Genomic DNA, 72,089 nt, shown 5'->3' on the forward strand with positions numbered 1-72,089 from the left:
TTTAAAGATAAAAAACGCTCGTTTTTTGTGCAATTTTTATAAAAAAATAATATCGTATGAAAGAGTTATTAACGTTTAAAAAATGGCGGGAATTGGAGGATAGAGAAACTATTGCCTTGCATTGACTAGAATACCCCTAAACAAACTTACGCGCCTCTTTTCTTCCCTTCAATTTCCATCATTTAATCTTATCTCTTGATTAACTAAATGGATGGTCAAGATCACTTCCTAACCTTCTTAGCCAAATAAACTTCCTATTGTATCTCCACCCAATGTAAAACTAAAATACAACAGAATTATCAACCCAATCCGGTCAACGATTAGACTTTAATCCTTATGGATCTGTGTATTCCATCCGGTCAACTTAATATTTATATGTCAACTGGAACTAATGTATTTTGATTTTCAAATTTCAACAAATCAATAGACTTGTTCCGTCCATGGCTTTATAGCCTAGTGGCATCTTGGGGGTGGGATAAGACTTTGGGACCAAGAGGTCCTGGGCTCGATTCCCACAAGGGGGTTTTTCCCATATTTATTGGGTTTCCTCCTGAATTGGTGTTGTAGGTCCGGCTAGGAGGATCTAGTCGCCTAATCCTTGTGTACAAACCAACCCGGTTGTGCGGAATCCAACCGGAAAGGCAAACCGAGATAGAACACGCAAATACACGACACACAATATTCACCGATTAACACCTCTGTATTAATACGTATGAAAGGTTCAGTTACAAGCTCAATGTTTACAGATGTACTCTATAAACTCTCAAAGTTCTCTCATGTGTGTATGTGCTCTCTGTTCTTGTGTCTAGTGTGTCTAACATTTTCAGACTAGAGACTGTCTATTTATAGTCACAGCACCACGAAACAGACTTGGCTTGGCGAAACACAAAGCTAACTCGATGAAACACATTTGATATTGATGAAACAGAATTGAGGTTGACGAAACAGGCTTGTTTCGACAACTATACTTCTTGTTTCATCAATGTTGGGCTTGGGCCCAAGTGTTTCGCCAAACAGTTACAAGCCTAAGACTTTGATTTGCTGAAGTGTTATAAGCCCAAGGACAAAACCAAGTCCTTTGTTCTCTTGGCCTGGTTGCGATCTTCTTACAAACAACGGAGGAATGCCGTTGCTAAGCTGAGCTGCGTCACGTCGAGTCGCGTCCACAAATATGTATCAACAAACTCCCCCTTGGACGCTACTCGCGAGATTCGCCTTTCATGTCTTCTATGTCGGAGGATCTTCAAAGTCTTCACGTCTTTGAAAGCAGAAAGTGTATCAACAAACTCCCCGTACCAAGTTTCAATCAAACACCGTCCGACAGTTTGAAAGTTTAATAAATTTGTCAATTTCAGTTTTTAACTTTCAAAACTTTCAAATTTCGACCGTTTATGAAGATTTAGTCACTTTAGTTTTCGTTCAGGTTTCAGGTAACGAAGACTCGAGATCCAACATCGTATGATCGAAAATAAATTAGAAATAAAATCTTTTTGGCTTTTATAAAGTTTATATTAAAACACACCTAAAATCTTTTTGGAATTTTTGAATATTTCAAATGTAAGGACAGAAAGCAGTAAATAAATATTTACAGACATTCTTTTTGCGAGTTTCGAGGGTAAGAGAATCATATCAGTGTACGGTCATGCCAAAACTCTCTTGTTGTTCAATTAGTTAACATTAAGATAAGCATCCTTTAACAATTATCGGTATTGTTTTCCACTTAAGCTCAACTTATCAGATGTAATCATGGCGAGGGGATACGTTAAGGTATAATTTATACTTACCGACCGGTGTTCATCCACATCACGACACATTCCCGTATCAAGGTATGCACGAGGGTTCATCTTACCGGTGAGTATACCGATTATCATCTGTTTGACCGTATATGATGTGAGATTCTCACTTATTTTGATTTGAAAACAAGCCCTATGTGATAAAATCACTTAATGATGAGGAACTTGATTTTCATATGCATGAGGGCACAGGAGCAAGTCCGTGAACAGGTCAGTACTTTCGTACAGCAGAGAGACGAACTTGACTCCCGGATAAATGTGATATATTATCACTTATTTTGAGGGACATGTGATTGTTTATCACCTATTGAGGTCGTATGCAGTATGTACACGAATGTATAGTATCATGGAAGATCTAGACTTGCGTCCCCGTTATTTTTCGGTAAAAGATACAACCATGATACCCAGATGATAAGCAGCATAAAGACCGAATATCTCAGAACCTCGGCAATCTATCAAACGAAATTTCGGTACTAAGACCATATGCCAATGAATGGTTCCCACCTGGTCTTCAGTCGATTTAAGATTTATATCACCCTGCACACTTTAAAATGATTGTGAGCCTACCGATACATCTTATATAGAGCTGCTTATCGTTTTTCAGTTTAGGTTTAAAGAGGTTTGGATAGACCACTGATGTACTATCATTTTCTCTTTTGCTTGCCAGGAAACTCATTTTTGTTTTTCTATTGTTTTTGTGTTTTTGAAATTTTTCGATGTTTTTGGATTTTCAAATTTGGATTTACTCCCCCTAAAATCAATAAACTAAGACAAATTTAAAACACAAAGGTATTTACAAACATGATTTTCCGATGTTGGTTTTACTCTTGCTTGACCTTAATGCCGTTTACCAATAATAAAAAGTCAAAGTTATTATCCCTAGGGTACCATAGACCGGTGTCAGGGCAACCCTTCAAATAACGAAAAATCCTTTTTACAGCTGCAAGATGTGAGGCCTTCGGGTTGACTTGATATCTGGCAAGCAGGCACGTTGGGTACATTATGCCTGGCCTTGATGCTGTGAGGTACATTAAGAGATCCGATCATCGTGCGGTAGTATGAGGGGTTAACAGATTCACCCTTCAAGTCCGGAGTAATTCCGTGATTTTGCGGCAGCGGGGTACCGATGGGCGTTGCATCAGACATCTGGAACTGGCTCAAGATGTCACCAACATATTTAGTCTGATGGATGAATATCCCAGACTCAGTTTGTTGCACTTGTAGGCCCAAAAAGAAGGTCATTTCCCCCATAGCACTCATCTCGAATTTATCCTGCATAATGCGCTCGAAATTCCTACACAAGACATCATTAGTAGAACCAAAAATAATATCATCAACGTATACCTGTACCAGAAGAAGATCTCCATCTTGTTCTTTGATGAAAAGAGTACAGTCGATAAGACCTCTTCGAAAACCGTTCTCCAGCAGATAGTTAGATAAGGTTGCGTACCAAGCTCGCGGTGCTTGATGAAGACCATAAAGAGCTTTGTTGAGCAACCAAACCCGATCGGGATGGATAGGATCTTCAAAACCTGGAGGCTGTTCGACGTACACCTCTTCTTCAACCACACCATGTAAGAATGCACTTTTCACGTCCATCTGATAAACCTTGAATCCTGTGAGGGACGCATAGGCTAGAAAGATTCGAATTGCTTCAAGACGTGCAACAGGTGCATACACTTCGTTGTAGTCGATCCCTTCTATCTGACGAAAACCTTGAACGACTAAACGTGCTTTGTTCCGGATAACAACTCCGCGGTCATCCTTTTTGCATTTGAAAACCCAACGGGTACCAATCTTCTTGTAGCCAGCAGGTTTCTCTACGAGTTTACAGACACCAAGCTTCTTGAATTGTTGCAATTCTTCCTGCATTGCTTCCACCCAGGAGTTATCTTTCATGGCTTCTTTCCAAGTTCTTGGCTCTTCCTGTGAGACATAACACGCGAAAGACCAATCATTTTGCTGCCCGGATTCTCGAATAGCTGCATACAAGCCTGCATTGTTGTTGTTCCGCAACATGTTTCTCGTTTGAATGCCACTTTGCACATTTCCGATGATGTTTTGTTGAGGATGGGTATTATGAATCGTTGTTTCAGGATTATCTCGAACTGGAATGTTTATACCCAGGTTGTTGAGATTGAGATCAACAACTAAATCAATGCCCGGAATTGATGAAGAGGATGATGCAGTAGCTTCAGCTGTTCTAGGGGCATCCACTAGAGGAGTGCCCTCTGAAGTACCATGAACTGCTGTTGTTGGAGCTTCTTGATCTGCATCTAGAAATTCATCATCCTCTGAAGATTCGTTCATTTCGGCAGCATCGTGAAAATCCTCATTGTCGAGAGCATTATTTTCACTGAAGATGGTTCTTGATTGACAAGAATTGGGCGAACCACCGGTGAAACTATTGCATTGTCACTCTCGAAAAACATCCTTGTCGCAGCACTTTCTTCAATGGCTTCAACATTGATCGAATTGAAAAAGTCATCGTACTCAAACATCCAAGGCTGACCAGGATATTTGACTGGCAATGTGTGCCTTTGTACTCTGACCTCAGACCATTCCTCGACCCTTTTTGTCTCTAGATTCCAGACTCTTAAGTTCGGGGTGGCATACCCAAGAAAGTATCCCTCAATTGCTTTTGCCCCAAACTTTCCATTAGGATCGATGATTGTACATGGAGCTTCAAACGGTTCAAGATATGACAAATCTGGTTTCCGTTTGTGAAGAAGCTCATAACAGGTCTTGTTGTGCCTTTTGACTGTAAGGACTCGGTTCAATGTATAACATGCAGAGGCCACAACTTCACTCCAGAATGGAATGGGCAACTGCGACTCTACCAACATAGTCCTAGCAGTCTCGATCAATGTGCGGTTCTTACGTTCAGCGACGCCATTCTGTTGAGGAGTATAAGCTGCACTAAATTCATGAAGAATACCCTTTGAAGTGCAAAACTCTGCCATGGCATGATTTTTAAATTATGTACCGTTGTCGCTACGTATCCGCCTAACCTTCAACTTATACAAATTCTCAATCTGAATGATTAAGTTTTTGATAATACCAAAGGTTTCACTCTTGTGTGCCATGAACGCCACCCAAGAAAATCTTGAATAATCATCAGTAATCACGACGCAATATTGATCATTTCGAATACTTTTGTGCTTGACAGGACCGAACAAATCCATGTGCAAACGTTCAAGAGGAACTGCCACCGTGTTGATTTTCTTTGTAGGGTGTTTCTTCTTCGTTTGTTTTCCTTTTTGGCACGAAACACAGACGTCTTGAAGATGGAAATTTTTTAGAGGAACACCATTCACCAATTCATTTGATACCAAATGATTCATTTTGCGTAAGTGAATGTGACACATTCGTCTGTGCCAAGAGATAGAGTCTTTTTCTGTGGCTTTGGAAACGAAACATGTTGCTTGTGCAGACGTAGTAATAGCTTGGCTCATATCAAGGACATACAAATCATTTATCCTTGGAGCAGACAAGAGAATCCATTCTTTTGGAATTTTGAAGCCGGGCTTCAGCACATAACATCCATTAGAATCAAAGTGTACTGAGAACTGCTTGTCATAGATTTGAGAAACACTAAGAAGATTGTGATCAAGTTGTTGCACAAAGTTGATCTTGTCAAAACTGACAATCCCGTTGGATATCATTCCTTCACCCGTAATATATCCGCCCTTATCTCCAGCAAAAGCAACATAACCTCCTCTAATAGATTTAACGTCGTAGAGAAGCTTCATGTCGCCTGTCATGTGCCTGGATGCCCCACTATCAACAATCCAATGACTACTGATAGTTCCTCCTGGAACACCCTGCACATGAACTCAATTGATTAGTTGGAGATGGGGACCCAAGCCATTGTGGTCTTGGGTCTTCCATTTTCATCAACAACAATTACTTCTTTTCTTTGATGATTTGTGAATTGTGATGGTCCCCCTGATTCGGTAACCGTTTTTGGTTTCCAGGTCTGTTTTGTTTTACCAGTGTTATTCTTTAAAATCTTAACTTCATGGTTGTCTGAAGTTTTTGAATTGTCTGGTTTTACAGAAACAGATGTTTTGTTAACCACATCGGTTTTAATCGCCTTTTCAATTTTCTTGACCTGTTGACGTTTCTGTTTCTTTTCCCTTTCTTTTACAAGGCGGGGATCTTGTTTTACAGAAACAGATCGCTTACGGTCAGTTTGGTCACGGGGAACATCAACTTTGCCTTTTTGTTTATGAAGGTATGGACAATTTCGAATTACATGTCCAATTGTTCCACACTCAAAACATGATCTTCGTTCAACAAACCCCGAAGTATCATGTGATCGTCTTGCCGATGATGATGAACTTTGTGATCCCAAGGTACTAGGTTTTGAACTGCTTGGTTCATTTCTTTTCTGAACAGTTGCTTTCTTAACAAAATCTAAGTTAGATTTGTTTTCAAACGTTTCAATTCTGTCCGTTCCCTTTGATTTCACAAAGTTCACATCCTTGTTCTTTTTCTGATTCGGCTTCTTTTGACTTTGAGCCGGTAATTTTTCTTTTGGCTTTGTGTAATTTTGCTGTTTTTGCATTGTTGGTAATTTCTTATTGCCAAATTGTTTTCGAACTTCGGCCTTTGGAATAAGAGGACATTGTGTTACTGTAACACGTGATCCTGTCTTTCCCAAAAACTTACTTGTCGAATTTTCAAAGACTTTACTGATTAAAGATTGATTAACATTCTTAATAGGAAAATCTTTGTCTGAGTAGATTTTATCATCACCAACAAGAGTGTACAGCAAATTCACACTCTCCGACTCTTGTGCAGACGAGGACTCGATTGCAACAGTCTTAGCGGATTTTGCAGGAGGATCACATAGAATGTAATTCTCAAGAGGTATGTCCTCATCTTTGTTTACCGTATCAGACTTTGCTGGGATAACATCATCAGATTCATCATCAGAAGAATCAACGTCCTCAATAATGACTGGAGGATCCTGATTCTGTTCAGCAGAAGATACACATGTATCTGCTGATACATCTGAATCTGATGATACTTCTTTCTTGTATCCGAGTCCTGTAGCAAATTCCTTAACATCTAGAGGAACAAATGGTTCAAAGAAAGTTCTATCCTCCTCGTCAGGCATCGCATCATAATTGTGTCTCACAGGTGGTGGACATTTCTTGTAGCCTATGCATGTGACATCCCGTTTCTCTTTCTGAACGTCAATGATGTGATCCAACACATAGCTAGAGCTCAAATAACTGTCTAGCTTAAGTTGGATCGCCTCACTTTCTGTTTTGGCACAAGCCATCTCCTTTTGCATTATCTCAAGGCGAGATATATACAAACTAATGTCAGTTTGTTTTCTGGAAACCATTTTTGTCAACTCGGTTTTATCTTTCTTTAATTTCTCAATTACCGATTTAAACTCTTTTTCATGGTTTTCGTAAAACATGTTGGCTTCAGTGCATTTTGAAAGATCCACAGTTAATTTCTGATTATGGATGAATGTCACATCATATTTCTCTTGCAAAGCTTCGTGTTTGCTTTGCAATTCACACCACTTATCCTTCAATGAAACATGTTTGTCTTGCAAGTCAAACAAACTAGCTTGTAAAGCATCATGTTTGCCTTGCAACTCAGACATGTTTGCTTCTAACTCAGCACACTTAACAGTCAAACTATCACAATTATCACAATTAATAGCAGTGGGTTCATCGACACATACCTGACTTGATGAACTGTCGACATTAGCCATAAAGGCTGAATGGAGAGAAGACGAAGAATAAGCAGCTTGATCCACCAAAATAGATCTTCTATCAGTTCCTGCTGCAGCTTCCTCCAAAAGTTCATCAATATCTTCATGACGCATTTGATGTCTCACCCACATGATCATCGCCTGAACTTAAGGATTCTTCATCTGAACTTCTGCTATAACCAGAAGAGTCTTCATCCTCAGAAGATTCACCACCATTGGCGGAAGATTCTCCACCACTGGTGTGAACTAAATCCTTCACAACTTCAGCAAAACATGTTGTTCCATCTGGAGCATCACCACTTAACTGGATTGACCAGCACAACCTTCATCTACTTGAACCACAAGAGCCTGGTTGGCATTTGATGGTCCTGCTTGACTTGAGTTGTTAACAGGCACCAATGTGCGCTCGTTGTTCCTTACTTGATTCTGATTTGCCCTGTTGCCTTGACCTCTGAAAGGATTCTGGTTCCCATGTTGAGATGGCCTCGTACATTCACGTTTGAAATGACCACGTTCACCACAATTAAATCACTTAACAGCCTGCTTATCGAACCCATACTTGGTGTCTTTCTTGCTTTCCAAGCTGGTTCTGCCTGTTCTCTCCATGAAATCCTTTGCTCGCCTAACAGCACTGGCGAAGGCCCACTTGATGTCCATCATCTCCATCTCCTCCTTATCGATCTGCTGATAGTCTTCTTGTGTCAGATTAATGTTGCCAATCTGACCTTCCACTAACCCACAGTACGCGCTCACTAAAGTGTTAAGCAACTCCATGTGTTCCTTTGCTACTTCTACACTGACCTTTGAAAAGCTTGAAGTGTCGAGCCGTACTGTATTTGGCTTTGATTGCTGACCAGCAGATGATGTACTTCCATAACACGCTTGTTGTTGAGCAGGAGGAGGTGGTTGTAGTGGATTTCCATACAAGTCTGTGGTGGGAGCTGGCTTAACGAGAACTTGTATCTGATTGCCATACAAATCGGTGCTTGTGACAAACGCCGTTTGAAGTGGAGCATGTGAACCGGGTCTTGCAGACGAAGTACTAGAAGTTCCATAGTACATATCAGGATTGCATGGCACAATGGATCTTGCAGAAGAAGTACTGGAAGTTCCATAATACATTTCAGGATTTTGTGGTACAGGAACTCTTTTCGCCTTTAAGGTTTCTTCCTGATCTTTGTTTTCCAAGAGCTGAACAAAGTCATTGATGTGTGTCGTAGCTAAAACTCCATTATACTTCAGAATTTCCAATAAACTATTCCACTGAGGTGACAACGCATCTGCAAACTTTTTCACTACCTCTACTGGAGTTGTTACTACCCCAAAATTACCCAACTCTGTAAGCAAGTGATAGAACCGACTTGTCATGTCTCCCAACGATTCGTTATCCATACATCTGAAGCCATCGAATTCCTTCTTGAGTAGATCGTGTCGCAATTGACGTGTTGCTTCATTCCCTACCCCTCTGGTCTTTAACGCGTCCCACAATTTCTTCGTTGTCTTGAAACTGACAAACTGATGGTAAATATCTTTGCTTAACGCCTGAGTAAGAATGGTGTATGCTTTCTTTTCCAGATCATACGTCTTTTTCTGATCTTCAGGAAGATCTGCAAACGTAGCAGCAGATGAAGCGGCAACCTCTATCGCTTGATCGAAATCTGTGGTGAAACGTATCCACAATTCTGTATTTTGACCAAGAACGTAGGTATGGAATCTATCAACCCATCCCGGATATTCATTTAAATGCATCAACTTTGGAGGCCGATTCAAGCTTCCGTTTTCGCTCTCGCTCAATAAAATGCTTTGAATACTGGGCGTCTGATTTGATACAAAAGCCCATTGACCGGTTGTTATAGCATTCGCTTGCGAAGAAGGGGACACGGGAGATTCGGCCCATGAGGGAGATAAACTTGTATTTCTATATTTTCCCTCATCCGGAGCCGGAGTACCCCACCAACTTGGATTCATGTTTGATATGAAACACGGATACCTGAAAATCACACTCAAATCAAACTGTTAAATCACAATGGTAAACCTTCTGTAAAAAAAATAAACAAGTGTTTCGACGAAACAAGTTTCTACGAAACAGTCTTGAATAAACAGAACTCCTTCCACGAAACAAATTAAACAACTTTAATCCTTGACGAAACAGGTCCAAAGTTTGTGATAGTCCAATGATTGACGAAATAGAATTGAGGTTGACGAAACAGGCTTGTTTCGTCAACTATACTTCTTGTTTCATCAATGTTGGGCTTGGGCCCAAGTGTTTCGCCAAACAGTTACAAGCCCAAGACTTTGATTTGCTGAAGTGTTATAAGCCCAAGGACAAAACCAAGTCCTTTGTTCTCTTGGCCTGGTTGCGATCTTCTTACAAACGACGGAGGAATGCCGTTGCTAAGCTGAGCTGCGTCACGTCGAGTCGCGTCCACAAATATGTATCAACAGGTGTATAGGCATTATGCCTAGTGGAGATGGATATGATCGGGTGGTTCCGCTGGTGGCACGATGATACTACAGTGGTCCGTCAGTGATCCAAATTTATCGTTCAAAAAAAATAGACTTGTTCCCCTTTCAACATTTTTCTCATAAACCACCTTCCTTTGTATTTCATTGATTGTTCATCATCATAATCATTCATTAGTTCCTCCCAAACAGCCCTAACCACCATGAAACCGCGCCTAGTCCCGAGCCCCGCCTTATTTGCCATAACGGTGGTTCTAGCCACCATCATCCATTTCCTAGTCGTCCAGTGCCAGGACACTCAGCCAGACGATATGTGGCCAGTCGGTCTAGTGTGGAGACATGAAATGCCAGCCGCACACATCTCCCACCTCGTACACTCTCCCACTTGAATACATGGCCCAGGTCCACAACACACACACTCCTTTAATTCTTCCTAAATTGGGCCATTAAGATGAGGACCGCACACATATGAAAGTGGCCCAAGTTACAGCCCATAGATAACCCTAGATGAACCGCACACTTGTGGGTGGGGGGGTGCACACTTAAATGTGTGCGACATTCTCATATGTGGGTATAAAAGGGCCTTTTCAGCCAGCCGACATGAAGAATGTTGGCAGCAAATCATTAGGGTAACAATCCCTAAAAACATTCTCCCTCTCTCTCTCTCTCTAACTTTCTCTCTCTAAAAACCTTAAAACACACCATCATCCTCCCTATTTCTTGGAAATCAACGGCAGCAGCATCAACCGGAGAACCACCGCACACGTCATACCCGAAGCATTATTTCTTCTCTTCTTTTAACGTACACTCACGAATCACCGGACATGGTTGACCAAAACTCTAAAACGAGTAAATTACCTGCGAGCAAAACAAGGTGAGTTCACACACACTAAAAGCATGCGGCCCGGGGGGGGGGGGACACGGACGAACTACTATCCTTGGGAATGATACTTTTAAACTAATATTCTCGGGGGGAATACAATTGAATACTATTTATAAATCATGACTTAGTAAACTAAAACTCTATCATCAAGTCTCCACTTACAATATCGATTAATCGCCGGGGGCGAACGAGATATTAGTTGATAGCGCTATTAGGTTTGACAAACCTCACACCGTGACCGGGGGGATCGGGCGTGAACTATTATGCTTTGCTACTTGGTCAATGATGATAAACATTGACTTGGGGCGCAGCAACTTGACAGTCACTAGTATTCGGTATCATGTAGTTTAGTAAGCTTACAGACGGGGTTGCTCCCCATGACATGATTATAAATACACAATCGAGCAACTTACGTTTTTGGAACTAAAACTGGACAACACGTGAACTCGCCAACTTTATGTTGACACCCTACTACATGCTTTGCAGGTACTCAGTAATAGATAAGGAGCTTGCAACTAAGGAGTGTAGTGGTCGCTTTAACCCATGTAGGGTTTTCTTTAATAATTATGAACTTTGAAATTGATGTTTTAAACTGTTAAACTTATGCTTCCGCTGTTGACTTTGCTACTGCTTTTAAACTATGAACTTGTACGTTAGTCACTAATCATATTGGTTATGATGAAAACTGTTTCATTATTATATTTTTCAATATGATTTGTGGCTTGATCTTGGTCAGTCACACGCCTCGCGGTATTACTCCGCATGTAGAAATTGAGGGTGTGACAGTCTCTGTTTGGTATTGTTATATGACTAGTATATATATTTTAGCATGCAATAGACCTTAGACCTTATGCTCGTTATTGCAAGTTCCCCTTAGACTTATGTTAATGATTCGTTTATTTCTGATATGGGTTTGTACTCTATCGCCCGAGCAATTATATGTTTAGTCTTGTCGTTAGGCTTGAGGGTGTGGTTTAAAGCCCTTAGGGGCTTTATCACGCCACATCGGCTCCATCTTGGCACCACCTCATATGGGGGGCTTTAAAGCCCCTTCCTTTAAAAGCCTTGCAACGGTTTAAATCCCATTTTAAACAATATAAAAAAAAGAAAAAGGAAATCAAAAAAGAGGGAAATGTGATTGGTGGAAAAGAAATGGGTCCCACATGCATACTTAATAGCGCTCGTTACTGGGCTGGCGGAGGATCGATGCCCCCCCCCCCGGCGCGCAGGAGATGGGTAAGTGGCGCTAAGGGGCGCTAAAAGTGTTGATATGGCCGGGGGCGGTATACCACACCCCCTGGCCTTAGTATATGTTTCCAGCATTTGTTCTCGTTTCCGCCTCTATATTTATCTTTAGAACTGATTTGTTTCCGGTATCGGTTTACAAAATTTTATAAGTATTAAATGACTCTGTTTTCAAAACTCATGTTATCTAAATTATTTTATTTATTCATGTTATCTAAATTATTTTATTTATTGAATATATATTTACAAAGTTAAAAACATAGTTGTTTAGGCTAAGTAATGGTTTAATACCAATTTCGAGTTATCATTAGATTTTGACTTACATCCAAATGTTTATTCATAATATAGTAATTTTGATAATTTTCTTGTTTTAAAGGAGGTGAGATTTTTAAACAATATTATATTATAAGTAAAGTTATTTGAGAGAAGGAAAATTGGTTTAATTTCAAATGTGGTTTCGATGTCAGTCTTAGTTCAGCTTCCGTGTGTGATGTTTTGTTCTCATTTGCTTGTCTTTACATGTACAATTTATAAGCAACTTTTTGGCTCAGCCGTAGTTTCCTTTTTGTGTTTGTCTTATGTGTTTGTGGGTAATCCGTGATATTTGGGAAATCAGTGAGGAACGTTAAAAGAAGTTGGAGCTGTTTATTTATGTAATTTAACAAAATGTAATTAAGACCTTTTCCTTTCAACGTTATGAATTGGTTTTAGTTTTGATATATGTATGAGTGACACGTCAGCTCAAGCCGGGTTGGGGTGTTACAAATTTAATATGCATGTGGTATCTATATAATTTTGCAAATTGTATATCCATGAGTCTATAATATACAAGTTTTATATACATTGGATAATTAACCGAAACCGATCCATAACCAATAGTTAACTGAACAACGGTTAACTGACCATCGGCTATGGTTAATATTTTTCAATTAACGGAACCTTCGGTTAACCAACCATCAATTAAACACTAAATCCATGGTTAACCAACTTTGCACTAGTATTGGTACCACGTTTCGGTTAACCAACCCCATACCCACGAAGAGTCTATCCAACGAAGATTCAAAGAGAGGAAGATCGTACCCAGCGAAGAATCACCATGCAACGAACAAAGGGTTCGTCCCAGTGGCGGACTCACCTTATGGGGTGGGTGGGCGGCCGCACCCCTTGAAAAAAAAATTTTAGTGGTATTTTCCGCGAAAAATCCCGACCGCACCCCTTGGAAATTTTTGTCTGCACCCCTTGAAAAATTCCGACCGCACCCTTTGGATATTTTCGTCCGCACCCCTTAGGAAAAAATGTTAGGAATTTATATAAAAAAATTGTGAACTAAAAAAATTGTGAACACGGATTGTAACCCGATCAAATTATGTAAACAAGTTAGCCCACTAACCTCTTTAATAAAACCTAAATTAAATCCATCAACCCCAATAACTTAAAACTCATTCAAGCCCAACCCAACTACTAGTTTTGTTAAACAAAATCAGTCCACATAATTAAAAAGAAAAAAGAAAAACCTAAATTGCTGCCACTTGCCAGCGACTCCCGCCCTCCCTCTGCCTCACCAGCATAATTCCGGCCGGCGACTACAAAATTCCGGCTGCAAACTGGTTAATTCAGGCCGCCCCTGACAAGTACAAGTTTTGTTTTGTTTTTATTTTGATGTTATACGATTTTGTTCAAGAGTCATGAGATAATAGGATTTTAGGATGGGTTAAAAAAGTTTAAACTTTTATGTGTTTTGAGGTAATTTGGGGTTGTACTAGTCTTTATAGTATGGGTTTGTTGTTTCTTAATTTCTTATTGATTATATGATTCTAGTATAGGGTTTGAAAAGATGAAATTCAAAAATTGAACTTAAATAGGTGATTCAATTTGTTTTGATGTTTTATTGGGTTTTTTCAATAGAAACAGATATATATATATATATATATATATATATATATATATATATTTGTTAAAAAGGTTTAAAATTTTATATGTTTTTATGTATTTTTGAGTTCTAGTCTTTAGTTGGGTGGTTTTGTTGATTATATGATTGTTGGTTGGTAAATAACAATTACTAAGGCTTGAAATTCAAATGGACCCAACCCGATCTGATTGTTAATGTGATAAGAAGTTAGGAACTAAGGTTTAATTGTTTGAAAATTGAAATGGACCCGACCCGATCCGATTCGACCCGCTATGAAACTTTGTTTGTTTGTGTTTACTTGTTTTACATGACCCAACCCGATCCGACCCGCTATGAACCGATTTTTTTTATATAGCTAGGGGTCTAAAATCTTTAAAAAATTTCCGCACCCCCAAGGAAAAAAATCCTGGGTCCGCCACTGGTTCGTCCATACTTGTCGACGAAGAATGATTGCTTTGGACGAAGACTCCTTTGGACGCAGACTCAATGTTCGTCCATATAGACCCACGATGAATCAATATGGACGAAGACTCAATGTTCGTCAGACTTAATTGTTCGCAAAAGGTAGTTCACGAAGAATCAGTCATTCTTCATGGATGTTTATTGTTCGTGGGATGATCTCCATTCTGTTGGCCCGAACTTGGATCTTGATCTCTAACGAGCGTGATAACAAACTTGAATAATAAACAATAATCGAACTTGTATATAACCGAAATGTATGAATGTGAGTATATACAAATCGAATAACTAGAATCGAATTTACAAATGAAACAAATTTCAGCCCTATTTATAGACTTGAATGGATGCGAATGAAAGGACACGTCTCTTCGTGAATAGTCGCGTCTTTTGGATCTTGTGGATGAGATTGCTTGTGAAGAGTTGTGTCGATTTATAGCCATTTATCCGAACAGTTGCGTCTCCTTTGGTGGTGTCTCTTGGCCGATCGGTATGAGGAGAAGGGAGGAGGACACACCCCTTCGGTGGTGGTGGTGGTTATAATCTTCCATCTTGTCAATTTCGGCCCCTATACTTTGTAACCGCTAATTAACTAACTTTAAACTATCTATCTAACTAATCATGGTGTTAAGAGATTAACCGGTTTTCATTCACCCCCTTAATCTCGAACATCCATGAATTGCTTTAAGTCTTGAATTCCGAGCAGTTCCCTCATTGTAGCAAACTTGATCCTTGCTAGTGCCTTTGTTAGTATATCTGCCCGTTGTAGTTCTCCACTTATATGCTCCACACTGATATCTTCGTTTTCCACGCATTCTCTTATGAAGTGATAGCGTGTGTCAATGTGCTTGCTTCTTCCGTGAAAGACTGGGTTTCTCATGAGTGCTATTGCTGAAACATTATCTACTCTGAGTGTTATCTTCTCTTCCTTCCAGCCTGTGATTTCACTTAACAATCTTTTAAGCCATAGTGCTTGACATGCTGCTGCAGTGGCTGCCATGAATTCTGATTCGCATGATGATAGTGCCACTGTTTGTTGCTTTTGTGTACACCAGGTTATAGGTGATTCTCCAAAGTAGAATACCAGACCAGTTGTTCCTTTTCCTTTGTCTGTATTAACTCCAAAACTACTTTCGCTATAACCCGTGATCTTACATCCTCCTTGTCTTTTGTAAATGATTCCATGCTCTTTAGTTCCTTTGATGTAACGTAGTATTTGCTTTACTGCTTTCAGGTGTTGCTCCTTTGGTTCTTGCATGAATCTACTAAGTAGACTGACTGGGTAACATAGATCTGGTCTTGTATGCAATAAGTACCTGAGTGAACCTATCAGGCTTCTGTAATGTGTTGCATCTACTAGATCTCCTTCTTCAGTCTTTGTTAATTGAGTTCCTGGAGTCATGGGTGTCTTCGTGTCATTGCAGGATAACATATCAGCGTCTTTGAGTATCTTGTTGATATATCTTGTCTGCTTGATGCCTATCTCACCCCCTGTTTGAATTACTTCTATTCCCAGATAATATGCTAGCAATCCTAGATCGCTCATATCAAATTTGTTCTTCATCTGAGATTTGAAGATGTCTATTTCCTTCTTTGATGTTCCAGTGACTATCAAGTCATCAACATAGACTCCAACTATTAGTGTAGAGGCTTCACTTGTTCTTGTATAGATTGCGTTCTCTAAAGTACACTTCTTGAAGTTAAGTGACTTTAGGGTTTGATCTAACTTCGTATTCCAAGCTCTTGGTGCTTGTCTCAATCCATACAGTGCTTTTGATAGTCTGTAAACCTTTCCTTCATTTCCTGGCTTTATAAATCCTTCTGGTTGTGATACATAGACTTCCTCCTTGAGGTCTCCGTGTAAGAATGCAGATTTCACATCTAGATGATGTACCTCCCAACCTTGATATGCTGCTAAAGCCAACATTAGTCGTACTGTTTCCATACGTGCTACTGGTGCAAAGACTTCGTCAAAGTCTATTCCGTGTTGCTGAACATATCCCTTTGCAACTAGCCTTGCTTTGTGTCTGACAATATTTCCGTTTGCATCTTTCTTAGTCTTGAATACCCACTTTAAGCCTATTGCTTTGTGACCACTTGGCAGTTCCGTCAACTTCCAAGTGTTATTCTTGTTTATTGAGTCTAACTCAGCCTTCATTGCTTCAATCCACTTTCTGTCACTAGATGCTTCCTTGTAATTCCTTGGTTCTTCTTCTGCGAGTAATAATTCATGTGGATCTAGTTGTATTTCTTCTGTCTCTTCATACAGGTCTTCGAGACTTCTTAGTCTTACTGGAGTGTCACTAATACTCTCCGTTGTGCTTTCAGAAGTGGATGGACCTCCACTTGATAAACTGCTTGAACTTCCTGCTGAGTTCTGATTGTACGAATGTGCTGGCGGGGTTACATAGGAGTCTTGTTCCTCTGTCTGATCTACTCCTGAGTCGTCATGATGTGGCCAGCTACTGCCTGGACTACTTGGTTCATTTTCTTCTAACTCTGGTGGTATGTCATCTTCTTGAATGACAAAGTTAGTCCATTCGGGATTCCCTGAATCTACCGTTTCCATATAACTATCCCAGTTCCATGGTTGACCTTCCATGAACTTTACATCTCTACTGACACATATCTTGTTCTTTGCTGGATCATATAATCTGTACGCCTTTGATCCTTCTTCTATTCCAAGGTATACCATAGGTGCGCTTCTATCATCTAACTTCTTTTGTTGAAGTGGTAGTACCTTAGCGTAAGCAGTGCAGCCAAAAACCTTCAAGTGTTCTAAATTTGGCTTCCTTCCTTTCAATGCTTCATATGGTGTCTTGTTCACCAGGGCTTTTGTCGGAACCCTGTTTAGTACGTATATCGCGTGTCGTATTGCTTCACCCCAAAAGTTCTGTGGCATGTTCATTGCCTTTAGCATACTGCGAGTAGTGGATAACATCGTCCTGTTTCGCCTTTCTACTACTCCATTTTGCTGTGGGGAGTATGGTGCTGTAAGCTGTCTTGCTATGCCGTTGGTTTTGCAATACTTGTTGAATTCAGCCGATGTGAATTCACCTCCTCTATCCGTCCTTAGCATCTTTAACTTGGTCTGCGCTTCCTTTTCAACCTTTTCTTTGAACTCCTTAAATGTTTCGAATGCTTGATCCTTGGAAGTTAGTAAATATGCCCACATGTAGCGAGTACAGTCGTCTACAAGTAAGAATATATACTTCTTCCCAGCATGTGTTGGTGGAGTTATAGGACCACACAAATCTCCATAGACTAAGTCCAGAGGTTTTAAAGATCTGAACTTTGCCTGATTTGGAAATGGTGCCCTACTATGTTTTCCTAATAAGCATGCGTCACAGACTTGACTAGCATGACTTATTTGGGGAACTCCATGTACCAAGTTCTTACGAGTCATTTCCTTAATAGCGTCGAAGTGTAAATGGCCTAACCTTGCGTGCCATAACCATGCTGTATCTTCGGTCTTTGATAGTAAGCAGATTGGTTTTCCCGTTTTCAGTTTGACTTTGTACAGCCTGTTCTTCATTCTCTTGACTCGCATTAGTAGCTTTCTATTTCGATCTCGGATAGTAAGTAGATCTCCGTCCATAACCACTTTGCAACCGACTTCTGTAAGTTGTCCGAGGCTCAATATATTGGTCTTCAGACTTGGAATGTAGTATACTTGTGAAACAATCTTTTGTTCTTGGTTCAGACATTCCAGTAATATTGAACCTTTGCCTTTAATTTCTACGTGTGACCCATCACCGAATCGTACTTGTCCTGTCACCGTTTCATTTAACTCCTTGAAGTGACTTCGCACTCCTGTCATGTGGTTGCTCGCCCCGTTGTCTAAGTACCATAGATTTTCATTTTCTGAGGCATAACTTGTCGGTTTTATATGTTCCTCGTTTAGCAGAGCCCTTTCTTGAACATTTTCTTCTTGTATTGTCATCAGCAATACGGGTGCTTCGTCTTCCTCGACGAGGTTTGAATGTTCTTGCACTTCGTCTTTCTCAGAACAGTCCTTCTTGTAGTGTCCAAACTTCTGACACTTAAAGCATTGGATCTTACTTAGGTCGGTTCTCGCAAACTTCCTCCAATTTCTAGAATTTCCATTTCTAGATCTAGATGTAGATCCTTCGTTTCTGGGACTTTGCCTATTTCCGTTGTTTCGCCAATTTCCACGCGTCTGGTTAAATCTACCACGACCGCGGTTTCCAGATTGCCTTCCTCTGTTGTTATCCTGATGTGTAAACATAAGCCTATCTTGGCTTTCTCCTTGGTTTCCTTTCTTTAACTTGAGACGTTCTTCATACGTCTTTAGTCTTCCGACCGCTTCTTGTAGCATAGTTTCTAGATCGGAGTATTGTTCCATAGAGGCAACGATTTGAGTAAACCTATCTGGTACGCCATTTAAGAGTTTGCGTACTAGAGTCGATTGACTCATAGTCGATCCTACTTCTGTTGCTCGGGTAACGATACTATTAATCTTTGCGGTGAACGAATCAATAGTGTCGTCGTCCCTCATTTGCAACATTTCAAATTCTGACATTAGCGTGTGCATACGCGCCTTTTGTACCCGATCTACGCCAACGTGTCTAATCTTTAGATTTTCCCAAATCTCTTTTGCGGTTTTACAACTTGCAACTTGCAATACAACGTCTTCTGGTATTGCTTGAAACAGATATGCAATTGTAGACTTATCTTTCTTAGCGTCTACCGTTGCATTTTCTGCCGGTTCAATCGTTTCCCACAAACCATTCGCTTCAAGAATCGTCTTGATACGAATAGCCCAAACCGTATAGTTTGTTGGTTTCAGAATCGGACACTGAAACTGGGAAAGAGAATTTCCATTTATCGGATTTTGCCCGGTTGCTCCTGACATTTCTTCCTGTCGAATAATCTTCACTTTTACTAAACTTTCCTTTTGGTTTCAATATATCTTAACAACCCCGATTACCCGAATCGTGTAATAACCAAAACAACCAAATCAATCTAATTCGCACTATAACCCCGGAATCAAAGCAAACGAACCCTAGATTCCTAACCGTTCGGTTCAACCGACTTTCCTAGAACCGAAAATAAAACTCTGAAATGAAACTTTGAGAATTTAAAACGAAATTGAAACCTGATCGCGAATTCCCTGCGATGCCTTGCGATTCCCACGCCTAGAGCCTGATGCTCTGATACCAATTTGTTGGCCCGAACTTGGATCTTGATCTCTAACGAGCGTGATAACAAACTTGAATAATAAACAATAATCGAACTTGTATATAACCGAAATGTATGAATGTGAGTATATACAAATCGAATAACTAGAATCGAATTTACAAATGAAACAAATTTCAGCCCTATTTATAGACTTGAATGGATGCGAATGAAAGGACACGTCTCTTCGTGAATAGTCGCGTCTTTTGGATCTTGTGGATGAGATTGCTTGTGAAGAGTTGTGTCGATTTATAGCCATTTATCCGAACAGTTGCGTCTCCTTTGGTGGTGTCTCTTGGCCGATCGGTATGAGGAGAAGGGAAGAGGACACACCCCTTCGGTGGTGGTGGTGGTTATAATCTTCCATCTTGTCAATTTCGGCCCCTATACTTTGTAACTGCTAATTAACTAACTTTAAACTATCTATCTAACTAATCATGGTGTTAAGAGATTAACCGGTTTTCACATTCTTCGTCTGTTAGTATCTGGGCCCAGGTCCATTCTTCGTTGGTCTTGTAGATAAGGTTGCTATATAAAGCACCTTTTGCAGAGAAGTTGAACAGAGAACACATAGAGAGAACACAGTGAGTTTGAGAGCAGTATCTTCTATAATCTTTGTAAACAAACTCTACTGGTTATAATACATTTGAAGCTTTAAACGTTGTATCTTGTGTTGTATTCGTGTTCTCTTGCTTGGTTTGTACACCCACTTGCGGGTGTAATCGACAACAAGGATAGGTGTTCTAGATCCTCCTTTAGGGACCTACAATATCTATTTTAAAATAATTTTATGTAGATATTTTATTTAGAACAATTTATATTTTATAGCTAGCTCAAAATTGACTTGGTTGTAAATCGGCTCAATTTGTAAACAAGTCAAGTTCGAGTCTACCCTTGTTTGGCTCGCTTTTGCTCGTGATAACCCTACTCTGGATCAACCGAAAATAAAAAAAAAATATAATAAAAACCTACTCTGGCCCTGGTCCACCCAACCCTACCCGAGCTCAACCGTCACCACAGATGCAAGCTCACGGAGGTCCCTCCCCAACGCACACGAGCAGCGACAGATACCACCTTGGCTTCATAGAGGGCGATAATAAGTTCCCCATTTTGGGATGCTCAAAGTACTTCACTGCCCTTTTTATAATTTGATATATCCTTCAAGTAAATTCTTATGTATCAAAAGTTTTAAAAAGTAGATCACACGCTTTCCAAATATAACGACTTTTCTGTATCTGGAGTAGAAATTTATCAAATTGCTCACCTATACTTCAAACAAATTTTTAATAGTTTCACAAGAGATAGTACCTCATGCTTTAAAAGTTGTGCTATGTGATGAAGAAATTGGACCCAGTGACTTTTAAGGGAAAATTACAAAAATGTCAGTTGACCAACCATGTTTTCGAATTTGTCACGCTTCTGCGTCCGTGGATGGACCTCTGAGCATGGGATGAGTCGGCGTATCATGTTGAAGAGTCGATAAATTTGAAAACACTTTTAATGTGGCTGAATAATAGTCGTGACTAATTTGTGCGATAGTTATTCATAGTAATCTAGAAGTATTTTGTCTTGATAGAACTCAATAAATCAAGATAACATTATGGTGGTTTACATCCATTGAACTCAGTTATCCTTTCACCAACTCTAGATATTGCCCATGTAGATATTTTAGAGACACTTGACATTGACGGTTGACCCATGTAAGTTACCTCCTATATGAGGGACCAGTATGGCTATAATTACATGTAAAACTAAAAAGGACAGTGGTGTACAAGTAAAATTACTATAGTTTAAAATTGATCTTTAGAGCATACCATATATTAAGCTTGTAATTTACCCCTAATTAATATAGGGCCAATCTATCCGGACACCCACTGCGCCTAAATCCACACTTTTGCAAACCTAGACGCCTCGTATAGACCTATACGAGGCGTCCATGCACTGAAGGCGTCTGGAAATACTTTAGCACACGCGCCCATAAGGGCTAGGTCTCTATCCGTTAAAATCACACGTGGCTCCATACATTCATCCAACATTGCCTTAACCCTCTCAAGCACCCACACAAAGTTATCACCCCGTTCTTTACTAACAACGGCATGCGCGATAATAAACGATTTGTTGGTAGGCGTCATACCAACAATCTGGATAAAGGGCATATTGTATATGTTTGTCTTGTACGTTGCATCGATCATCATGACGTGGGGGAATGCACGCCACAAGACTCTCGAGTCCCGATGAAGAAAGAAGATCTCTGTTACGATCTCTGTTCCGGGTTCTTCCCGGATCTCGTAAATAAAGTCGTTCTTCATCAGCACATTTTCTAGTGACTGCATGGGAGTCAATCCTTGTCTTTGTTCGGCTCTAATCTTCGCTACAACGTTTTGAACGTCTTTCTGAACATGAAACCTGTCGGGGTCCTGCTTCCTTATCGTTTGAAATATTTTGCGCGGCTCCATGTTTTGAGCTGTCAGCTGCTCGATCAGTTTCATTTCGCTTGGAGTAAACCTTCGCACAAACGCGTGGGCCGACAGGTCCTCACAAAGTTCGTGGTTATGTTCAATTGTTCCGTCTTTTATCTCCCAGGTTTCATACGGGTGGTTTCGGACAGCCAGCAGGTAAAACGGGCAACCGGTTTTTTTGCTTCCAGCTTTTCTAAGTGTTGCTGTACTCTGGTGCTCACCACCACGATCACATTCAAGCCATACCCTCCCGGTTCTTCCCCCGATTTTCTTTGATCGACGGGTGACAATAACGAAACCATCCGCATTTGCTATTTCTTGTATCCGTTTCTTTAGTTCATCTAAGGAGTTGAAAACCTGTAACATCGACAATAATAATAATAATAATAATAATAATAATAATAATAATAATAATAATAATAATAATAATAATAATAATAATATAATAATAATAATAATATAATAAAAATAATAATAATAAAATTAATAATAATAAAATATTAATAATAAAATAGTAATTTATACCGTCTTTTTTAAGTACAGACTGTCCAGAATGGGAGGTGCTTCACTACCATATCTACCATATCCACCATAACCACCATATCCTCCAACGTCCGAATTGTTTTGATGAACATAAGGAGTGCCCGGGGAAATGAATTGCTGATGATCACCGTCTCCTCCGTATCCACCGTATCCCCCGTATCCACCGTATCCACCATATCCACCGTCCCCTCCGTATCCACCGTCTCCTCCGTATCCACCGTCTCCTCCGTATCCACGGTCTCCTCCGTATCCACCGTCTCCTCCGTATCCACCGTCTCCTCCGTATCCACGGTCTCCTCCGTATCCACGGTCTCCTCCGTATCCACCGTCTCCTCCGTATCCACCGTGTCCTCCGTATCCACCGTCTCCTCCGTATCCACCGTCTCCTCCGTATCCACTAGCAGGGTATGAGTCATCTACAGGGGCTGTTTCATCAACAGGAGGATGCTTGTTCAAATCTAGAAACGGGCTGTTTTGTTTTCCTTGTATACTAGACACAACCTCCTCTTGCTCATTAGAATCGGGAATGCCAGACTCCTCCAAAATAGACAACCGTATCATCATTAGTAAATAATAAACGAAAACAACAAGTAATTATAACATTTACGCTAATAACTGTTACCGGAACGCTTTCGTGCCCCCAGTTTTCGCTAGAATATTGCCCGAAGATATAGTTGCCGTTCCAATATGATGACATTTCAACACTCCGGGATGATAATAACGCAAACACAAATAAAAAAACAAACAGAATGTGAGTGGTTTTTTGTTGAAACCTCGGATGTGGACCAAGAACGCACTGTAGGTTGCATTTTATGGGAGCTAAAGACGCCTCGTATAGGTCTTTACTCCCCGTATGCCTTTAAGTCATGTCAGACATAGTCCCTTCATAGTCAAATCGGTCAGTCCAAGACGCCTCGTATAGGTCTATACGAGGCGTCTAAGGGCCTTCGTATTGGCCCCTCGTACAGGCCTAGACTCCCCGTATAAGTTGACTGATGTGACGTTGTACGAGGTGCAGAAGTTGGTCGGGAAAAGCAACCCTATACGCTTCGTATAGCCCTATACGAAGCGTATAGAAGGGTGTGGATTTAGGGAACAAGGTGTCTGAATATGTACACCCTTAATATACCATAAATCAACGATGATTATTCTAAAAAAAATAACAGAACTAAATAGTAAAAAACAATCGTTCTTATACTCATACATAATTGCCTTTAAAAATACACAACGTAAAAACTTGTTAGACATCATCAAATATTCTAGTAATCCATAACTCATTACGCGTAGCATTTTGGGTTACTCAACAAGCTATCAATAGCTATATTCTTTAGCCTTAAGTGACAATCTGAAACTATAATATAAATTGAGATAAACAAATCAAACATGACAAATATTATAAAAATTAATCTTTATAATTCCTTTTATTTAAAAAATACGACACATTAAGTAAATATAAAAACAAAAATATATTCATTAAAAATACTACACATTAAGTAAAAAAAAAAAAAAACATCTTAATAAACATGTTAACCCAAACGGATCAGAAATTAGACTTTTGAGTTATCAAAGCCTTTATGACTCGGCCTGGCCCTAGGGCGACTGGTGCTTCAAAAGGTGAAACTCTCGTCTTAGTTTGGTGGAGGGACACTTTTTGTTATCTAAAGGCGAAGACTTGGAAGTAGGCGAAGACTTGGAAGTGGGCGAAAACTCGGAACACTTGGCCGAGCGGGGAAACATGCCGGTCTCTGGCTCCTCGTAAGGCTTGTTGACTCTGTATTCCAAGCGCCCGGTCAACTTAATATTTGTTAGTCAGCTGGAACTTCTATTTCGATTTTCAGGAAAGACATACGAAATTTACAATTCAACAAATCAATAGACTTGTTCCACTTTCATTTTTTCCCATAAACCACCTTCCTTTCTACTTCATTCATTGTTCATCATCCTCATTCATTGGTTCCTCCCAAACATGAAACCTCTTCTAGGCCCGACCCCCGCTCTATTAGCCATAACGGTGGTTCTAGCCACCATCATCTCTTTTCCAGTCGCTCGTTGCCAGGACACTAGTCCATACGATATATGCCGTCAGTCGGTCCAGTGTGGAGACATCGATAAAATCGAGTACCCTTTTTGGCTGTCAGGCAGGCCACAACATTGCGGCCGCCCGGATTTTCAGCTATCCTGCCGATCTGATATTCCTATGCTCCGTTTAGGACCAGTAGACTACCGGGTCCTAAAAACTGACAGCAGTATACACACGGTCACTGTTGCTAGAAATGATCTATGGACCAACCTTTGCCCTCAAACTCTTTACAACACCACCTATAACACTACACTTTTCAACGGCAATAATTTTGGCCAGGAGGATGTATCTTTGTACTACGGATGCCAAGGTATATTAGGTGTGAATCCGTTGGCTGCTAGTTTTCGGTTCAGTTGCGATTTTAATCAGACACAAAGCGATAATTATTTCTACAGAACCAGTTTAATCAACACTGATACTACGATTAGTAGTATTTTGGTGCAATGCAACAGTCATATAACTGTACCAGTAGATCAGTCTTGGGTAAATCGAATACTTAATGCTACAGAGAGTGAATTGAAACAAGCTATGCAGGATGGTTTCAATCTACGGTGGACGGCATATAACGAAGAGTGTGATCAGTGTGTTCGGTCTGGTGGTAGATGTGGGTCTAGCTCAACCTCACCTGATCAGTTTGTTTGCTACTGTGCTAGCGGGAATTTCTCTGCAACTTGTAACAGTGTTTCTGTCGACAGCGGCGGAGGTAAGTGATTTTTTTTGATCTCGTATTCCTCATATTTTGGTCAGATTGTGAACATGTTAATCGTCTATTTAAACCGCATTGGCCCATATTCTAGTGGCATTGGTGATGGGCCCACAAATGTGGTGTGGTTCCTGTAAGCGCAGATCAGGCGATATTAGGACTAAAAATATGTTGTAAAAAAACGAACCTTTATGAAGTCAGGAATAATATCTGAAAAAAAAAGGTTGCTTAAAATAGAACTGACCCAAACTCAATTACTGCTAGACAAGGGTTATTTGTTTAACCTCTTAAAAGATATAATAAGAATTTGTTTCATAAAACTATAATGAAAAGTTGAGTCAATTTCTATAACAGAAGTTTTTTTTTCCTTGGGTCTTCAATCTTCATAAAGATTTTGGCTTTTTTTCATGTTTAAAACCTGTCAACTTTTACTTATTTTCATGTTACGAAACATTTGGCGGATCAAGAGCACAAGGTAGTACGTAAACGAATTGAAGTCTCCGCCTTACAAGCCTACTAAGTCAAAACTTTTCTTGCAAATTATAACTTTTTTTAGCATGTATTCCTGCTAAATCAAATTTTACTTTGTTTTTTGATATATTTTCCATTTAAGTACTGGAGTAGCTTAACACAAGAGGGATCGTTCGTTCATCGGGTAACTTAGTCATAAGCTTTAAGTTTTGATGTTTTGATGATATACGTATGAAACTAACATTTTCTTGAAATTCTGCGTAGATGCAGGGGATTCAAAGAGTAATTCTCTGGGTATAGGTATGTGTTATACTCTCACTAAATACACTATACTTTCTTCATCAGTTAGTGTTTCAAGAACTAAAATTTGAATCTTTTATCTTTGAATCCTAGTACTTGCAATCGTTGGAGCGGTTATTGTTGTTTTCGTTGTTGTCATCGGATGTAGAATCTTTGTTTCCCGACAACGGCGAAAAAGGCATACAATCAAAGAGCGGTCCAAGCTAGTGAGGTTACCTGTAACTACAGAAGGACCCGAAGCTGCAAATGATAATATAGAAATATTCATAAGGAATTATGGAAATTTGGCACCAAAAAGATACAAGTATTCAGAAATTGAGAAAATGACAAATTCGTTCCTAGAGAAACTGGGACACGGAGGATATGGAAGTGTTACAAAGGACAACTGCCTAATGGGCATCTAGTTGCAGTGAAGCTCTTGAGTGAAGCAACAGGAGATGGCGAAGATTTCATTAATGAAGTTGCTAGCATTGGTAGAACTTCTCATGTCAACATAGTCACTCTCTTAGGTTTCTGCTTTGAAGGAAAGAAAAGAGCCCTGTTGTATAAGTTCATGCCAAACGGATCCTTGGATAAGTTTCTACGTGGTGATGGCTCCCATTTGGACTGGAAGACATTGTTCCAAATCGCAAAAGGGATTGCAAGAGGCCTAGAGTACCTTCACAAAGGTTGTAACACAAGAATTGTGCACTTTGACATAAAGCCTCACAACATCTTATTGGACGAAGAATTTGTCCCAAAAATATCTGATTTCGGTCTGGCTAAGTTGTGCAAGACGAAAGAAAGTATTGTGTCTGTAATGGGTGCAAGAGGTACTGCCGGATACATGGCACCTGAAGTATTTTTCAAGAGTCTTGGAGGTGCATCTCACAAGTCTGATGTGTATAGCTACGGGATGATGGTTCTTGAAATGACGGGTGCACGTAAGCACAATAACACTAGCGGGACTAGCACAAGTGAAGCATACTTTCCAGATTGGGTGTACAAGCAAGTAGAAGTTGGAGGTGATTTAGGGGACTATGGGGTGACAAGTGAAGAGGAAGAGGAATTAGCTAGGAAGATGATGATAGTGAGCCTTTGGTGCATTCAGTCTAATCCATCAGATCGGCCATCTATAAGTAAAGTTGTGGAGATGTTAGAAGGAAGCTTCGAGATATTGCATGTTCCACCTAGACGCTTCGAGTCATCTCCCGCAAGGCCTTTCCAAGTCACTTCCTCCTCATCCATGCAGAGTTCAAGCGGTGAGATAGTATCAGCAGTCAGTGCAGGGAAAGATTTCTTTACCTAGCTCTCACACGAAGACAGCTAGTGAACTAGCTTAACCTAGTCATAAGTTATAGAATTTTTTGCATAAATAGGTGGTTTGAACCACAAAAGAGTGTTATTAGGTGGGTAAAAATTTTGTTTTCACAATTAGGTAGGTTGTGGTTCCATACAGCGACCTTCATTGAAGAATTCTGCAAATTCAGGCACATTCTGCAAAAGCTGCACAAAATGTTGAAGGTTGCTGTTTGATACAGCGACCTTCTGAAAGTCGCTGTATTAAACTGCAATGTTAATCAAGGTCGCAGAATCATACTACAATGTTAATGAAGGTCGCTTTTTCATACTGCAATGTTATTCAAGGTCGCAGAATCATACTACAATGTTAATGAAGGTCGCTTTTTCATACTGCAATGTTATTCAAGGTTGCTGTTTCATACTACAAGCTTATTGAAAGTCGCAGAATCATACTACAATCTTAATAAAGATCGCAGAATGGTGTCACAAGCTTATTAAAGTTGCAGAATGATATTGCAATGTTGAAATGTGTTCTGAAATTTGAAATTTATATGTTTTATAACCCAACTGTGTCACATAAGAGATGCACACCAAATTCGTGTGTTGTGAACAACATACTATGTTTGTTAAAATGTTGAAATTTAAATTGTGTCTCTGTATCATGTTCTTTATTAAAAATGTTCGTTGGTTGATATTTCTGCCGATACGAAAATTTTGTCAATGTATGATGATTCTCTTGGATCATTCGTCATGATGTTTTTCTCAGTTTTAATTTTCGTATATCAAGTGGGAAGATCTTGTGTGGATGACAAAGATTATTCTCATCTACCATCTCCTCCCGTAAGGTGTACGAAGATAATGAAATTTGCTGGTGTGGTTGCGTCAGCGTCTGCTATTGAGTCTTATGAAAGATTTAGCAGACGCTGAGGTATATGTCATCTACCACCTCCTCCCGTAAATTATTCTGCCAGTTTTGGTGTTGGAATCAGCCCCATGGAGATCCTCCAGCATCCTTAACCTTCGACCTCTCATTTCCTTCGCATAAAAAGTTGCGTCAGGAAGCTCGATATAAGAAGAAATGGCACGGGATTCACTGTATTTTACTTCTAATTGGAAGCCCGACAAACAGTCTTGCAATTAGAAATGATTTGTTAAAATAGTACGAAGTGAACATTGTACTTCTGCCCTGACAAACAGTCTTGCAATTAGAAATGATTTGTTAAAATACTACGAAATGAACATTGTATTTCTGCCTATATGTAATTAAAATAGTACTACATTTATGTAATTTGCGAGTTTGATAGATCTTATTGTAATGTTGTAATCTTGTTGAATTACCAAATAAATAACCTTTTTATATCTGGGTTTGTATCATGCCTTGTTGTAACCCTAATTTCAATGATGGTTGAAAAAAAAATTAGAACCAAGACTTCAAACGAATAATAAAATCCGACTAACTGATTAGTTGAAACAAATAACCATTTCAATGTATTTAAAGTTGTTTTAAGAGAACTACCATTTTTACTTTTTTGAATATTTAAAAAATATTATTATATGTATATTCATCCAGAAGATGGTGGGCTCCACCAACTATCTTGTTACTCCAACACTATAAGGCTATACGGTATGGGGGTCGGCCCCGGCCCGTCGCGGGTCGGCGACGGTCCAAACACCGTGCCGCCCCCATACGTCGCCGTCCCCAACGTCCCTTTTCGGACGATCTCGACGAAGCAAAAGGTGGGCCCCCCTAATTAAAATATGACCGTTATTAAAAAAAAAAATTAAATTTCTATTTTTTGAATAAAGCCAAACGGCTACATTTTTAAAATATATTAAATTTCTATCAAACACCAAATTAACTTCCACAATTCACCATTTTCTCCTATAATTTTTACACTCTCTTCCACTACACTCTCAACCTTCTTCCACATAATTTTCATGGATCCGTTCAACAACCCCGATACTCCCAACACGCCTTCGAAGAAAAAAGCCGTGCATCGGACGAGAAGTTAAAAGAAAAGGTCCGATTGTCGAATGAGAAAATCCGAATCTCCGATGAAAAAATTCGGCTTAAGGAATGGGAAATAATGATGATTAATGTCGAGAACGAACCCGAGCCGAGACGTTCGATGTTGAAAAAACTACAAGACGACATCATGAAAAAGCATCAAATTATTTAACTTTATGTTTATTTTTATTAAGTCTTTTTTTTAAGTTTATGTTTTTTTTTAATATTTATGTAATGTGGGTTTAATATTAATGAAAATATTTTATTAGTATATTTGTCAAATGTTAAAAAAAATAAAATAATAAAAAAAATAAAAAAAACATGGTGAGGACTATGACTAGGATCATCCTACCATGCCTTGTAGTTTTGGAGGATGGAGCATCTTAGTGAGGATTGTGATGTGTCGCCTACGTGGCGGACCATCCTCCAAGGATGGTCCATCACCATACCATGTAGTCTAAATACTAGTTGTATTAGGTTCTCAACCCACTACACAACCCACTCATCCTTAACATTTCCTAACAAACCAAATCCAGGTTACACAACCCACTCATCCTTATCATATCTTAACATTTCACTTTGTTAGTTCATGGATTCTTTTCGGCCATACCTCGTAAGACTATATTGGGGCGGTGTGTTTTCCTTTGTTAACGGGGCTGTTCAGTTTGACCAATCCATACTAACAACCTCTTTCCTTATGCGACATAAATCGTCGTATGACGAATTGGTGGATTCAATCTGTAATCATGTTCAACTTCAGAAAGAATCGGTGCGCCTTTCATTGTTACTAGGGTACACGTTTCAGGGCATATCTCAGACAACAAAAATTTTCAACGATGATGGTATTGAAACAATGAACTATTTAGCCCAAGTATCGGAAACCAACTTCATTGCCGAGATCTATGTTCAGTGGGAGGCAGTCAATCCTGTCCAACACACGAGTTTCACAAACCTTCTGCATGACATTACACAACGTAATGTCGTTGACACCCAAGATTTTGATGAAGATGACGAGGGATACGGGCAAACAACTCAAGAACACCACTTGATGCCTGCTGTTGATAACATAGTAGGTCCGTCCTCCCAGTTTCTGGTGGGTGACAACAATAATGACGGTTTTGATGATTCGGAAAGTTGCAGCACCGAAGAGAGTTTTGAAAGTGAAGAGGCACCACCATCCGACGATGGTACTTCTGACGACGAGGCTGGAGTCAACCAACACACTGAGTTGACCCTGGCTCAGCCGCGGCCTATCATTCCAGCGACACATGACGACCCAGACGAGGACGAGGAACTTAGGGATTACATGTGTCCGGATTATGAAGATAATCCAATGGACGTATGGAATCCAAAAGTAAAACATATACGTCTTGGCATGTATTTCAAGTCAAAACAGGAGGTGGACCTTGCTATCCGAGAATGGAACATTCGCCGTGGAAGGGAAATTTTTGTGATGGATAGCAAACCAACTTTATACAAAGTTAAATGCTACACGAGAAACAAAAATTTTAAAAACCCTTTCCCTCATGCTCCTTTGTGTGAATGGCGTGCAACGGCATCAAAACAGAAACACCAACACCTTTGGCAAATTACCAACTGGGCGCCTGCCCACACTTGTTATTCCACGGTGGTACGCAACAACAACAGGTGCCTTAGATCTAAGGATATCGCTGCACACATCCTGCCACAAATTCGTACAGACATTGCGTTGAAGGTGAAACACATCAGGACGCATATAAAGCAAGCGATGTCTGTCAATGTTACGCATACGAAGGCGTGGCGTGGACGAAGAAAGGCAATTGAGAGGATATATGGAACCTGGGAAAGCAACTTTCAGGAGCTGCCAAAGTACGTGTTACGGCTTTAGTCTCGAAACCCTGGTACGGTGGTTTCATGGTTTCATCACCCGCACTCGGCTCCAGGACATCCAACATTCAAATATGTTTTTTGGGCATTTGGTCCTTCTATTCGCGCGTTTCATCTTTGCCAGCCTGTCATCTCTGTGGACGGCACACACTTGAAAGGAGGGTACCGTGGTAAGTTGTTGGTTGCGGTAACCAAAAACGCCAACAACTACATAATGCCAGTGGCGTACGCGCTAGTTGACGAAGAGACGGTTCATAGTTGGTGTTGGTTTTTCCAAAATTTGAGAGAATACGTCACCAAAGATTGTAACAGTAGAATTTGTGTTCTATCAGACCGTCATGCCGGGATAATTAATGCGATGGAGAACCTTCTGGATTGGAGAGAACCAAACGCCTACCACCGTTATTGTCTTCGGCATGTCAAAAGCAATTTTAGTGGTAGGTTCAAGACCAAATCTCTTAGGAAGCTATGTTGGATGATCGGGAGCACAAGTCAACGAAGAAAGTATCTTTGGGCTGTGAGGGAAATGCAGATGTTAAATCGGGGTGCTTGGAACTACCTGAACGACATCGACAAAAGCAAGTGGACTATTGTTCATGACCGCGGAAACCGTCGTTGGGGTAACCTTACGACGAACATATCTGAGTCTATGAATAATGTCTTATGGGAAGCAAGACTCCTGCTAGTAAAAGCCTTAATTCATTATACGTTCACCAAGGACGTATCAGAGTATGCTCGCCACGCGCAGATGGCCCAAAGCTGCAATACCCCTCTACCCCCTCGAATTTGGTCCAGGTTTAACAAGTTGCATTCCGTAGCCATGCAACATGAAGTGTCTGTCTACAATGTCAGAGAAGGTCGTTACGCGGTGGTTTCAAGGGAAGAAACCAATGATGACGGTGGAAACGAGTACACCGTTGAATAAAGACGCAGCCGGTGCTCATGCGGGAAATGGCAAATGCTTAGATTCCCTTGTTCCCATGCTATCGCAGTTTGCGCTTGGAGGGGTGAGCAACCACATGACATTACCCACTCCATATTCCACACCACCACCTATCAGGAACAATATAGCGGTCATTTTTTCACCCTGGGACACAAAGATGAGTGGGAAGAAGCGGACTGGACAATTCAAGGGGACCCTTCGAGGGTCACAACACATCGTGGCAGGGTTCGTTCAAGAAGAATTCAAAACGAGATGGATGTTAACTACCACGATGAACCCCAGGCACGTCGATGCAGCAGATGCGGAGAAACCGGGCACAACAGGAAGACCTGTGGCCGACGTTAAGTTAGTATCTTTTTGTGGTTTTAATGTTAACTGTTAGGTGTATCCTCCTATGTTTTGTGTTTGGTATTTCTGTTTGAATTCTCAATTAGTGGTGTAATTTAACAATTAAGACATGTGTTCCAAAAAAATGAGTTTTTACGACTATTAATTTAAGAAAATTCACAAACACAAAACACAAAATAAAAACAACAAAGAACATTACGTGGTTTATTTTAATTTAGGAGAATTCACGAACACACAATACATCTACCAATACAGGAACCCCTAAGTCACTAACGACGGCATCATCTGATAACGCATTCGAGTCATGCTTTGGAATCAAAAGGATGTATCAGAGTCGCTGTCAAAGTTGTGATATTGTTCCCATGGATCATCACTAACGACGGCATCATCTGATAACGCATTAGAGTCACGATCACTGTCGTATTGGTGGTAGCACAAGCTATGGTAGATGCATCCAAACCTACATATCGGGTATGGATCTATAACCCTTGGCGATGCAGGGTTAGGGTTCTGCACAACCCAAGGACTTTGATGTTCAACATATGGTGGTGGGCGAGGATGTTGGTTGAGGGGTGAAGGTCTGGGAGGGGCTTGCAGGTGTTCAGTGGAGGGGAGCACACTGTTAGGGTTTGGTTGTCGACCAATATGGTTACTGTTGGTTTGGGGTGCAAGAAAGTTACGGTTGGGTTGTGCTTGAACAGAGTTAACGTTGGGTTATGGATGAGCAGTGTTACGGTTCGGTTGTGGCTGAACAGAGTTACGGTTTGGTTGTCGTTCAACATTTGCAGGGTTTGGCTCCCCTTCATGTATATGCAAATGAAAATGAATGTGTAATTCGTTATCACCATCTTCCATCGGAATAACTAGTGGGGTGAGGTAAAGATGTGAAGACATATTTGGGTGATAGGTGGTATTTATAGACAGGAGAAGTATAGGGGTGGGTAGTTATTATAATACTAGTACAATAAATTACTGATACAATAAAGTACAATAACCTTCTTCCACTAAAGAGATAGAAAAGGACAAAAAAACTTTCAAGTAAACACCACTACAACAAACATCATGATAGAAAAGGAGCAACCCTATTTCCAATGGCAGTCACCTCTAGATGATAGTTCCGAGTCTGACTCTTCTCCAGAATATGGGTTGTGCCAAACACAGGACCAGTCTTCTTCTTCTTCCTCATAGTTCCAAGCTTCCTTCAGGACTTCTGGGTCGTAATCCTCCTCCGGGTTAGGGTTGAAATCAAACTGTTGATTGTCATAGGTCCAAACTTTTTTAACAACGGGGATTTCTTCAACCTCTTTATTTCTTCCACGAACGTCCTTCTGTTTCGCCAGTTGCTGATTCACAACTGCACCGGAAGACGATCCTCCTTCCTCCACAGGTTCTGATTTTGTTGATTTGTTTCCTTCCTCCAGAACAGTAACCTTTGGGGGTAGTTCCCATTCCAAAATACCTTTCATGTCTTCTTCAGTTAAGCAATTGTTTTGAAAGTGGGAGAAAGGAGGTAACCGTTTGCCAACATTGCGCTTATCCATTACTACGAAATGGTATTGCAAAGAAGAGTGATGAGGTGGTACCAATGGAGGGCCCTTTATAGATGAAACAGCGACCTAGTATAACATCTCTGAATGAAACAGCGACCTAGTATAACATCTCTATATGAAACAGCGACCTGGTATAACATCTCTGTATGAAACAGCGACCTGGTATAACATCTCTGTATGAAACAGCGACCTGGTATAACATCTCTGTATGAAACAGCGACCTGGTATAACATCTCTGTATGAAACAGCGACCTGGTATAACATCTCTGTATGAAACAGCGACCTGGTATAACATCTCTGTATGAAACAGCGACCTGGTATAACATCTCTGTATGAAACAGCGACCTACTATAACATCTCTGAATGAAACAGCGACCTAGTATAACATCTCTGAATGAAATAGCGACCTAGTATAACATCTCTGGATAAATAGTCACTCATACCCCCATCTCGAATTGCACCAACGACACACAACAAATGGGGGACCCGGAAGACTCGTTATTGGAGCTGGAGGAAGTCCCTGATACCCCCCCCCCCCCTGAGAAGATCCCAGAAAGACATGCTGGTATTATTACCCAACAGAAGAGTCTAGATCATGGTCAAAAAATGTAATGGCGTTTTATCATAACAGAGATTCTTCTTTCTGTTATAGCGGATTCCTTGGAAGGAGACAACTCGGGTCCGAGTTTTGGGGTGCCCTACTTGGATACGAGAACTACGGTTACTTGTCGCCACTGGTAAGGAGTATAAATTATTAAAACCCTCCGAAAATTTAGTTTTATTCTTATGTTATAAAACTTTCACCGTTGTAGCATGTGTGTGGGTGGGTGACGAGAATGATGAGGTTCAGATGGATTTTAATAAAAAAATCCAAAAAACCAGAACAACTGTTTCCATGGACGATTCTCCCACCTCAATTTCTCGACCTTTTGGAAGAGAATCCTAACCATCGTGCGTTACCTTTTGCTATTGGATTAAAGGAACATTACCCTCCATTTTGGGACATCGATACGGTAACACTATCATCCCCCACTGTATATCTTAAACCAAATACGTTTATCCTATTTATTTTTGTCTCAGGTTTATATTCCAATCTGTGTTGACCTTCAAGACTGGTTCATGGTTCGTGTTGATATGCGGACACTTCACCTTACTTTGTATTTTACTGGGACATGTACTTCAAGTGTTTCTGATGGGTCAAGCTTGATTCAAGTTAGGGTATACCCAACCCTAATAAAATTTGAATCGTTATTCAAAACATTTTTGGAAAAAATTGCATACTGGGAACATTCTGGACGCCCACATGTGGAAAACACAATGGTGACACATACTGAAGTTTGCCAACATCAAAAGGAAAACCCAGGACCAGATTCAGGGGTGTTAGTTTGTATGTTGTTAAGTAAACTGGTTAATGACGAGGACGTCTGGATTGGGGGAGATGTTGTGGAGGCTTGCGCGAAATACAGACGAGAGATGGCGGATGAGTTTTATGCAACTCGTTTTTCACCCCCAAAACGAGAGGAAACGACCTCTGGCGAGATAACGCCAATGCCCCCAAGTCCTTAATAAAACGTGTAATTGTTTATCGTACTTGTATTAAATTATTAAATATCAATTTCGACTTTTTTTGTCAAAAAGTCAAAAATGGCTTTTTTCCCGTTTTTCCCCCCTCATAACGAGAGGATACGACCTCTGGCGAGACAACGCCAATGCCCCAAGTCCTTATTCACCCTATCATACGACACGAAGAAACCCGGTGATGGCGAACTACGACGCACCGGTGAGATAACAGACCCAGAAAACGCAAGGTTGGCCCTTTTTGACAAAAAGCCAAAAATGGCTTTTTGGCCGTTTTTCCCCCCTCATAACGAGAGGATACGACCTCTGGCGAGACAACGCCAATGCCCCAAGTCCTTATTCACCCTAGCATATGACACGAAGAAACCCGATGATGGCAAACTTGGACGCACCGGTGAGATAACAGACCCAGAAAACGCAAGGTTGGCCCTTTTTGACAAAAAGCCAAAAATGGCTTTTTGGCCGTTTCCCCCCCTCATAACGAGAGGATACGACCTCTGGCGAGACAACGCCAATGCCCCAAGTCCTTATTCACCCTATCATACGACACAAAGAAACCCGGTGATGGCGAACTGCGACGCTCCGGTGAGATAACAGACCCAGAAAACCAAGGTTGGCCCTTTTTGACAAAAAGCCAAAAATGGCTTTTTGGCCGTTTTTCCCCCCTCAAAACGAGAGGATACGACCTCTGGCGAGACAACGCCAATGCCCCAAGTCCTTATTCACCCTAGCATATGACACGAAGAAACCCCGTGATGGTGAACTGCGACGCACCGGTGAGATAACAGACCCAGAAAACGCAAGGTTGGCCCTTTTTGACAAAAAGCCAAAAATGGCTTTTTGGCCGTTTTTCCCCCCTCATAACGAGAGGATACGACCTCTGGCGAGACAACGCCAATGCCCCAAGTCCTTATTCACCCTAGCATACGACACGAAGAAACCCGGTGATGGCAAACTGCGACGCACCGGTGAGATAACAGACCCAGAAAACGCAAGGTTGGCCCTTTCTGACAAAAAGCCTAATATGTCGGAATATGACGAAACATTAAATTTTTATAATATAGAAAGTACGAAAGCACAATTCATAAACAAGAACAACATTCATCCTACATACAACGCCATCTATAAAGCTCGTTAGCCATGTGGCGACGGTAGTTGGTACAACTCTCTTCTACGTCAGTTTCATCAATGAGCGACTTGCCTCTTACAAGGTTCTCCATCATCATACAGACAAGCACCCCTGAATTAGCAATGTTACCATTGTCCTGAGGCACACCGTCTTGAACATAACCAAATGAAACTTTTTTCTTTGTGCAGTATCTCGAGTTTCGCCAATAGTGGATTTGGTCAAGAAAATGCTTGAAGAAAATTGGAAAAATGTCCATCACGTGTCCAACCAGCCGTCTTTTTTCATTTCCCCATCTTTTATCAGTCCAATATTGTGTTATTTCCATGTTAAACATATCAACACGGAATAGTAACCAGTCCTCCTGCTTAATCCATATCGGAATATACAAATAATCAACCTCCCAAAATGGAGGGTACGGTTCCTTCTTTCCCGCCATGTCTACCGCTCTTAAACAATCCTTCGTATAACACACGTCTTCATAAAATTGCGGAGGTAAAACCGTCCAACGCAATTTCCTTGACGGGTCTTTTAAAAGTTTAGATTGTCGAAGCCGCATCAGCCTTAACGTCCACGCTTGAACATGCTGCCATAAACAAAATATATATCTAATCAGTGATTTGTATAATCAAAATTTAATACTAGAAGGATTGGGTTTACAATGTCATTTAGGCATGCACAAGATTCGTAGCCTAGTAGGCTACCCCAAAAGCTTCTAGGTAGCTGTATTTCCCCTAAAAAGCGAGAATAACAAAAAGGGGAATCCCCGTTTAGGTAAAACTCAACAGCATCCCTTGACCAATTTTCGGAATTTTCGGTTGGAAATGCAAATTTTTTTCTTTCTGGAGGGCTGCGACCAGGTTTACTCGACTGAGCAGACGACCCACGGTTATTTAGCACGACCTCGGTCGGCTTTGGAAAAGACGAAGTGCTAGAACGACCGGTTGGACGTCTTAACTTGTTTAGAATCGAAAATGACTTTCTCTGGACCACATGCGAATTGTTTTGCTCATCAGCTACTTGATTGTCACCTTGGTTAGCCATAAAGGTGGTTGTGGTTTTTGTGGACTTCTCATTCACTATGGTAGGGGTATTTATAGTGGGTGGAAATTGATTTAAAAATACTTTTTCTTTTTGAGAAAAATGCTTATTAGTTTAACATTGTGAAATGTCCTTTATACCCTTAATGATAAACAAATATAAATACCTCATGATTGTGTTAGTTTATGTGTTTTTTAGTATCAGTTTACTTAGAAAAATAAAATAATAATAAAATATATTGCACAAATAACAAAATCAAAAACCACAATATATTTATTTCACAATGTATTACACAATATATTTATTTCACAAAGTAATACACTCTATGGGTCATTCGGTGATGGTGGAAACAGGTTCAAGTCGAGACTCCAGTTTAAGGGGTTTGGTTCAACATCTGCATAACGGTTCCGGTGATCTTCGTTACTTTGGTTTGGGGGCCAATACTGATAGTCTGTTTGGGTCTCCGGCATAAATGTTATCATCTGTGACGCAGGGGTAACAAACCCTGCCAGACTTGTGTTGGGGTCCATCATATGGGACGAGGGGCTAAAAAACCCCGCCTGACTTATGTTTGGGTCTACAAACTGATTGTTGTTACCCATATCATTCTGTTGGGGGTTCAATAAGTCACCAACGTCATAACCCTCGGAGCATGCCGTAGCCGACGCTGACTGCCATGATCCACCCATATCAGTATTACCAAGGTTTACCGCAAAATTTACATCTTCGTTACCACCGGATCCTGATCCCCCCCCTGTTTCGAAGTTTGGGCCCCAATTTGATGTCCCGGCCTCTTCAACGTTTCTACCACCACGAGCACGACGTCGGGGCCTGCCTACCCTCTGTGTACGAGGATATGAAACAAGGTCCACCGGCTTCTGTGACAGATGAGTCGGATATTGTGTGTATTATGGAACATTAGACATCTCAAGGGCCCGATACGCCGCACCATGAATAACGTCCACATCTTCAGATCGGTGAATTAGACCCATCGTCTCCGACTGCAAAAAAATAATTAATAATTAATTTTTTACTAAAAATAAAAAAGGTAACTATCAATAATTTTAAACTTGTATATACCATCATTTGGACCCTTGCTCCTTCGTCTTGAAAACCGCTCCTAGGGCCAGCTGACAACTGTGGGTTAGACACATATAACACCGTATGTTCCATGTACCACGACATGTAATCATTGGCAACTCCAACAGATGTCATGAGTTCCCCGGTCACCAAGTTTTGATGACGTGCCTCCCACTGACTAACATACGGTGCGTGATGAGTTAACCAGTTCCAGCCGGTTTTCCCGCTCCGGTTCATGGAATGAAGTCTGGCATGCTCATTATGATCTATGGCAATTGGGTTAGGTATGTACTGGAACATGCCAAACTGTCTCATCACTCGTTGAGGATAGTGATGCTCCATAACCGAGTAGAGTAGCAGAGGGCAAAAACTCCGCCAAATTCCCATACCACTCCGACATATATCGGGGAGTCTACCCACAATGTCGTCGTATGGTCTCCAATTAAACTGCAACAAAAAAAAATCAATCATTAGAAAAGTGTTCAAACAAACTTAAATTTTATATGTCAACAACTAACAACCATACCGTTGCCTCGGTCATTGATTGCAGCTGAGATCTATATGTTCTCAGGCAATGTGTGGAAACATCTGTACACGTTAAGCTTCCCTTCCACCTAAAAGGATAAATAAAAAATTAACATAAGTCAGGTATATATATACAAAATAATAAATTTAATTATTTCCAATTCACACTACCGAGCAGCTAACAGGGCATTGTACTGGAACCGGGCAATAGCAGGAGCAAAACAACGAAACCTCTCCCAAGCCCACACTTGTAGAAGCGCAACTGGGCCAGTAATGGCTATAGCATTAGGTGCTGTAGCATTACAAAGGTTTTTGTAAAGGAGAGCTAACACAGCACCACCCCAACTATATCCCGAACATGCGGGCAAGTCTACCAGAAATTCTAAAAATTTGACATCAATCAGGTTGTTTGCATTATCATGAAAGATTGTGCACCCTATCAAATCAAATATTATTTGACGTGCACGAAAAATGCAATCTTCGTCTGATGCTTCATTTTCAGAAAAATTGGATGACGTTATTTGTGCTAAAACTCGGGAGGACATAACCCTTTTGCCCTTCACATGAGCTTCCTCAGGGGTAAACCCCAACACCGTTTGACACTTGTCTCGTACAGTATACATCGACATACCAGTGTCAGCCCCAGAAATAGGCAACCCATCTATCGGTAGCCCCCACAACACGTTGACATCCTGTAATGTCACGGTCGTTTCTCCAAAAGGAAGGTGAAACGTGTGAGTTTCTGGCCTCCATCTCTCAACCAACGCAGTTATTAACGCGTGGTCAACATACTTGTACCCAATTTGCAGTATCCCGCTGAATCCTGCTGCATGTATTAAACCTTCTACCCTTCCACTAACCGGATTTTCTTTCATATGTTGCCAGAACGTTCGATCTGATCGTCTAATATTTAATGGCACATCATACGCTGTTGGATTTTTGAATACCTCAAACGCACGGTGATTGTTGCCCAAGAACAACACCGATGCATTAATCGGACCAGGATGACATTCAAAATTCATCTTCGGCTGATAAAACTTCACTGAATATTTATCGGTAATGAAAGGATTGAAGCTTCGTTTGATATTGAAAATGTTGACCGAGTGCTTTGCTTTATGTTCATATGTAAAGACTTCAATCTGTGCCTCATTTTTCGGATTCATGGTGAAAGCCAGTATTTTTCTTACACTACAGTATTTTTCTTACACAATACTATTCAACTTAGCAGGTTTGATTCCATTTCGTGACAGCCTAGGGTGTTTAGTCATTTCACCTTTACATTTAACCACTCACATTTCATGCAGGAAAAGGACAAAGAGCTCAAACACTCACCTATTACACTAGCAAACGAAAGCTGCATGTAAATTCTGCAAAAATTGTCGTTATTTACAAAGATTGTGACACCATATTGCGATCTTCAATAAGCATGCAATATGAAAAAGTGACCTTCAATAACATTGTAACATGATTCTGTGACTTTTTATAAGATTGTCATATGAAAATGCGACCTTTAATAACATTGTTACATCAAACTGCGACCTTCAATAACATTGTTACATGATTCTGCGACTTTATATAAGATTGCTACATGAAACTGCGACCTTTAATAACATTGCAATAAGAATCTGCGACCTTCACAAAGCTTGGTACTTCAAACAGCGACCTTCACAAAAGTTGGTACTTCAAACAGCAACCTTCACAAGGTCGCTGTATCATTCAGCGATCTTCAACATTTTATGCAGCTTTTGGCAGACACTCTGATTTTGTGAAGAAAAGTTATTGAAAGTCGCTGTATGGTTTCACAACTTACCTAAATATGAAAACATAATTCAAACCAACCTAATAACACTCTTTTGTGGTTCAAACCACCTATTTATGCAAAAAAATTCTAAGTTATAAGGGACTTTCAAATTCTGTTGTATAAGATTTATAACAAATTGTGTATAAGAGGCAAAAGCTCATCCGAAATGAACCAAAAACTTATACTAAACAACAAACAAAGGAGACAGACGTTCACAACCATGATCAAATTATCGATTAACCACTTTCACTAAGGGTTTCATCAATTCCATAATACTGAGATTGGTTCCATAATACTGAGATCCGCTGATGTTTTGATCTGTAGTATTGTGTACATAAAAGTTATTTGATGCGATGACTACAGTATAATAACCTGCATTTATTTCATGCCCAACCCAGCGCTCTGGTTCATCCCTAGACCAAGTCAGTCAACACATATATAAACTTTTTTTTTTATTTATAAAACAATTGATAACTAAACAAATAAAATTCTTGTTCATATATGCATTAATCAGCTACCTTGCTATTACATTGTTTCCTTCTTAATCTAAGCAACCACCATGAAATCTCATCACCACTTCCACTTGAGCTCCTCCATCTTTGCTTTGGTGGAGATCCTAGTCATTACCATATGTTTCCCTGTCATTTGGTGCCAGGAAACCCGACCATACGAGATATGTGGCCAGTCGGTCCGGTGTGAACATGTTGAATTCAAGTATCCTTTTTTGGGGGTTAGGCCTCCCGGCTTATTGTGGCCACCCGGGTTTTCAGCTAACCTGCGAATCTGATGTTCCCGTGCTGGTTTCAAAATCAACAGACTATCGAGTTTTAAATATTGACAGCAGTGCACATACTATCACTATCGCTAGAAAAGATCTGTGGAGCAACATTTGTCCTGAGTATCTCCACAACACCACCTACGACTCCACGCTTTTCAATGGCAGTAATTTGGCCAGGAGAATGTATCTATGTACTATGGATGCCAAGACAGTATACCAGGGGATGCTAGTTATCGATTTGGTTGTAACGTGAATGAGACCCAGAGTGATAGTTATTTTTATAGAACCAGTTTGATCACCCCCAATATTACCAATTTGTTAGTGCAATGCAGCAATCATATCACTGTACCAGTGGATCCATCTTCGGCAAACCAATTAGCATCTGTGACTGCTTCAGAAAGTGACTTGAGATCAACTTTGATGGCTGGTTTCAATCTACAGTGGATGGCAAAAAATGACGACTGCGATAAGTGTATTCAGTCAAATGGTCAATGTGGGTCTAGCTCAACTTCACCTGAGCTGTTTGCTTGCTACTGTGCTAGCGGGAATTTCTCGTTAATGTGTAACAATACAAAAGAAGGTGGCGGTAACTGTTTTTCTGATCTCGTAGACTCGTATTTTGGTCAGATTGTGAACATGTTCATCATCTCTTTGAAATACATTATACTTGAACCTAACACGGAATTTGTGGGTTTGGGTTTTAGTCTAAACGGGTTTGGGCCAGATTCGGGTCAAACCCATGGCGGGTTTGCCGGTTGACCCGACTAACCCAGTTATTTTATCTAATTAACAATTATAATTTAATGTCATAACCTAAACTGATTAGGTATCTACTACCAAAACTAACAAACATTAAAAAAATGAAAATCATGTTTTATATATGGAACATAATAATTTCATGTACATTTGTATATTTTTGTTAAAATTTGTACTTCTAATGTATTAAAGCATAATTGGTCGTGGTTTCAACCCGCATAAACTCATGTTGTGTTTGGGTTTTATGTGTTTGACACGATTTTCAGGTTCTTGTGAAGTGTTCGAGTAGGTGTTAGGTTCAACCCGTCAACCTTAGTTTGTTTGAGATGGCAATATTACAAGCCCAGTTAAAGCAATGGACCAATGTATACAGTTTTGGTATCTAATCCCTAGACATCATCTCAAGCCACTTTGTATACCAGCCAAATGAAATTTTGGGAGCTCTAAAATGAATCTTATACTTGTATGGCCAGTCTGGCAAATATGTGGGTCCAATTCAAAACTACCATCTTTCTGTGTGGTTCAAAAATATCATATGAAGTCTCTTTAGAATCACTTCTGATTGATTAACCATCATATCGAATACTTCATAAGGTTCATGGTCTAGTATGATTTAACCAGTCTTTTTCTTTCTTTTTTCAAAACAGGGCCCAACAGAACTACTTTGAAGCTTATAATAGGTGGCCCCTCTTCGTTGATGATGTCTAAGGCCTTAGCAACCTCAGACGCATTGTCGATAATCGTCTCATCATCTAAGTACCAAGCATGAAACAGGAGGTTACATCGGTCCTGAACCCGGAGAATAAGGGGGTGTAAGGCAAGGGCAAAGAGAAGGGGCCCAGAGGATCTCCTTGTTGCACTCCGGAAGTAGCCCCAATACACTCGTTACCAACATACAACCTAGCAGGCTGGGCGTAGAGGAATTGAACCCACCAATAGATTGACGGGCAACACTGATGAACTTCTTGGAGGAAGGTTGTACGGTCGACCGTGTTGAAAGCATTGTAGAAGTCCACAATAAACAAGGCCAAAAAACCATCTGCATGAAAGGAGTTGAGAAACCTGTTCGCATTGTGAAGCATCGCCTCTGCCCCATTTGTCGTCCCCACCCCAAATTAAAAGTTCCCCAAGTAATAGGCCATGTCTCTCCCGTCCTTCTTCATCGCCACCTTGGAAACCAACCTTCGCCAAATACCCCCCCCCCCCAGCAATAGGCCGAATTCCTTTATTGGGCTTCAATAAGGGGGTAAGGGGGCCGAGGCAACAAACTCAACAAGCACCTTTAGGGCAGGATCCCCCAAGCCATAAGTTTACAACTTTAGTAATGCGCGTAAGCAAACCTAAGGAAGTCACCAAGCCCTCGCCGCCAGTAGCATCTAATAGGTGTTGGGCCCGCATCCCGTCCTTACCACAAGACGTTCCTTTAGAAAAGGGTCGGATACATTTGAGCATCACTCCCCATCAACAATAAGAGTGGGTTGGGCCAAAGGCTTGGAAGGCAAGGACGGGGGCGGAACCTTTGGGTGTTTATCAATAAAAGCTTTCAAGGTCGAATCACATAGAGGGGCAACTCCACCAGAGCATAGGACCTTAACCACAATCGTGAAATGCACATTCCCGACTTTCCGAAGACATTGCTTAATATTAGGGTCCCTTTCTTTGTCTTCCTCCCTCCTGCATTCTCCCCTAGGAGCCCCCGCTAGCCTCACGCTTTCCAATAGGCAAGAGACGAAATCATCAAACCCAGAACCCTCTTCCCAAATTGCAAGCGTGTGCAAGATGTTACGACACTGTAGAGATTTCCTATTCCCTGATCTCTGCTCTTGTCTGGAAGATGGTCTGACTACCCGCAAGGTGCATCGCGGTAGCAAAAGCAATTGGAACCAGTTGTCGACCGATCCTGGTGACGCCACCACTTTACCTTTATAATTCGTTTTGTTTAAGTTTTAAATTATTCATTAAGTAGGTGTATATATATATATATATATAGAGAGAGAGAGAGAGAGAGACAGAGAGAGAGAGGGAGAGAGAGGAAAGCTAACGTACATTACGGCTTAACGTACATCACGTACGACAGGTAATTACGCACGTTCATTTTAAAATCACGCACGTTATAACTCAAAAATCCAAAATCATGAATGTTGAAATACAATAATCACGCATGTTGAAAACATTAATGACGCATGTTATATAACAAATCACGCACGTTGTTGTACGTGAACTACGTTAAGCCGTAATGTACGATATACTTTTTCTATATATACATATACATATACATATACATATACATATACATATACATATACATATACATATACATATACATATACATATACATATACATATACATATATAGGACAAAGATCCGTTAGGAACCACCCTTTATTGCGAGAACCAATGTGAACACAACCAAAAATGCCTAAAAATAGCTTAAAAAACACACAAATTTTTTTTTAATATTTTTTATAAAAAAAATCACTACTTTTAGTAGCAAAAAAAAATTAAATTTAAAAAAAAAAATTTCTACTAAAAGTAGCGATTTTAACATAAAAAATATTAAAAATAAATTTAGATTTTTTTAGGTTTTTTGTGGGTTTAGTTTTTAGCATTTAAGCTTGGGGGGGTTTAGGTTTTTGGGGGTGGAGAAGGGGGTTTAGGTTTTTTTTTGGGGGTGTGGGAGGGGGGGGGTTAGGTTTTTTTAGGTTTTTTTTAGCTATTTTTGGTTGTGTTCACATTGGTTCTCGCGGTTCTCGCAATTAAGTTGGTTCTCGCATGAACCTTACCCTATATATATATATATAGAGAGAGAGAGAGAGAGAAACGGGTTCAGGAGAAAACGCTCAAAAGTGTGAGAACGGTGAGAACGCATCCTTGCCGAACACGTGGCGTGGAGCATGATCAGGGTCCGAGGGTTTTTTTGTCCTTTTAATATTCTTCTCCTTTCACGATTTTCGCGTTTGACAGGCTTCTTTATTTTTTTGTGCCAGATAATTTTGGCGTTATGTAGATTTATTAATTATTTTGGCGTTTTACTGTTTTTCTCAGATCTCTTCTCGTTGAATTAATTCTTTTTGTGTTTCATAGTTAATTTTTGGCGTTATGTCTTTTCCCAAGTCATTTTTGGCGTTTTGTATCTTTTTGTTAATAATTCATTTCCATAGATTAACATTTTATAAAATCTACAATAAAACAAAAATCAAAATAAATTAATAGTCTTCCGTAGGTGGGATTACATCAGAGATGTACCCATCGCTTTGTTCATCACTTTCTTCAGATTCTTCATCATCAAATTTCATTTTTGCGTATAACGCCATTAGCTCGTCTCTTCTTTGTTGCAGCCTATTCTTGAATATCTCTACATTCTTGGATTTTGGATCGTTTGAAGGTGTGTTAAATCACAGAGTTGTTCAATGACAGATAGCAACCCTGTCTTCCACATTTCTTCCATTGGCCTTGAATATTGCACTCTGTTTTGATAAGCCACTTCAAGTGTCCCTTCTTCTTCATGCAATACCCAACTTCAATTTTTGGTATATGGGTATCTTCAATATCATCATCTTCTTCTGCTGGAAACTTTCTCTCCAGCCTTTTTATTACAGTTCTGGTTCTTTCACAATCGTTGTCTCTTGGAACACCAAGGGCCAGGATATCCTTCTGAACATTTTCAGTCATTCTCATCATGGCTTTTATTGTTCTTACCTTTACTCTTCTCCTGTCAGAGAACTTTATGATGAATCGTTTCTCTTTCCTTCAAACCTCCATGCAATAACCTTAGCCATTTTTTAAATTTTTTGGCGTTTTGGAGAATATTTGGTGTTTTAGTCTTTTTGGCGTGTTTGAGCTTGGGTTCTCATAGTCTTCTTTTATATTGACTTTTTTTACCTGCGTATGTCAGGTAATTATGGCGTTTTGAAAAAGATAAATAAATTTAATATAATAAATCTTAGTAATTATGTTTTCCATCGTTGCATTTTACTGTTTTTTTACAGTTTTACCGTGTTTTGTTTTCAGATTCAACTGTTTTAATGGTGCAACAGGTCAAATATTTTGACGGCTTTAATTATGGCGTTTTGTTTTCCAATGGCAGTTAGATAACTATTGGTCTTCTTTTGTTTTATATTCTTTGCACATTGTTTCACGCTTTTTTATAATATTAGTTGTTCAAATTAATTTTATTATATAGTTTGTTAGTTTTTTGGGGGCGTTTTTACGGCATTATGGTGTTTTACTCGTACTTGCTAATTTTGGCATTTTATTATATTTTTCATTATAGCATTAGTATTATTTTCTCGTTTATTAACTAACATTACAAAACAAACAATAGATAAAGGAAATTAAAAAAAAAACAAAGTAGAAGCAATTTATGTTTTTAAATATTCAGTGTCATCAGTCTTTTTTTTTTCTTTTGAAACTATAAGAAATGTGACAAATAAATGCCGTTTTGGGGTTGGCGTTGTTTATTTTCTTTGTTCATGTTTTGAAGTATCTTTGTGGATGTTTGAGACATAGAGTGACCCCCCTGTGGGTGGATGCTATCTGCCTGTGGTCTTCATTATATTCATGAGGCAAAAGTAGCATATATACTGGTATAGGTCTCTTCTTATCTTCCAAACCTTCTTCAGGAACAAAGATGACAGTATGATATATGGGTGTCATCAGTCCTTTTTTCAATTTTATTCATCTCATGCAGCAAAATTTTTCTTCACTCACGTAACAAATCATTCAATGAAGCTTCATGCAGAACATTACTGGGTATCAAAGAAAAGATGTTTTGTTGTCGTTGTATTTTTTGGCGTTTTACATTGAGTTGTAAATTTTTTTAGCAACCACTGGTGAAGCGTTTCTATTTATAGAATTTTTTTGGCGCGTAATTTAGGCGGGATGTTATTTTTATAACAAAAAATGTAATTAACATTTATCCGAATGTAACTTTGGCGTTATATATAATGTCGTGTCATGTTTTATGGCGTTTTTGTAGCCAGAGAGCTTAAATAAAAACGCAGAAAAAAGTACGCAGTGATAAAATTGGTGTTTTGTATTTATTTGGCGTTTTATTTTTCAATGGCATTTTATGCAAGGAATAGTTTTTTTACCTTTTTACCCTTAATGACGCGCGTCCACGTAATAAAATTGGTGTTATTTACTAAAATCCCACCGCGCCAATATAGTCCATAGATTATTTTGATCGGACGATCAATAAGCATTCTCAGCGTTCTCACTTTTACTACTGTTTTCTCCAAATTCTCACCCTATATATATATATATATATATATATATAGGGAGGGGTTCATGCGAGAACCACCTTTATTGCGAGAACCGCGAGAACCAATGTGAACACATGGCAAAATTGTAAATATATTGAATTATACCAAAAAAAACACACGGTGGCATATATTGTAATTATATTGAACTTTAACATAAGACACGTCCCCTGTTTTAGGGTTTCTCAAGTTCAATTCATTCATTCCCAAACCACAATCTGCATCATCAGCAGCGACACATTGACGGATCACGGCTGTTCACGGCGGCATACAGGCGGCGCACAAGAGTGTACGGTGGTTCTCACGGCAGTAAACAACGGTCGATCCCACAAATTTCACGGGTCCGTTCGTATCTCATCGACCGTTCACGGATTTAACGGTGGAGCGGCAGTCGGCGTTCACGGGTTCCACGGCGGGGCATAAGTCGGCGGTGGTGATGGTTTGGTGGTGGTGACCATGACTACTGTGTGTCTAGGGTTCCGGCGAGGGTACCAGTGTCTCTCGTCGACCGATCTAGATACAGAATGTGACACTTGAATGTTATCTTGAACAACCGCAACGTCATTGACTTGAATCGACCGATCTAGATACAGAATGGGACACTTGAAGGTGCTCTTGAAGTCAGAGACTTGAATCAGAGACTTGAATCGGTGTTCCAGCGAGAATTCAGGTAATCTCTTTTCGTCTTCTCTACATTTTTTATGCAGGTCGGTTTTTTTGTGTAGTTAGTGTTTGTGTTTTGATTTGGAGTGCACATGTGCATAATATTGTTGTATGTATGCACATGTGCATATTTATATTACATCCGCATGTAAATACGATTATGTGTTTCTGTTTGTTTTAGAATGCACATGTGCATAATATTGTTGCGATTATATGTTTGTGTTTGTTTTGGAATGCACATGTGTTTTGATTTGGAGTGCACATGTGCATAATATTGTTGTATGTATGCACATGTGCATATTTATATTACATCCGCATGTAAATACGATTATGTGTTTCTGTTTGTTTTAGAATGCACATGTGCATAATATTGTTGCGATTATATGTTTGTGTTTGTTTTGGAATGCACATGTGCATAATGTTGTTGTATGTATGCACATGTGCATAGTTATATTACATCCACTCTTTATTGTATGTCCGAGGTACTGGCTACTGGGTTTACTGTCTGTGCTTTTGGGATCCGTATTTACTTCCCGAGTTGTTGATCTCCGGGTTAGTCAGCTGCATACATGTAGGGTCTATCGTTAATGCTGGTAGTTTGCTGCATGTTGTGAGTATTATGTTAATGGTGCACCGGATAACATACCTACTGTTTGTAAGTCTGCAAAGTGTGAGCCTAAAGCATAGTGCTGAGTTTATGATGCTGCTGGATCTTAATATAGCCTTAAAATGCTTGTGTATGGCTGTTAACAGCTGGCCGCATCAGTTATTCATTTGGTCTTGCGGTAAAAGTTCCAGGGGTATTTTGGTTGAACAGACTGAAGGTTTTAATGTTTGTTCGTGTAGATTACAGCCGATGTTGTGCATATGTGATTGTGTTTGTTTGTTCGTGTAGTATGCATATGTGTTTGTGTTTGATTTGGAATGCACATGTGCATAATGTGATAACTTATGTTTATACTTATAGTTTTGGTTCATATCTATGCTTGATTGGTATGCACATGTGCATAACGTGTTAGAATGCACATGTGCATAACATGATAAAGTATGTTTATAATTTGTAACCGAATTTGTTTTTGTCGGGTCAATGTGTTAACATGTGTATATATTGCAGAATTGCAATGGAAAAAAAGTTGGAAAAGAAAATGAAAAAAGTTATATTTGTATTAAAGTCGAGGGACGAAGGGTCATCATTGTAAGACGCAGTCACAACGGAAAAGTGTATGCATGGTAAACAAAAAGGTTATAATATTTGATTATTTTATGTTAGAATGTGGTAACAAGATAGTGTGGTGTGATATATACATATATGCACATGTGCATAATATGACAAAACATGTTACTATGCGCATGCGCATAATTTGTCATACTAGATTATTAAGGTATTTAACGTATATGCACATGTTCATTGCAGAATTGCAATGGAAAGAAAGTTGGAAAAGAAAATTTCAACACATGGAGATGTACAAATAGAGCGATGTCAAGTTTGAAAGCGGTTTTAGTACTCGGAAAGATATTCAAGACATGCAGCTGAAAAACTTGAGGATGAAGATATCAACAAAACTGTTATTATCAGATGCAAACATGTACAAGGAAACTGTTATGGAACTTGCAAAAGAGAAAACACGTGGTTTGAGAGATGAAAAAAATGCGGAAAACGATAGACAAAGAGACGATGAAACAAGAAAAATGTTGGAATATGCTTGATAAATGGAAGAATGAGGATAAGTTTGAGGGTATGAGTTAACACAACAGGCTATTAACTTTAGGAACATATAGTATTTCTGTTTTGTTGGTGATTTATGTTAATGAAACTAGTACTTTTTGTTTTGTTTTGTTTGTTTTAACACGTCAGATGGTACTTTGTTATGATGTCGTTTATAGTTATGGTTAAATGTGGTTGGAAGTGGTCTATTATGACACTAATACATTTGGTTGACAACAACTGGTATAGTAGTTGATATCGTAATTATTTGGTATTTTAGCTGATATAGTAATCGATGTTTGGAGTTCGTATTGGTTGTTGTCGTTTATGCACATGTGCATTAAAATGGCTAAACTAACAAGATGGTTGGTAATAAATGTTAGTAATGATTAAATGTGTGTTAGTAATATATAATGTGTTATAGATGTGCATGATTGTTAAAATATGTTATATTATGTTGGTTAATAAATTAAATGATGGGTATGCACATGTGCATAAAGTTATATAACGTACAGTGTAATATGTAATGTATTACAAATGGGTATAGTTATATATAAGGCATAACAAACGGTTTTATATTAATATTAGTAACATGTATAATAATAAACAATGGTATATCAATAAACAAGATGATTCAACTGTTAGATACAACTGGTCGATATGTATGCACATGTGCATATTGTAAGTTAGGCATTAATATTAATATTGTAAGTTAAATGGGTAGTAATAAAATTACATTATTTTAAGTGGGTAATAATAAAATCACAAATAATTACATGTAATACATAATTGATAACAAATTAGGATGATGCCGTAGGTTCAACTCCAACATTCGTATCTTCCCCACAACTGTCATCCGAACAAGTCTCCTCAGCTCATCAACATCGTTTAGCGAAGAACGACCCAATTTCGGGTGGTCAACTGAACTGGTAATGCAAGAACCCAAAGCTTCTGATGATATCGACCCGCAAATCCCAGCCAACACATCGGCTGCAACGGTTTCCTGCTCGTTACAATAGATAGTAAAATCATTCGACCGTTCATTCACATTAGCAACCATTGCTGAAGCAGCACCGAGCATGTCGAGAGAAGTGGCCCCCGTTTCCCGATTGGGTCTTTTCCCATGAGTCACCAAACACGTACTGTTAGTATTAACATCACACGACTTCCCTTTCGCAAAATTTTGAATTCTTCTTTGTTTTTTGGAAACTCTCAGACTTATGATTCTTGTAATAGAACTCAACACATTCAGCAACTGTTTTGTGTTGAAAAAAAGATGCAATCTTTATGAAGTGTTTGCCAAACAAAGCATAATTATCTAAGAACATTTGTCTATCTTATTCGGTCCATAGATTGACAACGGCCCTTTGCTTTTCAACATCAATAGGGTCCTCCACTAATCCATTATCCGAAATAAACCTAGAGCCCATTCGTTCCCTCTTGTCTAATATAAACGTCGGCATCTTATGTATGTTCCTGTAGGTCTTGACACGTGAATCTAAAAGCAGCTTGTTCACATAATCAACTACCTCTTTCGTTGGAACAAGACGCAAACATCCACCTACATAGAAAGTAAAATTTTAGAACTTGCAAAACTTAATATTATAATAACCTGAAATTGGTATATCCGTATATCAATCATTTCTTACCAGGAGTAGATGAACGAGAATGGTTAGATATACGGTGCTTTTGAGAAACGATATATCCCAAGCGAGAGATCGATTCAAACTTCTTCTGCGACTTTGCTGCATATAATACACCCATGCCTCCCCGGTTGTCGACTTATTATTCCATTGCCAATCTCACACAGTAACCTCCCGTATTTTTTTTTTTGTAGTTGTCCGCCACCCAAGACCCTTTGTTTGCTGCCATTCTGTACATAATTGGATAGTTATCTATAAGGCACTTATTCAGAATACATACATCAATTATATATTCTAATTTTCAACATAATGCACATGTGCATATAATTTAATACAAATATCATTTACAATCAATATAATGCACATGTGCATATAATTTAATACAAGATCATTTACAGTAAATATAATGCATATGTGCATATCATTTAATATAATATTTACAGAGTATCTACAACATGCAAATTAAAAAGATATATCGACAAAGATCTTAACCAGTACATGATATCATCTTCTACGCCGGAATACCACAAAATTACTTGCAGATGAAGAACTAAAAGATTATAGAATAGTCTTCTCAATATCTATTTTTCAGTAGATTCTTAAAAGTTTAAAACCTTGGTAAACACAAATCAATGAAGATCACCATATGCAATTAGCTAAAAACTGCAAAACGAAAAAAATATATCAACAATGATCTTATTAAGTCCGTGAACTCATCGTCTATGCCAGAATACCACAAGACTACTTGCAGATGAAGAACTAAAAGATTATATAACAGTCTACTCCATACCTAACTATCAGTACGTTCTTAAAAACCTCGGTTAACACAAATACTGGCAGATCACCATACGAAATCGGCTACGTAAGCAAGCTTCAACTGGCTCCTCTTTCATTCTACTTTACTTTTACCTACCTTACACTCATGGAAACTCATAAGAACAACTTAGATCATGACCAATTCATAGCTTGTTCCTAACGCATACACACGAAAAGTAGAACTCAAAATTAACCCTAGGACACAAACCAGATCACAATTTAGAACAGCATCAGATGTATATGAGGAGGAATACCAGATAATGTATGAGGAGGAACATCATATGTGTGAGAATCGACACTTAATGAATCAGAGGATGCCATGTAGATATGAGGAGGATTATCATAAAATGTATGAGGAGGAACATCAGATGTGTGATAATTGACAATTGATGAATCAGAGGATGCCATGTAGAGGGTGTAAATGGTGGGTTGTCGTTGTGAATGCCGCTGGAAACACCGTGACCGGATGCCACCGTCGTGAACTCCGGTGAGATATGTGAACGTCGTCGGCCACCGTCGTCGATGTATACAAAGTTCTGATCTGATGAATGAAACCCTAACTATTAATCGTGAACAGAGTTATGAAACAGAGGGGCGCGTGTTTTATAATAAGTACCACATAATTACAATTTTGCCAAGTGTTCACACTGGTTCTCGCGGTTCTCGCAATAAGGGGTGGTTCCTAACGGATCTTTGTCCTATATATATATATATATATATATATATATATATATATATATATATATATATATATATATATATATATATATCATGCGAGAACCACCTTTATTGCGAGAACCGTGAGAACCAATGTGAACACAACCTAAAATAGCTAAAAAAACCTAAAAAACCTAACCCCCCCCCACCCCCAAAAAAACCTAAACCCTCTCCCACACCCCCCAAAAACCTAACCCTCCCCCCCCCCCAACCCAAGCTAAAATGTTAAAAACTAAACCAAAAAACATAAAAAATTAAAAAAAAAAAACACACACACACACACACAATTTTTTTAAATATTTTTTACATTAAAATCGCTACTTTTAGTAGAATTTTTTTTTTGCTACTAAAAGTAGCGATTTTTTATAAAAAATATTAAAAAAAATAAAATATTTGTGTGTTTTTTAGCTATTTTTAGGTTTTTTTGGTTGTGTTCACATTGGTTCTCGCGGTTCTCGCAATAAAGGGTGGTTACTAACGAATCCTTCTCCTATATATATATATATATATATATATATATATATATATATATATAGAGAGAGAGAGAGAGAGAGTTACAAACACATTAAGTAATAAAATATAAAATATATTACGCATATTAACCCAATCGGATCAGAAATTATATCTACAAACGCATTACATACTCTAAAGTTACAACATTTGTGTACATAAAGGTGAGTAACTCATGCTTTGTAAGGTTTTCAAAAAAAAAATTGATGTTTCACTTTTAACCCAAAACTATTTGTTTTTTTATTTATAACACCAAAACTTTCACCTTTTGCAATTTAACCTCGCAACTTTTGTACTTTCAACTTTGCTCCCTGGATATAATTTTCATCTTATGCAAAATTTTCGTTTTACGTTTCGCTCTAAATTTGTGAATTAACACGACGCAACGTGTGTGTGGTCCAACATTTTATTACGGCGTCTATTTTTTCCTGTTTGAGAGGTTTGTCGCAACGTGCGGGTCCTGTATCGAGTTAGTTATCCTTTTCTATGTTTAACGTTTTGGTCTAAGTAATTCGCATTAATACGCCGCAAATTCAATAATGTTAATGGCCTCATCGCAATGCAAGGGGTGCTTAATACTAGTTAAGTGATAATATATAAAATATATTAGACATATTAACCCAATCGGATCAGAAATTAGACTTGTGGACTCTGTCTTCCATCTTAGTAACACCCGGTCAACTTCATATTGTTAGTCAACTGGAACTTCTATTTCGATTTTCAAGTTGTTTGATTATTGAATGATAAGATTTTCAAGTTGTTTCATTCTTAAATAATAATAACGTATTGTCGTCGGTAATGAAATTTGACAACTCAACAAATCAAAAGACTTGTTCCACTTTCATTTTTCCCATAAACAACCATCCTTTCTCGTTCATTCAACGTTCATCATAATTCGTACTTTCCACCATGAAACCCCGTCCAGACCCCAGCCCCGCAACACTTGCCATAACGGTGGTCCTAGCCATCATTATCTCTTTTCCAGTCGCTCGTTGCCAGGACACTAGTCCATACGATATATGTGGCCAGTCGGTCCAGTGTGGAGAAATTGAAATCGTGTACCCTTTTTGGCTGTCAGGCAGGCCACAACATTGCGGCCACCTGGATTTTCAGCTATCCTGCCGATCTGATGTTCCTATGGTCCGTTTAGGGCCAGTAGACTATCGGGTCCTAAAAACTGACAGCAGTATACACACGGTCACTGTTGCTAGAAATGATCTATGGACCAACAATTGCCCTCAACCTCTTTACAACACCACCTATAACACTACACTTTTCAACGGCAATAATTTTGGCCAGGAGGAAGTATCTTTGTACTACGGATGCCAAGGTATATTAGGTGCGAGTCCGTTGGATGCTGGTTATCGGTTCAGTTGCGATGTGAATCAGACCCAAAGTGATAGTTATTTCTATAGAACCAGTTTAATCAACAATGATACTACGAATAGCAGTTTTTTGGTGCAATGCAACAGTCATATTACTGTACCAGTGGATCAGTCTTGGGTAAATCGAGTAGGACCTGCTTCCGTGAGTGATTTGAGACAAGCTTTGCAGGATGGTTTCAAGCTACGGTGGACGGCGTATAACGACGAGTGTGATCGGTGTGATCGGTCCGGTGGTAGATGTGGGTCTAACTCAACTTCACCTGATCAGTTTGTTTGCTACTGTGCTAGCGGGAACTTCTCTGCAACTTGTAACAACGTTTCCGTGGAAAATGGAGGAGGTAAGTAATTGTTCTGATCATGTAGTCTTATATTGGTTCTTGGTCTAGTGGCATCAAGTGTTTATCTTTACCAAAATTGTTTGCATCCCACAGAAGTAGATTTTAAGAGGTGTGTGAGGTAGCAAGTCCAATAAAATTTAATGAATGCATCAGTAATCGGAAAACTGGTTGCTTAGAATTGACACAAACTCAACTAACCCTAGACCCGGTTAATTTGACCATTTCAATAATACTGTGAATCTGTTTCATAATTTTTTTTTTTAAAGTTTGTCAATATTGAAAAAAATATAAAGTTCACTTTTATTGAAAAGTCGCAAATATTATTGTTCTTTTTAAATAAACTATATATCCACATTTTTATATTTGAATGTTCTCAGGATGAGAAAGTTTTACAAATAAAGTGAGACTTAGATTTATTTTTATAAGATACATGAGTTTTATAAGTATCCCAATTAGAGTGTCATTAGCCATGTTATAATTACGTTTAATTTGCTCTTAATAAGTTGTATATTGACTAATGTTGGGCAGATTTTTTTTGAACGGCAAACAACTTCAAATTTGTTAGTCAAGAAAGAAGTTTCTGTTACAGTTTCTTTCATTATTACATACGTGTCGTTGATTGAAATTGACGTTTAAAAAGTCTTAAAAGACTTGTTCCACATTCATTTTTTTCCCATAAACCACCTTCCTTTCTAGTTCATTCATTGTTCATCATCCTCATTCATCGGTTCCTCCCAAACATACCTCTTCTAGGCCCGAGCCCTGCTCTATTAGCCATAATGGTGGTTCTAGCCACCATCGTCTCTTTTCCAGTCGCATGTTGCCAGGACACTCGGCCATACGATATATGTGGCCAGTCGGTCCAGTGTGGAGACATAAATATTATGTATCTTTTTTGCAGGGCCGGCTCAAGGGGGAGTGAAATAAAGCAAGCCGCTTTAGGCCTCCACTTCCCCGAGGCCCCAAATTCTTAAGATAACATATTATATGTAGGTGATTTTGACTTTAAAATTGTTGGCGTTGAGGTTTATGATATATAACTATGTATACATAGAGATGGTATATGAATCATAGGATCAAAAACATTTTTTTTTCTTTTATTATTTACGCAAAGGGCCTCAATTTTGTTATCCGCTTCGGGCCTACAATATTTTGAGCCGGCCTTGCTTTTTTGGGGGTTAGGCTTGCCACAACATTGCGGCCATCAATCCTTCGAAATTTATTTAGAGTCGTGTTATGAATTTACATCGAGATAGTTGGTAACGGGCAACAAGCTGCGCCACTACCCCTTTTTGAATAGCAAAACTAATTCTTTTAAAAACTATGTCCATAGATCTCGGGGTCATAACATTACTATGCATGACCCTTTGAACTCGACTAAGTAGGTTCACAGCCTCTGGCGCCAGAAAACCAAAAGTATCAAAAGCAAATGAGATAAGCACGTGCTGGTTGTCAAGGCACGCTTTCTCATGTTTGGTATTCTTGTCATTTGTGTCTACTGTTTAGGAATCACAGGATTGCTTCCACAAAAATTTAGTTACAAAATTCATATTTTAGATGATTATTAATGTTTTCCACATAATTTGTTAATGTCGGTTTGTCTAACAACAATAAATACTTTGAGAAGATCTTTAATTTCTAAATCACCTAATACTTTGAGAAGATCTTTAACAGTTTAACTCTTTGAATGAAATTTCGATTGTACACAAGTTTATCATTTAACTACTGGAGGATATAAACTTAAAATCATCAGCCATAGTCATAAGCCTTAAGTTGTAATGTTTTGATGTGACGATTATGAATCTAACATGTTCTTGAAATTCTATATACTTGCAGGGGGTTCAAAGAGTAGTTCTCTGGGTATAGGTATGGATTTTACTCTCACTAAATAGACTTAAGTTTCTTCATCAGTCAGTGTTTCATGAAACTAAAATTGTGTCTTTTTTCTGTGAATCCTAGTACTTGGAATCGTTGGAGCAGTTATTGCTGTTGTTGGCATTGGATGTGGAATCTTTGTTTGCCAACAAAGAAAAAAAACGCGCCCAATCAAAGAATGGGTCAAGGTATTTTATCAAAACCCGAGTTCACCTGTCTCTCCTAAAGGACCTGAAGCTGCAAATGATAATATAGAAATATTCATAAGGAATTATGGAAATTTGGCACCAAAAAGATACAAGTATTCAGAAATCGAGAAAATGACAAACTCGTTCCTAGAGAAACTGGGACACGGAGGATATGGAAGTGTTTACAAAGGACAACTACCTAATGGGCATCTAGTTGCAGTGAAGCTCTTGAGTGAAGCGACGGGAAATGGAGAAGATTTCATTAATGAAGTTGCGAGCATCGGTAGAACTTCTCATGTCAACATAGTCACTCTGTTAGGTTTCTGCTTTGAAGGAAAGAAAAGAGCCCTGTTGTATAAGTTCATGCCAAACGGATCCTTGGATAAGTTTCTACGTGGTGATGGCTCCCATTTGGACTGGAACACATTGTTCCAAATCGCAAAAGGGATTGCAAGAGGTCTAGAGTACCTTCACAAAGGTTGTAACACAAGAATTGTGCACTTTGACATAAAACCTCACAACATCCTTTTGGATGAAGAATTTGTCCCAAAAATATCTGATTTTGGACTAGCTAAGTTGTGCAAGACAAAAGAAAGTATTGTGTCTGTAATGGGTGCAAGAGGTACTGCCGGATACATGGCACCTGAAGTATTTTTCAAGAGTCTTGGAGGTGCATCTCACAAGTCTGATGTGTATAGCTACGGGATGATGGTTCTTGAAATGACGGGTGCACGTAAGCACAATAACACTAGCGTGAATAGCACAAGTGAAGCATACTTTCCAGATTGGGTATACAAGCAAGTAGAAGTTGGAGGCGATTTAGAGGACTATGGGGTGACAAGTGAAGAGGAAGAGGAATTAGCTAGGAAGATGATGATAGTGAGCCTTTGGTGCATTCAGTCTAATCCATCAGATCGGCCATCTATAAGTAAAGTTGTGGAGATGTTAGAAGGAAGCTTCGAGTTATTGCAAGTTCCCCCTAGACGCTTCGAGCCATCTCCCGCAAGGCCTTTTCAACGCACTCCCACCTCATCCATTCAGAGTTCAAGCTTTGAGAGAATATCAACTGTGCAGGGAAAGATATCTCTACCTTTCTCTCATGAAGCCAGCTAGTGAACTAGCTTAACCTATTCTTAAGTTTTATGGGCTTCTAAATTTTGTTGGATAAGATTTTTTTTTTAAATATTTTGTGTGTAACAGGAAAAAATTCAATCAAAATGAAACATAAACTTAGACGAAACAATAACAAGGAGAGAGACTTTCACAAACATTATCTTGTTATCAATTCCTTAACACTGAGACCTGCTAATGTTTTGATCTCAGGTATGATGTACAAAAAAGTTATTTGATGAGATTACTACAGTTTAGTAACCTGAATTTATTCCTTTCCAATGTTTCGAATAAATTTGTACAAATTTTACAAGCTCAAATGACCAAGAAACAGGACCCAGTATTTGGAGCAATAGTTGACTTATGGATAATCCCTGACAAAGACCTATAGAGACGACATGTCCTCCCTATAGGTGAAAAACACCTATAGAGACGCATGTCCTCCCTATAGGCTTAAAAAATGTTGTCCCTACAAGGGTTTTTTTTTTGTAGTCTTGCGTGCACCTGTCATTTCAAGAGCCATCATCCCGTAGCTATACACATCAGATTTGTGAGATCCACCTCGAAGACTACTAAGAAATACTTAAGGGTCCATGTATCCGGCAGTACCTCAGCACTTGCACCCAGTTAGACACAATACTTTATTTCGTCTTGCACAACATAGCCAGCCCGAAATCAAATATTTTAGGGACAAATTATTCCTCTAATAGAACGTTATGACTGTTATGAGGCTTTATGTCAAAGTGTACGATTCTTGTGTTACAACCTCTGTGTGTAGGTACTCACTCTAGACCTCCTGCGATCCCTTTTACAATTTGGAACAATGTGTTCCAGTCCAAATGAGAGCCTTCATCACGTAGAAACTTATCTAGTGACCCGTTTGACATGAACTAACACAACAAGGCACTTTTGTTTCCCTTGAAGCAGAAACCTAAAAGGGTGACTACGTTGACATGAGAAGTTCTACCAATGGTAGCAACTTCAATAACGAAGTCTTCTCCATTTCTCACCGCTTCACTGTAACTAGACTACGATTAGCAATTGTCCTTTATAAACACTTCCATATCCTCCTTGTCCCATTTTTTCTAGGAATGAGGTTTTCATTTTCCTGATTTTTGAATACTCGTATCTTTTTGGTGCCAAACTTCCGTAGTTCCTTATGAATATTTCTATATATCATTTGCATCTTCGGGTCCTTCTATACTTACAGGTAAGTTCTCTGGGTTGTTGGGAAACAATGATTCCATATCCGACAACAACAATAACCGCTCCAACGACGGCAAGTGCTAGGATTAAAAGATAAAAAGTTAACATTTTAGTTTCTTGAAACAGTGACTAATGAAGAAAGTTTAGTCTATTTAGGGAGAGTAAAACCCATACTTGAAGGGGTATGGTCCTAAACGCCCAGTGGGCCCAAGACCATACTTACACTTAACACGAAAAACAGTCAACTAGTCACAGCAATGCGTCCACGGGCTACTCCTGTGAGCCCAATGCTAAGCGGAGGAGACAAATAGTACATTGTGAAAGCGACCTGTAGCCAACAAAGACATCCAAAGGGCGACATGGAGCCGATCACGAAGCTTGCAGTTGTACTCCCACCTCTATGGGTACTAATTAGCAGAAGGGACCAAATGGATAATCCTTGACAATGACATCTCGTCCAACTAGCCTCGTTTCTTCTCCAACCACTCGACTATAAATACCACACTTCTATAAAGGTTTAAGGTACTCTTACTTTGCACACTACACTCTCACTATATACATTGCTCGCTAGTACTTTTTTATTTAATGAGGTGAATCAAAACTATCCAAATTCTCACCACAATGCACGGGTAACTATACTATTCTGTTTAATTATTAATAAAACCAACGTTTATATATCCATTTTTAAAACTTATATTATTTCAAGTATATCGTTAAGACGTGTTTGTTTTATTGAAACGTGGTTTATTTTTTCTATTTTTATATATCGTTGCGACGTGTTTTTTTTTAATTACATTTTGGTAAAAGTTTTGGTCAAAATTGTGTCAAACATAATTATTCTTTTCTGTCCCGTGACAATCCAAACCGATATGGTCCAAACAGTATTGGTAGGGGTGTGCACAATACCAAATTACTGAAACCGAATAACCAAATTAACCGAACCGAAACATTAACAGATGGTTCGGTTTTGTTTATTGAGTAAACGAATTTTCGGTTTCGGTTAATCGTATATCTACAACCGAAAATAACCGACCAAACCAAACCGATTAGCTAAACATCTATATAATTTTGTTAAGAACTTTGAAGTTTAGATTGGGATTAGATGATGAAGATTTGTATATATGCTTCCACTAGACATTAAGTACTTTTGATTTTTGATGAATTTAATATGCATCTAGTATCTATTTAATTTTGCAAGTTTTATATCCATGAGTTTATGTTTTACAAGTTTTATATATATTGGATAATTAACCGAAACCGATCCATAACCAATGGTTAACCGACCATCAGTTATAGTTATAGTTATGGTTATGCTTAATACTTTTCAATTAACGGAACCTTCGGTTAACTGACCATCAGTTAACCACCGAATCCACGGTTAACCAACTTTGCACACCCCTAAGTATTGGTACCATGTTTCGTTTAAACTTCATCAAAAACATATTTGAATTCGCAATATAGGTTTTTCGAGTGTCATAAATAATATACTTATCTAAGGATGCTATTTTTACAATTTAGTGTGTCACAACACGCACAAGCTTATTACTAGTAATATTTAATTAAAATTAGGTTGTTTGAAAAATCAAACTTGTACAGAAACGATGGCAAAAATGACAAAAATAAAATAAAAAAGAATAATAAACCCTCAAGGTAAGTATGCTGGATACAAAATACTAAAATAGATATAAGTTTTAGGGATAATGGTACTCGATCGATACCGAAATGAAACTGGTACTGCTATCGAAGCGTACTGTATCGGACTATTTTCAGTACCCACGTTTTGCCATTTTCAGGTTCGGTACAGTAATGGTACCTAACACATGTTTTGAAAAAAATTTTGGGTCATGTGAAGAACAGGTGAAGGAAATGCGACTTATGTGGAGGAGATAGGGAAGAAAGACGTTTTCTTCGATTGAAACCAAAGAATGGGTAATGCATAAGCCGAAGGAGGAGAGACGAGATGTTCTTTTAAGCATTTTTGGATTCGCTTTTGCTGTGAGAGGGGCAAAGCCTGACCAGGGTCGTTTTGATAACAAAATTGGTTTGGTGGCTAGAGTGCTCCCGTAACAACCAAGGACTTTATTTTTTAGGGTTTCTTTTTCAATTGCTAGATCGAGTGTCGGTATCATAATGGACCGAAACAACACTTTTGCAATGCCTTTTATTATTATTATTATTATTATTATTATTATTATTATCATCATCATCATCATCGTCATCGTCATCGTCATCGTCATCGTCATCGTCATCGTCATCGTCATCGTCATCGTCATCGTCATCGTCATCGTCATCGTCATCGTCATCGTCATCGTCATCGTCATCGTCATCGTCATCGTCATCGTCATCGTCATCGTCATCGTCATCGTCATCGTCATCGTCATCGTCATCGTCATCGTCATCGTCATCGTCATCGTCATCGTCATCGTCATCGTCATCGTCATCTGTTGGTGCACTTGTGTCTGTACTTTGTCTGTATCTTGTCGATATAAAACGATGTCTTCCGTTAGTCTTGTAAGTTTGACCAAGTCAACCATCCTCCTGGTTTGACTTGGCCAAACAGTTAGTTCATGAATGTAACATGTTTGTGCCGAAGGATGTCTCATCGAAGGATAGTTTAGATCCTTCGATGAGCTCGAAAGATGAACCTTCGATGGATGATTGATGGACCTCGATAGATCATCCTTCGAGGTTTATGTGGATCCTTCGACAGCTTTCACATCGATAGATAATCCTTCGATACATCTATCGGATCCTTCGGACAGACAATCTGTGACGGGTATAAATACCCATGTAGTGTGTTCACTTCAATAGAGAGACACAAGAGACAGAAAGATAGACTCGAGAGATAGAGAGAGTATTCTGTCAAGAACACACACACACTTAGAGAGAGTTTACAAAACTGATTTGTAAACATTGTGCTTGTAACCGAACCTTCATTCGCATTAATACAAGTGGTGTTAATCGGTGAATCTTGTGTGTTTTGTGTTTGTGCTTGTTTCAACTCGGTTTGCACTCTAGCTTGGATTCCGCACTCGCTAGTGTGTTAAACATAACAAGGTTAAGGTTTAACCTCATCCTCCGCGAGGGACCTACAAGTGGTATCAGAGCTAAGGCTCTTTTCCTTGTTAAAAAAAAAAACCGGGTTTGTACAAGACTTTGGTGTGTTTGGACACTTGGTTTAGCACCCGTTTTTAGAGTTTTTCTTGCTTTTCTTGACATAAAAACGTGTTCTAAACTAACCGGGTGTGTTCAAGAACGGGTTGGGTAACTTAAAACTTGTTTTTAAGAATCTTGGTGATTTCCGGCCAAATTCCGGTCATAATTCCGGTGACCGGTTTCTGGATAAGGCTTTCCTTTTTGGGTAATATTTTATTTGAAAAGTCTGAGTTGGTGAAAAAGTATGGTCTGACCATACCTTTCTGCCGAAAGATCTCTACCAACCCATCACCTTTTCACCAACCTGTCAACTTTGTGTCAGCTGTGTCAGATCCATCCGAAAGATATCCTTCGAAGTCGAAAGATTATCTTTCGAACAAAGGAGGTTCGACAGATAACCATCCTTCGAACATCTTTCGAAGTCTGTGATCTATCTTTCGAACCAAGGAATCTATTCGAAGGATATATATATTCGAAAGATAAGGACCTTTAAATTGTGAATCTTTCGAAATAATTGCTCGAAAGATAAGGATCTTTCAATTGTGAATCTTTCGAAATCATTGTTCGAAAGATAAGGATCTGTAAATTTTGAATCTTTCGAAGTAGTTGTTCGAAACTCAACAAGTGATCTTTCGAACACTGTTGATCCTTCGAACAAATTGTATCTTTCGATTCTTGTCTGTTTGAATTTAACAAGTTTGTGTTTGTTAAGGTCTTCTATTAGTATCTCATCAAAATGAGTTGTACAAGTCCTTGGGACTGGAGTATTGACTCACAATCTAGTCAAGAACTAACCTCTGCTGCAGCTTGGGCGAAAAGTATGTTTCCACCGCCATCAATCAGTCCAAGTCAATGGGCATTGGTATCCAATCAAAGTCAAAGCATTCAAAATCTTTTGATTAGTGAGAGCGAAACGGGCAGCAACAATCGTCCACCAAAGTTGAACCATATGAACGACTTTCCATCATGGAAAAACCGCTTTCACGCGTATGTTCAAGGGCAAAGCACCGATCTTTGGACATGTTTCATCAATGCATTCAATGCTAATCTTGAGGTTGCAGCGTCCACTTCAGAAGGTTATGCTAACATGCTCGAAAATGACAAGAAGGCTTATGAATTGGAGAAAAAGGCCTTTGCTACACTTACACAAGCACTCAACAAAGATATCTATCATCAGTTCTCCTACTGCAAGACCACGAAAACATTGTGGGATGCCTTAGTTGCTAGAGGAGAAGGCAATGCAGCTACTCGAAAGTCTCGTCATGATTTGTTGAAGAAAGAGTTTGAATCGTTTCAGTTTTTGGAAAACGAAACTCTAAATGATATGACAACACGGTTCTATCATTTGATTAGTGAAATGTGTGCTTATGGGGTTGTATCTACTCAACAAGACATGGTGAATAGGTTTGCTGACGCCTTACCTCCAAAATGGAGTTCTTTTATTGAGTTGTTGAAGCATACTGGAACTCTAGACATGGTTAACATCTATGAGTTCATTCAGAAACTAGAACATAAAAATGATGAAGAAATCAGGAAAGCAAAGCGAGCTCCCGCTCTTCAGAATACAGAAATGTACCTTCCAGGCTTCGATGTTTTGGCAAGATCCGCTGCAGCTCAGCAACCTAAACTGCAAACTGCATTTGTGTCCAACACAAGTTCTCTTCCGTTTCCTCAATCAACTGCTGCTCCGGCTTTTGATCCGAGGTCTTACATTCCCGTCCCAACACAGCCACAAGTCCAACCACCACAACAACAACAGCATGTTAATTATACAAACAATCCTCAACCTCAAAACCCTAACACAATCCGAGTCGATAATTCAAACCTTTCACACATCAGCATTGAAGTTGCTAAGGAGCATATGGAAATTATCAATACAATGGTCAGTGCTTACTGTGGTTTGGTAGCAGGTCAGCTTGGAAACATCAACATGACCAATGAAGATTATCAACAGATCGACAAGGAAGAAATGGAGTTGATGGATATCAAATGGGCTTTTGCTAGTGCAGTGAGAAGGGCAAAAGATTTCATGGCTCGAACTGGAAGAACTTCGTTGGAAGGAAAGAAAGATACAAAGTATGGGTTTGATATTAACGCTGTTACATGCTTCAATTGTGGTAATAAAGGGCACTACAAACGTGAGTGCACTCGACCAACAAAACAAGGCAATCACAACCCTTTCAGAAACCAGACGAGTAATACAAATGTGAATGCCCAGCAAGAAAACCGTGAAAGGAGGATTGTGGCAGTTAATAACAATCAGGGCCATCCTGGAACTTCAAATCCCAATCGGGCTTTGACTGTTCAAGCTGATGAGGGATGTGACTGGTCTGTGCAGTTTGGTGAAGGTGATCAAGGAAGTGGAACAGCTTGTTATGCAAAGATCATCAATCACATCAAGCATGTTCATAAAGAAGAGTCCTCTGAAAGTGATGACAGTTCTGGTTATTCTGGAAGTTCTGATGAAGAAGGCTCTGTTTCTGGGGATAATCAATCAGAGTCTGATGTGAAGGAGGAAGCAGGTTCTAGTGTTGAGGATTTATCGAATGAAGCTGATGAACTCATATGTCAAAAATCAATTCTGATCAAGAAGGCTGCTACTACATCCAGGGAAATGGAAAAGTTCTTTTCTGAAGACGGATCTTTTTCTTTTCAAACTGCATTTATGACAAATGTGTCAGCCTCTTCGAGTCAGGTAAATTCTGAACCTCCTGCTCCTAGTGTTTGTGAATCATGTGCTGAAATGAAGCTTGAACTAGAAAAGCTTCATAGTCATAATCAAAATTTGGTTATTGAACTTTCCTAATGCAAAGAGGCAAATATGGCTTTAACTCGGAACGAAAAAGATTTTAAATCAGTAATTGAAACATTAAAGAAAAATGTGTCCGAAGTGAACAAAGTAGTTTACCACAAGCAAGTAAGTATAAATGAATACATTAACATTGTGGAAGAAACTAAGAAGCAATTAGCCATTGCCCAATGCGAGCATGATGCGATCAAACAAAAATTGGAGAGTTATTCAAACTCCCAATTTGTGCTTGATCACATCATCGATGTTCAACAACCGAAGGGAAATCAGAAAGGCATAGGGTATAAGAAATGTCCGCCCCCTTTGATGAATAACTATACCAAGATGCCTGATGAGGAGGAAATGCCTCGGTATGAACCCAGTGTGCCTCTTGATGTTGAGGAATTTGCTACTGGCCTAGGGTTCAAACCGGACAATTCTTCAAACACATCCTCTAAGCAACAAGAAACTTCATCATCCATGAAGCAAAGTCCTCCAATTATCGAGGACTATGAGACATCGGATGATGAATCAGAATTGGATGTAAGTGATCAGGATAAATCACTTAACAAGATGAAAGGAGTAGTTATTCCACGAGAGAATCACATTCTTTGTGATCCTGATACTCCTGATGTCTCATCTGTTAAGAAACAAGTGATTGATTCTGTCAAAGTTGATAAGACATGTGTGTCTACTGTTAAAAGCAGTAATGTGTTGTATACATTGGTTGGAGATGATAAAATCTACTCAGATCACGATTTCCCAATTAAAAATGTAAATCAATCTCTGATTGATAAAGTCTTTGAAGACAACACAAACAAATTTTTGGGAAAAACACTTCCGGGAACTGCTGTAACACAATGTGATCCAATTCCTAAGGCTGAGATTAGAAAACAGTTTGGTAATCAAAAATCTTCAACCACTCAACAACCTAGTGCTTCTAATGGTAAACAACCAGTCAAACGAGCTCAAAAGCATAAAGTCTCTCAGATGAAATCTAAAACAAAAGGAGCTCGATCTCAAAAGAAAGCAAAAAGTGTCAAATTCGTGGCATCCACAGGTACTGATAAGATTGAGACTTTTGAGAATAAATCAAACACAGATTTTGTACAACAGGTCACGATCTTAAAACGTAACATTGATAACAATTACACTCAACGCACAAATGGGTGTGATGAAAAGGCTAGTACCTCAGGTTCCACGGGTTCGACATCTTGTGGTCAATCAAGTTCTCCTAAATTTGTTGAAAGGAGAACATGCTTTGAAGTCTGAAGTTAAAACAGTTAAAAGGGAACCAAGTGTGTCACAACCTGTAAAACCAGAATCTTCAAAAATTGTTTACAACACTCAAACTGGTAGGCAAAAACAAACTTGGTTACCTAAGGCGGGTGACAATTCAGGGGGAGCAGTTGTTCTTGAAAACCATCAAGAGATTGATATCACGTTTCGTGATGCTCAGGGACGACCCAAGACCACTAAGGCTTGGGTCCCCATCCTCAACTGATGTTTTTAAATGACATGTGCAGGGTGTTCCAGGAGGAACTATTAATAGTCACTGGATTGTTGATAGTGGAGCATCCAGACACATGACTGGCTACTTACGGCTCTTATACGACGTGAGAAATATTAGAGGAGGGTATGTCGCATTTGCGGGAGACAAAGGCGGATTCATCACTGGAGAGGGAAGTATCTCCAATGGCATTGTGTGCTTTGATAAGATCAATTATGTTAAGCAAATTGATCATAATCTTCTCAGTGTGTCGCAAATCTGCGATAAAAAATTCTCCGTGCATTTTGATGATGTCGGCTGCTATGTGCTGAAACCTGGATTCAAAATTCCACAAGAATGGATTCTCTTATCGGCTCCGAGAGTTAATGATCTTTATATTCTCGACATGAGCCAAGCGATTACAACATCTGCACAAGTCACTTGCTTTGTCTCAAAATCCACGGAAAAGGAGTCTATATCTTGGCACAGAAGAATGGGACACATTCACTTGAGAAAAATGAACCATTTGGTGAAAAATAATCTTGTGAATGGTGTGCCTGTGAGAAGTTTTCATCTACAAGATATCTGTGTCTCGTGCCAAAAGGGGAAGCAAACAAAGAAGTCTCACCCTTTGAAGAAAATCAACACTGTCAGCATACCTCTCGAACGTCTTCATATGGATCTTTTTGGACCTATGAAACACAAGACAACATTCGGAGATGCTTATTGTCTAGTTGTTACAGATGATTATTCTAGATTTTCTTGGGTATCCTTCATGGCACACAAGAGTGAAACTCCTGGCATCCTCAAGGATCTTCTTACAATGTTGGAGAATCTCTATTCGTTGAAAGTGAAGAGGATCCGAAGCGACAATGGAACCGAATTCAAGAATCAAGTTATGGATGAGTTTTGTACTTCTAAAGGCATTCTTCATGAGTACAGTTCTCGTTATACTCCACAACAAAATGGTGTCACGGAGAGGAAGAATCGGACGATTATCGAAACTGCAAGAACAATGTTAGTAGAGTCGGAACTCCCTATTCAATTCTGGGGGGAGGCTGTATCGGTTGCATGCTACACGTTAAACAGAGTTCTTACAGTAAAGAGACATGGCAAAACTTGCTTCGAACTCCTTCAGAAAAGGAAACCGGATCTTTCTTACCTAGAACCGTTTGGTGCTCCATGTACTATGATTGAGCCGGATGGAAAGTTGGGAGCTAAAGCTATCGAGGGTTTCTTCCTTGGATATGCTACTCCGAATTTTCGTGTTTGGAATCTGGCTACCAAAAAGATTGAGCTATGGAGTGAAGTGAGGGTTCAAAGGTACACGAGTCCTGTTAGGGCTCCGGGTGATCCGTGGATGTTCGATTATGATGGGCTATTTGACTCCTTCAATCTGCCAACCTTTGACGAAGAGTCAGCAGCGGCTAGGATGTTGTTGGAAAGTGACAACGCTGCTGACTCGCCTTTGGTTAGACCTATTGTTGTTGACCCACAAGCTTCTTCGTCTGTCAACAATATGGTTCAAAATGAGGTTTATGAAGATGCTGCTGATTATAATGAATCTTCTGAAGATGATGAATATCATGATGCAGCTGAAGGATCTTCGGCTCCAGCTGCTCCTGTTCAAGGTGCCTCTGTTGATACACCTCATGTGCAGAATGTAGACACTGCTGAAGGGAATGCATCCACTTCTACACACATTCCGGGTGTGGAGTTGGTTGTTGATCTTAATCTTAACAATGTGGGTATCAATGCACGTGTGTCAGAAAATCCTGAAATGAGGATTCATGATACCCACCCCCAGCAGAATATTATAGGAGATGTGCATCGCGGTGTGCAGACGCGTAATCAGCTGAGAAACAACCAGAATGCTGGTTTGTATTCAGCAATAAGAGAATCTGGTGTTCAGAATGACTGGTCCTTCGCGTGTTACGTGTCACAAGAAGAACCAAAATCGTGGAAAGAAGCGTTGAAAGACAATGCTTGGGTTGAAGCCATGCAGGAAGAATTGCAGCAATTTCAAAAGCTTGGTGCTTGGAAGCTTGTTGAAAGACCTGAGAACTACAAGAAAATTGGCACTCGATGGGTTTTCAAATGCAAGAAGGACGACCGTGGAGTGGTTCTTCGGAACAAAGCACGTTTAGTCGTTCAAGGTTTTCGTCAGATAGAAGGGATCGACTACAACGAAGTCTATGCACCTGTTGCACGTCTGGAAGCAATTCGGATCTTTCTGGCTTATGCCTCATTCAAAGGATTCAAGGTTTATCAGAGGACGTGAAAAGTGCATTCTTACATGGTGTGGTTGAAGAAGAGGTGTACGTCGAACAGCCCCCAGGTTTTGAAGATCCTATCCATCCTGATCGGGTTTGGTTGCTCAACAAAGCTCTCTATGGTCTTCATCAAGCACCGCGAGCTTGGTATGCAACCTTATCTAACTATCTGCTAGAGAACGGTTTTCGAAGAGGTCTTATCGATTGTACTCTCTTCATCAAAGAACAAGATGGAGATCTTCTTCTGGTACAGGTATATGTTGATGATATTATTTTTGGTTCTACTAATGATGTTTTGTGTAGGAATTTCGAGCGCATTATGCAGGATAAATTCGAGATGAGTGCTATGGGGGAAATGACCTTCTTCTTGGGCCTACAAGTGCAACAAACTGAGTCTGGGATATTCATCCATCAGACTAAATATGTTGGTGACATCTTGAGTCGGTTCCAGATGTCTGATGCAACGCCCATTGGTACCCCACTGCCACAAAATCATGGAATTACTCCAGACTTGAAGGGTGAAGCTGTTAGCCCCTCATACTATCGCGCAATGATCGGATCTCTTATGTACCTCACAGCATCAAGGCCAGACATAATGTACCCAACGTGCCTACTTGCCAGATATCAAGTCAACCCGAAGGCCTCACATCTTGCAGCTGTAAAAAGGATTTTTCGTTATTTGAAGGGTTACCCTGACACCGGTCTATGCTACCCTAGGGATAATAACTTTGACTTGATCGCATTCAGTGATTCTGATCATGGCGGATGCAAAATCGACGGTAAATCCACAACGGCTGGATGTCAGTTTTTAGGAAATCGCCTAGTCACATGGCACTGCAAGAAGCAGACGTGCGTCGCTACATCAACATGCGAAGCTGAATACATTGTTGCCTCAAGTTGTTGCTCCCAAGTTCTTTGGATCCAACAACAATTACGCGACTACGGTTTTGAATTCCTAACTACTCCTATTTACGTTGATAATTCTGCTGCATTACAGATCACTAGAAATCCTGTGCAGCACTCAAAGACCAAACACATCGAAATCAAATATCACTTCATACGTGATTGCTTTGAGAAAAGGCTAATCGATGTTGTTAAGGTCCACACCGATGACCAACGTGCCGACCTTTTTACCAAAGCATTTGACAAATCAAGATTTGACTTTTTATTATTGGTAAACGGCATTAAGGTCAAGCAAGAGTAAACCAACATCGGAAAATCATTTTTGTAAATATCTTTGTGTTTTAAATTTGTCTTAGTTTATTGATTTTAGGGGGAGTAAATCCAAAAATCTGAAAATCCAAAAACATCGAAAAAATTTCAAAAACACAAAAACAATAGAAAAACAAAAATGAGTTTCCTGGCGAGCAAAAGAGAAAATGATAGTACATCAGTGGTCTATCCAAACCTCTTTAAACCTTAAATGAAAAACGATAAGCAGCTCTATATAAGATGTATCGGTAGGCTCACAATCATTTTAAAGTGTGCAGGGTGATATAAATCTTAATCGACTGCAGACCAGGTGGGAACTATTCATTGGCATATGGTCTTAGTACCGAAATTTCGTTTGATAGATTGCCGAGGTTCTGAGATATTCGGTCTTTATGCTGCTTATCATCTGGGTATCATGGTTGTATCTTTTACCGAAAAATAACGGGGACGCAAGTCTAGATCTTCCATGATACTATACATACGTGTACATATCTCATACTGCATTCGACCTCAATAAGTGATAAACAATCACATGTCCATATCAAATAAGTGATAAAATATCACATTTATCCGGGAGTCAAGTTCGTCTCTCTGCTGTACGAAAGTACTGACCTGTTCACGGACTTGCTCCTGTGCCCTTGTAAGACCCTAATACGTATTTGACTAAAAGTCGCAGCGGAAGTTCAAGCCATAAACTTTCTTTCATTATAAACACCTTAACTTATTTAAAAATTAACTTTAACATAACTCTTTCACATAAATCCATCAATCGACTTATTTACTAAGTAAAAACATAGCTTATGTTTACTACATTATATACATCAACGTT

General features: G+C 39.4%; 3 protein-coding genes and 2 pseudogenes across 3 annotated transcripts; 3 read left to right on the forward strand and 2 right to left on the reverse strand.

Moving 5' to 3' along the window:
• The first annotated feature begins 24,304 nt into the window (after positions 1 to 24,304).
• LOC110889425 lies at positions 24,305 to 27,882 on the forward strand (annotated as a pseudogene).
• A 3,731-nt stretch (positions 27,883 to 31,613) lies between these two features.
• LOC110887675 lies at positions 31,614 to 32,324 on the forward strand. The gene has a single exon (XM_022135251.1). The coding sequence runs from the start codon at positions 31,614 to 31,616 to the stop codon at positions 32,322 to 32,324; it is 711 nt and encodes a 236-aa protein (XP_021990943.1).
• A 7,433-nt stretch (positions 32,325 to 39,757) lies between these two features.
• LOC110887699 (serine/threonine-protein phosphatase 7 long form homolog) lies at positions 39,758 to 40,753 on the reverse strand. The gene has a single exon (XM_022135271.1). The coding sequence runs from the start codon at positions 40,751 to 40,753 to the stop codon at positions 39,758 to 39,760; it is 996 nt and encodes a 331-aa protein (XP_021990963.1).
• Positions 40,754 to 55,031: 14,278 nt separating this feature from the next.
• Positions 55,032 to 59,266, forward strand: LOC110889454 (LEAF RUST 10 DISEASE-RESISTANCE LOCUS RECEPTOR-LIKE PROTEIN KINASE-like 2.5). The gene is made up of 3 exons (XM_022136984.2): positions 55,032 to 55,963; positions 57,800 to 57,829; positions 57,923 to 59,266. The coding sequence occupies exons 1-3, from the start codon at positions 55,150 to 55,152 to the stop codon at positions 59,137 to 59,139; spliced, it is 2,061 nt and encodes a 686-aa protein (XP_021992676.1). The 5' UTR covers positions 55,032 to 55,149; the 3' UTR covers positions 59,140 to 59,266.
• Positions 59,267 to 59,605: 339 nt separating this feature from the next.
• LOC110887695 lies at positions 59,606 to 60,240 on the reverse strand (annotated as a pseudogene).
• Between the last annotated feature and the right edge of the window lie 11,849 nt (positions 60,241 to 72,089).

This window comes from Helianthus annuus, chromosome 11 (genome assembly GCF_002127325.2).
Source record: "Helianthus annuus cultivar XRQ/B chromosome 11, HanXRQr2.0-SUNRISE, whole genome shotgun sequence".
Lineage (NCBI taxonomy): Eukaryota > Viridiplantae > Streptophyta > Magnoliopsida > Asterales > Asteraceae > Helianthus > Helianthus annuus.

Bases quoted from the DNA above. Each gene is read 5' to 3' on its own strand.
- LOC110887675 (XM_022135251.1), top strand. From the start codon at position 31,614: ATGCCAGTGGCGTACGCGCTAGTTGACGAAGAGACGGTTCATAGTTGG.
- LOC110887699 (XM_022135271.1), bottom strand. From the start codon at position 40,753: ATGAATCCGAAAAATGAGGCACAGATTGAAGTCTTTACATATGAACAT.
- LOC110889454 (XM_022136984.2), top strand. From the start codon at position 55,150: ATGAAACCCCGTCCAGACCCCAGCCCCGCAACACTTGCCATAACGGTG. The intron at 55,964-57,799 runs GTAAGTAATTGT...ATATACTTGCAG, and splicing joins TTCCGTGGAAAATGGAGGAG to GGGGTTCAAAGAGTAGTTCT. The intron at 57,830-57,922 runs GTATGGATTTTA...TGTGAATCCTAG, and splicing joins GAGTAGTTCTCTGGGTATAG to TACTTGGAATCGTTGGAGCA.